The sequence below is a fragment of the Carassius auratus genome, chromosome 23 (genome assembly GCF_003368295.1).
Source record: "Carassius auratus strain Wakin chromosome 23, ASM336829v1, whole genome shotgun sequence".
Lineage (NCBI taxonomy): Eukaryota > Metazoa > Chordata > Actinopteri > Cypriniformes > Cyprinidae > Carassius > Carassius auratus.
Genome location: NC_039265.1, coordinates 9,040,487 through 9,112,575, shown reverse-complemented (window position 1 = coordinate 9,112,575; position 72,089 = coordinate 9,040,487). Strand labels below are relative to the sequence as shown.

General features: G+C 37.7%; 1 protein-coding gene and 3 long non-coding RNA genes across 8 annotated transcripts; 1 reads left to right on the top strand and 3 right to left on the bottom strand.

Moving 5' to 3' along the window:
• Window positions 1-2,797: 2,797 nt before the first annotated feature.
• LOC113041217 (uncharacterized) lies at window positions 2,798-12,924 on the bottom strand. 5 transcript variants are annotated; one of them, XM_026199630.1, is made up of 5 exons: window positions 12,160-12,581; window positions 4,707-5,030; window positions 3,996-4,147; window positions 3,263-3,313; window positions 2,798-3,155 (listed from the first exon to the last, which is right to left on the bottom strand). In XM_026199630.1, exons 1-4 carry the CDS (start codon window positions 12,380-12,382, stop codon window positions 3,293-3,295), a joined length of 720 nt encoding a protein of 239 aa, XP_026055415.1. In that variant the 5' UTR covers window positions 12,383-12,581; the 3' UTR covers window positions 2,798-3,155; window positions 3,263-3,292. The 5 variants fall into 5 exon arrangements, 2 of the variants coding, with proteins under 2 accessions (XP_026055415.1, XP_026055416.1); XM_026199631.1 differs by having other exon boundaries at window positions 3,992-4,147; window positions 12,160-12,580; XR_003275352.1 differs by lacking the exon at window positions 12,160-12,581 and adding an exon at window positions 12,615-12,924 and having other exon boundaries at window positions 3,263-4,147.
• Window positions 12,925-31,612: 18,688 nt separating this feature from the next.
• Window positions 31,613-35,849, bottom strand: LOC113041737 (uncharacterized). Its single transcript, XR_003275457.1, has 3 exons — window positions 35,802-35,849; window positions 35,026-35,112; window positions 31,613-31,775 (listed from the first exon to the last, which is right to left on the bottom strand). It is a non-coding gene; the product is annotated as an uncharacterized LOC113041737 (long non-coding RNA).
• Window positions 35,850-42,402: 6,553 nt separating this feature from the next.
• On the bottom strand, window positions 42,403-49,198 carry LOC113041216 (uncharacterized). The gene is made up of 3 exons (XR_003275351.1): window positions 49,168-49,198; window positions 42,619-42,763; window positions 42,403-42,453 (listed from the first exon to the last, which is right to left on the bottom strand). It is a non-coding gene; the product is annotated as an uncharacterized LOC113041216 (long non-coding RNA).
• LOC113041215 (uncharacterized) lies at window positions 43,544-48,714 on the top strand. Its single transcript, XR_003275350.1, has 4 exons — window positions 43,544-43,808; window positions 44,064-44,101; window positions 45,767-45,888; window positions 48,468-48,714. It is a non-coding gene; the product is annotated as an uncharacterized LOC113041215 (long non-coding RNA).
• Window positions 49,199-72,089: the final 22,891 nt, after the last annotated feature.

Here is a 72,089-nt window from a genome sequence, read left to right as displayed (position 1 = left end):
CTGAAATCTCTTCCCTGGACTTGGAGGAATAGTCTACTTCTCACAGAGCTCAGAATAAACAAAAGACTATACTTGAAGAATGGTTCATACTCAAATAGATGATCATTTATCTGATAACAGGCAAGGGGGGGGGGGGTGCCAATGTACAGGGGACATTGTTATTGGTCAAATAAGTTCATAAGTTGGCCAATTGGCGTCAAGCAGAACACCCAGCAAAGCATGAGGTGAATATTCAGGAAACAAGAAACAACAGCAAACAGGAAACTACTGAACTCAAATGCCGAAAGAACCGAAGAAGAACAGGAAACGAGCCTTTCATAAAGCTTTCACATCTGACCTCATCAGAGATAAAAACATGATCAACTTGCCCCTGTGGGATTCAAGTCAGTTTTAAGATGTGATTTAATTGTGTGAGATTCCTCTCTTTTGTCTGTTGTTCTCTCTGTAGGTCTAACAAATTTTACTCTGACTTTCATCCCAAGCGTTATGCCTCCAAACGGACGTGTCACTCACTAACAACATGTCAAAAAATTCTGTTTGCTGTATTACTTTTTGTTTTAGTTCTAAAATATTAGTTCTAAACAATAATTACTAATATCTGGAAAAGTTAAAATTAGTTTGTCAAATGTGTGAGAACTGTGTTTTAGCTTTAACAGAAGATAAGGCCAAAAACATAATTACTAGCTGGGATTAAAAGTATATATATATATATATATATATATATATATATATATATATATATATATATATATATATATATATATATATATAAAACACCCCTCTTTAACCTCCAATGTCTGTTCAGCCACAGATAATATAATTTATGTCTTCTTTTTTATTATTATTATTATTTTTTTTTTGCCTCTAAATAATTCTTCATATTATTATTTTTTTTTTAAATCTGCTTTCACAAAGATTGAAAGAATCAAGAAGATTATTTTTTTAATTGGATAAAATTCATGGCAAGTTTGTAATGATTAAGTGGAAAAGACTAATTTAAAATGCTAAACAAAAGTTAAATAAAAATGATTTTTTTTTTAACATTGGCTATTTTTAACATGATTATTTTTAACAAATAAGCTTTTGATTACGTAATGGTACAGATGATTTTCACAGAAGGAAACCCCCCCTCCTCTCTTTTGCGAAGAATGAAAGTGAAACTTCCGACAAACATCAAAAGCAACACATTTGGTCTATGAAGTGAACTTTTTTTTTAAGTTAACTTCTTCTTTATTGAATCGAATTCGCTCACGTCACAACTCTTCGGTGTTTTTCACATAAAGTGAATTTAGGTTTCAGACATTTAAGTAGATGTATGTATGTTATTTATTTATTTATTTATTGCTAGTACTAGTCAAGTCAAGTTAAATAATTAACTATAGATGTCGCTGTATGAAACTTTTGGAAACACATTATGTTATGTTTCTAAGCCAATTAAAAGCTATAAATTAAGAAAAAGTAAAGTTGCCTAATATCCACTACCAGTCAAGTCTCTTCTGATCCCAACGCCTGTATTTATTTGATCCAAAGTACAGCAAAACAGTAAAATTGTGAAAAAGCTGATTTTTTTTAGCATCATTACTCCAATCACACGATCCTTCAGAAATGTTGATATTCTGATTTGCAACTCAAAAGAATGTTTTATATATATTCACTTCTGAAAAGATGGCTATGCGCTGTGAGAATGTACTGCAGTCTTATATGCATCAGTATGAGCCTTTCCTCCAACAAAAAACGACCATATAGGTCGTTTGTGCAAGCATTTATAAATGCAATGTGTGGGCGTTTTACACCGATCTCACAGTATTTCCTACATATTTTACTACTGTAGGTGGCTTATTCGTTCGAATGACCACACCTAACCCCACCCCTAAACCTAACCCTCACAGAAATATTGCTAAATTATGATTTATTGAGCATATACATTTTCGCGCACATCTGTTCCCTGGGATCGAACCCATGATAGCATGATTACATATCAAGGTGTAACGCAATAATCTACTAACTGAGCTACACGAAACGCGAACCAGAGGACAAATAAAAGAGTACAAAACATTACTATGAAAACGACATTTTACCTATAGGGGCGCAATTGTAGTATACGCTCTGATGGGTCATATTTCAGGGATTTGGACAAACGACCTATAGAAGCGCATTGGTTGGAGGACAGGTTGTTCACTTCTGCCAAAACACACGACTACAACGCAAACCCAGCATCACAGTTCATCACTTTTGTAGCTACTTTAATTGCTTCTTTGCTCCGGATGTAGAGCACAAAGGAGTAACTGATTATTTCTCTTAACATGCCACAAATTTCTTTAATATTTCTGTTTTGAAGTAACATCTCTGAATTAATGTCAGATGTTACTCAGACACCTGAACACAGAGCAGTGTTTGGAGTCCAAGACAGAGGACATCATCTCTGTTATACTTCTCTGACTGGACAAACAGTGAGCATTAGAGACAATCAGAAAGTAAGTTCAAGTGAAATGTCTGCATTGTCTTTTCATCATGTTATTTTCTGCAGTAACTGCGGGGAACATTAACTGTTCAACAGCAAACTTTGGATATACTGAATGTGAATTTTCAAGAGTTTTATTGCAGGGCTCACTCTTATTTTTCTGCATAATGATGACTGGTGAAAAGTGTTTATTAATTTATTTAAATGTACAAACGTGTACATCTAAAAAAAAACAAATTGGAATACCATGGAAAAGTTCATTATTTTTTGTAATTTAATTTTAAAAAAGCAAACAACTTTCTTTTCATTCTTAGATTCATTGCACACAAACTGAAATATTTCAAGAGTTGTTTTAATTCTGATGGTTATAACTTACAGCTTAGGAAAGTTACAAATGCAGTATCTCAAAGGACTCATGACAGTTTTAGCACTGGACAGAGCTAAATAGTGCTGAATGAAATGAACTGAGATAGAAAAATATACTCGGGTCAGTTCTGGTTATTCTCCCATGTTGACTGCATCATCCACAGACCTGTTTGTACCATCAGATGTCATTACGAATAACTGGTTATTAGTGCATCTTTAATATTTGGTGTTTTAAAATCCATGAGCTGATCTTTACTGTCTTCTCTACAAGCCTTAAAGGGGGACTTCTGCTTAAGTACTGTTTTTCCCCCCAAATTATTTCATGGGTCTGTAAAGAAACAGAAAACTGACTTTAGTGAGGCCCGACACAGCAAAGTACAATGTACTTTAAGAAAAAGTCATGTGATACATGAAAAGACATGAAGAACTTCATACCTGGAGACAGCAGGGGTTTCTTTGGCTTCTTCAAGCTGCTGACTCACATTCCTGACAATCAGCACAAATAACACAATTACAAGAGACAAATCAAATAAAAAAGGTCTGTGGTCAAAACTACATAATGCACACTTTTTATTTAATACATGTAAACCACATTCTTTCACCTTAGTGTAAACATTTAAAAACAAGCAAATAATTTAGTAATAAACACATTTAACTGCACCACACTGTCCTCAAGCTGCAATCATTCTGCTCCTGGTTTGAGTTTTATAATAAACTTGAATTCATTTTTATCCACTTGCTCCAAAAATGAACTGTAGCTAATCTTTTTTTTATTTTCTGGTGCCAAAAAGCCCCAAACAAACAAAAACTGCAGACAATCAAAGTGAATCCATTTACCATTATCTAATTCTATTACTCATAACTCTATTACTCTCTAATGTATGATTATGTATGTAATGCGCAGTGCTTCTTTCTTCCTATTTGTTGGTTTTTCGACATATAACTTGAAATGTGAAATGATTTCAGTATGTGTATCAACACATTTCCAGCACATTTTAACAATGACGTGTATAACAGTTTGGATTGATGCATTAAGTTTTGTACAACACGTGAAGCTCTCAGATACTTAGCTCTCGAATGAAATAAATTGAGACCCCTGGTTTAACAGATAATTAAAACTGCAGCGCTCATGTTCATCAATACAAGCATAAATGTATGTGATACCTGCCCTCTTGCGTTTCCTGAAGCAACAAACAACCCCACAGCTGACAAACCCTAGAATTATTATTATTATTGCTGCATATAGCCATCGGTGTTCAGAGAAGTTGTGAGGTTTTGGGGTGAAGGCACGGGGTGGACGTCTACTCGAGTAAAGTGGTTCTGTACGGTGCCACAGGAAAAGAAACAATTAGTGGATTTTGAGAAGCAAATCAAATAACCATTCACTAGTTACCACCTTAAAACTTCACTAACCAGTCCCTAATTCAAGTAAATGTTATCATCGTATTTTCCAAATCACTAAATCAAATGATGTGTCACATCTGATTCTTTGCATCAGTAAGACCTCCTAAATGTTATCACTTATTTTACAGAAAGCATTTCAATGTTTGGATTCAGTCTCTGCAGCTTAAAGACGTTACTGTGTAAGCAATTTTTTAGGTAACACTATTTTAAGGTGTCCTTGTTACATGTTACATGTACTTACTCTGATCCTACCCATAACCATTAAGTACATCTAGTTAATTAATATTAATTAGTACTTAAATGTGTAACTTCACTGTAACAAGGACACCTTAAAATAAAGTGTAACTATTTTTATTTTATGATTAAAATTTCTTGAAAACTGCAAATATAATTATTGATAGTGTTGCAAGTCATTCCAGCACAACTTTACATTATATTTCTCATAATTCTGATTATATTGTGTTAACATACTCACTGTTGACAACAAGTGTAACTTTCTTCTCCGAGACATTACTTCCTGTGAGGATTATTACTCCATAGAGGCCTGTGTTATTGGAGCGGACACTCAGAAGAGAGAAGGTTCCTTCTTCAACTCTCAGTAAGACTCCTGCTGTTTCCACAACATCACAGTCTCCACGATGGACACAGCAACAGTACTGCGCTATCAGCTTCTTCTGACGTCCTCTTGTCAAAGTTATCTTCACTTGATCCGCTCTCTCCAGTCCAGCAGTTTTGAAGGATACGGTAACATTCTCTCCTTCAGCTGCCTCCAAGTTCAACTCAGCAACACACACAGCGACTGTTTGGGACACAGAGAATATTTATTATGGTTTTAAAGTTTTCATCTTAATTATTCCAACAGTCAGTAAGGCAGAAGTGCAACATTTGGGACCAAACCTGATTTTGTATTAGATTTTCTCAAAGAAACTGAATGTGTTGAAGGGGTTTAACAGAGTAAAAAAAACATGGCATTGATTTAAAATACATTTACTTTATACTAAGAATACTTCAAATCAATTAACATATTTATTGACATATCTTTACATAAGACTTACTGACATAAAATAAATAGTACAGTGTATTATTAACAAGCACATAAATATGTAAATGTATCTGTATACTTAGCACAAATTGTATTTCAAATACATTTTAGTATTTCTTTCTCTAGGGCCATGACACGAGGAATCACATTTCCCTTAATCTTTTGACACACAAATGGTCATCGTAATATAAAAATAAATATTACGTTCATTTGACATCATAAATAATTTCCTAAATGCAAAAAAAGGATTTGATTTGTTATTTTTATTTCCACTACATTTTAAGGAAGAGCTTGGTGATAAAACAACCACAAATCAGGTCAGGATCAGTTTTAAGAGCTGTTAATAAAATAATGTAAAAGAAAATAATCTATCATCTATCTATCATCTCCAGTCTAAGCACTTTTCAATCCTTGCAGTTTTCATGAAGTCCGAAGAAAGGTTTATTTAGAAAAAGTAAAAAGGATTAATACCAACAAAAAAGTAATGTAATTGTAACCCTAACCTAACCCTAGAGAACAAAACCTGAACAAACAAACAAGTCTATACCTGGTTTATAAAAACTAAGCTTGTCTAAGAACATTAAAAACAAAAGACAGAGGGCTACTACGCAACTAGCTCCGTCTCTAAAGCAAAAACAGGAGAAGAAAAATCAAAATGGTGTCTGTAAACCCACAGAAGGAAATGGCAGCCAAATAATAAAACACAGAGCAGTTTACCCTCTCATGCAAATACTTACATGTGGTGTTCACTGTATAAATAAAGATGCATGCGTATTAAGAGCACTGAGTGGTTTTCTTTGATAAGGTAAATTAGCAGGTAAATTAGGGTGCTGTCAGTTTAAGAATTAATGCACAGACATAATTTACTGATACACATCTGATTTTAACGGTTTACATTCACTTAACAGTAGAGATACTGTCACGATAGGTATTGGGGAAAAACACAAAGAGAGGGTAGATCCAAATGCAGGTAAGGGTTTTAATTAAAACAGAGGGGTAAATACAAAATAAACAGTCATGAGAGACAAATCAAACAAAAAGGGAACCGGATGAAACGGGGAACTCGGAAGAACGGAAAGGTAGAGGAAGTCTGGTGGAACGAGAGAATGAGACACATAGGGTAAGACAAAGCAAGACTGATGGACCTGAAACACAATGACATCAGACAAGGACTCCGTGACATAGACTAAGACAGACTGGGTATTTATACACAGAAGGATAATTGGGAAACAGGAGACAGGTGGGGTGAACAATCAATCAGGTAACAAGGAGGAAGGTGACCATATAAGGGAACAGGAAGTGATCTGGGACAGGCACCGTGAGAAGGAGGACATCTAGTGGAACCCCGGGGAACAACAACCCAGACACTGTGACAGTACCCCCCCTCTACGGAGCGGCTACCAGACGCTTAAAGACAAAACATGACACAGAGACCAGGAGGGAGGCGGACAGGTGGAGGCTCAGGGGGAGGGACGGAGGGCCAGAAAAGGAACACATGGGGGACAAACACCAGAAATGATACATAAAACCGGGAGATCAGGAGGGAGGAGGACCGGAGGAGGTACAGGGGGAGGAACGGAGGGCCAGACTAAACTAAAGAGAACAGACAGAAACAGAACTCAAAAAACACAAAACATAAGTCCATGAAGGACATGTTGAGGCGTCCACTAGGACGGAGCAGATGACCACCACATCCTCATGGTCATCACCAGAGTCCCCCAGGGTGGAGCGGACGACCACCACGTCCTCGTGGTCACCGCCAGAGTCCCCCAGGGCGGAGCGGATGACCACCACGTCCTCGTGGTCACCGCCAGAGTCTCCCAGGGCGGAGCCGAAGACCACCACGTCCTCGTGGTCACCGCCAGAGTCTCCCAGGGCGGAGCCGAAGACCACCACGGCCTTGTGGTCACCGCCTCGGGAACTGTAACGGACACCGCCTCGGGAACAACATCGGGCACCGCCTCGGGAACAGCCTCGGGCACCGCCTCGGGAACAGCATCGGGCACCGCCTCGGGAACTGCATCGGGCACCGCCTCGGGAACGACCTCGGCCTCGGGAACTGCATCGGGCTTCGCCTCGGGAACTGCATCGGGCACCGCCTCGGGAACTGCATCGGGCACCGCCTCGGGAACTGCATCGGGCACCGCCTCGGGAACCGCATCGGGAACTGCATCGGGCACCGCCTCGGGAACTGCATCGGGCACCGCCTCGGGAACTGCATCGGGCTCCGCCTCGGGAACTGCATCGGGCACCGCCTCGGGAACTGCATCGGGCTCCGCCTCGGGAACTGCATCGGGCTCCGCCTCGGGAACTGCATCGGGCACCGCCTCGGGAACTGCATCGGGCACCGCCTCGGGAACTGCATCGGGCACCGCCTCGGGAACTGCATCGGGCTCCGCCTCGGGAACTGCATCGGGCTCCGCCTCGGGAACTGCATCGGGCACCGCCTCGGAAACAGCATCGGGAACTGCATCGGGCTTCGCCTCGGGAACTGCATCGGGCTTCGCCTCGGGAACTGCATCGGGCTCCGCCTCGGAACTGCATCGGGCTCCGCCTCGGGAACTGCATCGGGCTCCGCCTCGGGCACCGCCTCGGGAACTGCATCGGGCACCGCCTCGGGAACTGCATCGGGCACCGCCTCGGGAACTGCATCGGGCACCGCCTCGGGAACTGCATCGGGCACCGCCTCGGAAACTGCATCGAGCACCGCCTCGGGAACTGCATCGGGCTCCGCCTCGGGAACTGCATAGGGCACCGCCTCGGAAACAGCATCGGGCACCGCCTCGGGAACTGCATCGGGAACTGCATCGGGCACCGCCTCGGGAACTGCATCGGGCACCGCCTCGGGAACTGCATCGGGCTCCGCCTCGGGAACTGCATCGGGCACCGCCTCGGGAACCGCATCGGGAACTGCATCGGGCACCGCCTCGGGAACTGCATCGGGCACCGCCTCGGGAACTGCATCGGGCTCCGCCTCGGGAACTGCATCGGGCACCGCCTCGGGAACTGCATCGGGCTCCGCCTCGGGAACTGCATCGGGCTCCGCCTCGGGAACTGCATCGGGCACCGCCTCGGGAACTGCATCGGGCACCGCCTCGGGAACTGCATCGGGCACCGCCTCGGGAACTGCATCGGGCTCCGCCTCGGGAACTGCATCGGGCTCCGCCTCGGGAACTGCATCGGGCACCGCCTCGGAAACAGCATCGGGAACTGCATCGGGCTTCGCCTCGGGAACTGCATCGGGCTTCGCCTCGGGAACTGCATCGGGCTCCGCCTCGGGAACTGCATCGGGCTCCGCCTCGGGAACTGCATCGGGCTCCGCCTCGGGAACTGCATCGGGCACCGCCTCGGGAACTGCATCGGGCACCGCCTCGGGAACTGCATCGGGCTCCGCCTCGGGAACTGCATCGGGCTCCGCCTCGGAAACAGCATCGGGAACTGCATCGGGCTTCGCCTCGGGAACTGCATCGGGCTTCGCCTCGGGAACTGCATCGGGCTCCGCCTCGGGAACTGCCTCGGCCTCGGCCTCGGGAACAGCATCGGGCTCCGCCTCGGGAACAGCATCGAGCACCGCCTCGGGAACTGCATCGGGCTCCGCCTCGGGAACAGCATCGGGCACCGCCTCGGGAACTGCATCGGGCACCGCCTCGGGAACTGCATCGGGCACCGCCTCGGGAACTGCATCGGGCACCGCCTCGGGACTGCATCGGGCACCGCCTCGGGAACTGCAATCGGGCACCGCCTCGGGAACTGCATCGGGCACCGCCTCGGGAACTGCATCGGGCACCGCCTCGGAACTGCATCGGGCACCGCCTCGGAAACTGCATCGGCACCGCCTCGGAAACTGCATCGGGCACCGCCTCGGGAACTGCATCGAGCACCGCCTCGGGAACTGCATCGGGCTCCGCCTCGGGAACTGCATCGGGCACCGCCTCGGAAACAGCATCGGGCACCGGCTCGGAAACAGCATCGGGCACCGCCTCGGGAACAGCATCGGGCTCCGCCTCGGGAACAGCATCGGGCTCCGCCTCGGGAACAGCATCGGGCACCGCCTCGGGAACTGCATCGGGCACCGCCTCGGGAACTGCATCGGGCACCGCCTCGGGAACAGCAGCTGCCTGTCTCCTCCTCCGCCCTCTACGATGGGGAGTCGGTGGCGTTGAGTCGGCCATCTTGTGCTGTGGTGCTGGGCTGGCGGCCATCTTGGGCTGTGACGCTAGGTTGGCGGCCATCTTGGGCTGTGGGGCTGGGCTGGTGGCCATCTTGGGTTGTGGGGCTGGGTTGGCGGCCATCCTGTGCTGTGGGGTTGGGCTGGCGCCCATCTTGTGCTGTGGGGCTGAGCTGGCAGCCTTGTCTGGACACTCTGGTGTGGTTGTTGCATCCCACTGGGCACGATGGTGCAGGTAATTGGTAAACCCCCAAAAGTCCAGTATCTCTAACCCCTTCATCTCCCATGAAGGTAAAGGATCATCCAGGCAATTATTAAATAAATCCTTTAGTGCTGCATCATTGTAACCTAGCCCGACTGCCATAGTCCAAAACAATTGCGCCAGGCCACCCACCTCACTTCCCTCTTGATGAAGGGTGATTAAGTTCTGGTATCTCCCCCTCCGTTCCTCCATGGTGGCTGGGGAACCGATTCGAAATCCCACACCGCTGGATCTAGGCATGACGGAGTCCTTCTGTCACGATAGGTATTGGGGAAAAACACAAAGAGAGGGTAGATCCAAATGCAGGTAAGGGTTTTAATTAAAACAGAGGGGTAAATACAAAATAAACAGTCATGAGAGACAAATCAAACAAAAAGGGAACCGGATGAAACGGGGAACTCGGAAGAACGGAAAGGTAGAGGAAGTCTGGTGGAACGAGAGAATGAGACACATAGGGTAAGACAAAGCAAGACTGATGGACCTGAAACACAATGACATCAGACAAGGACTCCGTGACATAGACTAAGACAGACTGGGTATTTATACACAGAAGGATAATTGGGAAACAGGAGACAGGTGGGGTGAACAATCAATCAGGTAACAAGGAGGAAGGTGACCATATAAGGGAACAGGAAGTGATCTGGGACAGGCACCGTGAGAAGGAGGACATCTAGTGGAACCCCGGGGAACAACAACCCAGACACTGTGACAGATACATTTAAGAGGGATTTTTCTCCAAATAACTGTAATGTTACTAAAATACTAACTCTTATGTATGGTTTTTGTTCCACGTTAGCTTCCTGTTCCACTTCCCTAATATTAGCCTCTTACAAAAGCCACAATGTCTTCTGAATACAGTAAAGACATGTGTCATGCTTGAGCTGGATTTAGGCCGAAACGTGAAAGTTAAGCTGCACAACATAAATGCAATGTTTAGGTATTATTATTATTATTATTATTTTTATTATTATTATTATTATTGATATCATTTTGATTTAAGAATTAGTTGTAGGTTGTACCATGCTTACCTTTTTTAAAGTAATCGGATGGGGATCGTGGTGATTGCTATCTCTGGGAAGCAGAGGAGAAGCTGCGCGTGCGCCTGGGTTTGACTTGTGGATACTTGCATGGAGGACTTGTAAAAGAAAGGGCCATTGGATTTTGGGATACTTTCAACCAGAAGCCCCGTCGTCTCAGACTAACATTGAAGGAGGACATGTAAACTTAAAAAAAAGAAACACATTTTGTGTTTCTCATAGTTGGGCTGTTGTGTTCTGAAACATGCTGCGTTGTTTTTTGTTAATTTAATTCATTTAGTTTCGCGTGCAGCATTCATAGTGCTTTTCGTTTTGCCCACCCTATTTTATGAAGGCCCACCCATCCCAGACCGGTGGTTCAAATTATTATCTTGTATTTAATTTATTTCTAATAATTTTATTATAGTAATACAATGAAATAGTTGTTTTCATTGTTTCTGATAAATGTAACTTTCAACCAGCACAGAGTTTTTTTTTTCGAAAGACAATCACCTATTGCACTTTTACAGCAACAGTTAAAAAAACGAAATTAAACATAACATATAATAAAATATAATTTGTTGTTACTACTGTAAATCTATATTGAATTATTATGGGACCTCCTTCAATGCTTTCAGAATCCTTACTTTCTAAAATGATTGTGTTTCTGTATTTTAAAATATATATTTTTATATTAACCTATTTTAATGACAGTGTATTGACTGAACAAAAATATTTTATTTTTACAAAATAAGCAGAAAATATTACACATTTTGAACCAGTATTAACAGACATTATTAAACAAAACATTTATTTAGCTAAATTAGTATCAGTACTGTGTCTTTTGCCCCGTGTGTGCGGACCCCCATGCCACCTCATACATTTATAATATTTTAACAAAATAAATAACTTAGTTTATTTTTACTCAAAATCTGTTGCTTCATTAATTTTCAATACAAACGTTTAATTTTTTTCTGAGTCGCAGTAGCACATTTTTCTTAAGGTGTGCCTTTAACCCCGATGTACCCTTCGTGTGATTTTTTTTTAAAATCTATATTTGAATATTTGCAATCAGAAAGCAGAAGCAAGTCTTCAACGAGGCTAAAAGGACACACAACGTTTCCGTTCACCATTCCTGGAATGATCTTCCCATCGTCATCTGAAATACTGAATCCCTGACAATCTTCAAGTGACAGATAAAACTCATCTCTTTCATCAACATTTGACTGCATCCTAAAGTTAAGATTTTTTAATGTTTTCTCTTTCATTCATGCCTTCCTGTGTATCTAGAAAATGTCTGTAACTTTGTATTACAAGCCCTTATGTGTTTATTTGTGTCTTTCAGATGGATCGCTTGCTGTAGCCTTTTCCTCATCACTGGAAGTCTCTTTGGATAAAAGCGTCTGCTAAATTAATAAATATAAATGCAAATGAACGTACCTGTAAATAAAGAGCCGATAAAGATCCAGACTAAGATGCTCATCTTACACACAAGAAAATAAGCTTCGAAATACATCAAACCCATAGTGTAACTGGCACATATTACATTCGCTCCTCCTCGCTGGAGTAGTTCTGGCATTTCGGGAAGTGAGTGACACTTCCACAAGCAGCAGCTACCCATTTTTGGCTGAGGGTTATTTTTAAGAATAGGTGGACGACCCATTTAAAACAAAGGCACTTTAACAAAGTGTCTACACCAACAATTAATGTTAAAATATAGATAAGAATTATAACACCCACAATTACAAAAACTCGCTAGCTGTAAAACATTTGGAATTAGGAAAGTATCAATACCAACAATTCATTATTTACTTCTGAAAAATGAATCTACTTCGTATCCTTAAGTCGCTCAATAGATACATAGGGCTACTCAGATGTAAAAATCTTGTACTTACTTGTGACAGCGAGGAACGTTAAAGAGCGAACGACTGTCGCACAACACGGATGTCCTAAACCAAACGTAGGCTACGTGCAGTCTTTGAAAACCGAAACCTTCCAGACACGAAGCTACGTCCCAACCAATGTTCACACTATCCATAATAAATAGTGTGCTGAGCTTAGAATAAGTGTATCCCAAAGCAGAGTAGGTAAAAAAATAGCCGAAAGTCCCCGAATGGTCTACTTTTAGGGATGGGTAGATCGACGCCTATAGTTTCGAGATCTTGACACACTAGTGTTCCGGAGCGTTGGTTGAAATGAGGCTGTCACGTGACCTGAGAAAACGGAGCTTCGTTTCCTAACTGACAATTTAACGTCACGCTCGACTCAAACACAAAGCGCGTGGATTGCGCTTCACAACACCCGCGATCCGTTTAGTGCAATGTTATAGTTATATCAGTCAGCATGTTTATAAATGTATATATTACAGTAACAATCCATTACAAATATTTACATTTTTTTTATTGCTAAAACCCATTTCTTGAAACCACCACTCATTTTCTCAAAACACCAAATACTTCACTTCCATCAAAATAAAGCAATCACTGCAAAACCATTTCACTTGGACTCAAAATCAAACGCTGCTCTCAGATCTCACACACGAGTCAATGTAATACACACAACAGAGAAAATGGAGAAAACGTATACTGTAGGCCTACTGTAATGCAAGAATAGTGTTGTGCTGAATATTGTATAGTATTATTTAATATTGCGTTTTTGTATAATTACCACTGCCTACTGCCATGATAATAATAATAATAATAGTAATAATAAATATAATATATAATCTTGGTCGGCCTCCCTTTTGGCTCTAGCGTTAATTAGTTGAAACAGTCACAAAAACACTGATTATTATAAAACAGAAACCTGCTACACAGCATAAACCGATCAGAATTGCTGTTATTAATTTTATACCCCTGTAACTTTCTTTATAACACTTCACGTGTTTAGATACAATGAACAACTTATATTTTGCACACACAAACGACGCACCGCCCGATAGATTTATAGCGTTGATATTCTTAGCTTTAGCGTCTCCTCTCTTGCTCTGATTCGAGAACTGAACTCTTCCCTGGACTTGGAGGAATAGCCACAGGGCACAGAATAAGCAAGAGACAGGCAGAAACATTCTCAAACAGGTTATAGCCTACTTCTTCTTGATGTTTAACAGGCTGTGCAGGGAACATGTTTCTTAGTAAAACGCAGCAGCGTTGGCCATAAAAGAAGAAGTTAAAGACTAATCGAGAAGTGAGAAGAAATCTGTTTTCTCTGTTTTGAACGCTATGATAGTGTTGTAGCTGTTTTATTCCGGTCCCCACTCAACCCTAAACCTACCTCTTACAATGCAGTCATTTTTGCTATTCTGCATGACAAACATTTCGCAATATTGATGTGCCTAAACTCGAGAAAGGGGAACACAGAGCACTTTTGAAGTTTTAATCATTGTTATGTCACATGCATGAGTCAAAGGAAACAAGACCAATCTGTGGCAAAAGACGTCTCTCTGATTCAAGTATTTTAAGATCTGATAATGGTGTAAGATACTTCTCTTTTTTTATGTAGTTCTGCACCCTCCATATGTCTAATAGATGTTTCTCTGACTCATCGCAGAGAGAGTTAGCCTCAAAATGGACGTGTCACAGACTCACAAGAGATGTCAGAAGTTTCTGTTTGAGGTTTTACTTTTTGTTCAGTTTGGAGCATCCAAAAGCCAGCACTCAGTTAATTTCATTCAGCACTATTTACCTCTTCTCAGTGCTGAAAATTGTCATGGGTCCTTTGCTTTTATTGTTTATCTCCCAGTAACATTATTATGCTTATGAATAAAAAATAAAATAAAACAAATCATGAATGTAGACTCATGGGACTGGTTTCACAGATAGGGCTTAGATTATGCCAGGATTAGGCCTTAGTTTAGTTAAAGTAATTTTTAAAAACATGTCAATTTTGAGGCAAAACAAGGTCACTGGGATATTTCGAGGTCAATCAGTGCACGTTTCTTTCAGTTAAAATACAATTCTGACTTACATTTTAGTCTGGGACTATTTATGACTCATTAATTGTTGGCTGACTATTTTATTTAATTATTTGTGCAATTTTAAATTGATTTTGTTTTGTGTGGATTCTAGCAATCAACATACAGTACAGGGGAGGAAGTTTGATAAAATTTATTTTTTATATTTTTTTTTCTATCAGTTTAAGAAAAAAAGTATAAATAAATTTAAAAAACATGGATTTATGTTAATTCTTTATGTTGTAAATGCTAATGATGACACATTTTGATGTGTTGTTATGTTTATGCTTTTTATGGTTTATTACTTCAGTTTTAGAGATCAAGTATATGAGCTGTTTAAGTCATAAAATGTAATGAAAATAAAACAGAAATTAGTCAGTCAATCTGAAGAGTTCACTGAGGGGGATGCACACTCGTGTATTCTGTCCTCTAACACTGACCCTCACAGAAAACTTTCTTCAAGCCAATGACTCACTAAACATCTCATTGTTTCTGGGTCCCACTTTATATTTGAACTATACTTACATTTTGTATTACAAAACACTTCTGTTTATATTTAGGTGGGATATAAGGTTAGGGAATGGGTTTAAGGGTGGGTTAAGGTAAGGGATGGCTCAACAATGTAGCCTTATTATAAATGTGATTACAGAAATTAATTACAGATGTAATGATATGCAGGTATTTTAAAAATATGACTACAATGTAAAAACATGTGTAAGTGCATTGTACCAAATGATCAATGTAAGTACATCATATTAAGGCCATTTAATATAAAGTGGGGCTGTTTCTGATTGAAGCCAAAAACTGAATTACTCAGATTCAAAGTCCATACCATATTATACCATGGTCTGTCTGAATACTCGATTCTGATTGGCTGACCGGTGTTGATTAAATTAATTTAACTGCATGTAGCTCCTTTCCAGCCTGCTAAACTATAATGAGAGGTGGCTATCCATGAGTTCTTTAAATATCTATCCAACCAAATAAGTGAGGTTTCACTAATAAACTTATCTGTGTTTAACTTGTGTGTGTGTGTGTGTAACTATTACCTTATTAAATGAAATAATTGTCCCCTTTGAATCACTATTTAAGCAGGGGCGGATCTAGAAAAATATTGATGGGGTGGCGAGAAGGGGGCAGGAATTTTTGAGAGGTAGCATATGGCAGACGTATATGTACTGAATTTAGTCACAGTTATCACAGTTTGATAGCCTGTGTCATTTTGTAGTGTGCACATATATTCATCATCATTTACAAACTTAATCTCATGCAATCACAGTTCATATGAGGAATAAGTGACCGTACCCCATAAGCACCACCAAACTCACTAATGCATACAGTATGCATCGACATGTAATTAAGAGCATTATAAAAGGTTCAGTGTTATCAATATGTCAATTTATTATAAGAAACAATATTTTAACAGCCAATGTTTTATTTTTGTAAGGGTTGTGATATGCACATTTTTTGTTGAAGAAATTATAAAGGCTGTGTCATCTATAGCAAAAAGGTGTCCAAAAATGAAAGATTAAGTGAATATATGAATTAAATGTTTGGTCAGTAGCCTAAAGAAGGATTTGATTGTCCTGTAAGTGTAACAGCAACAATCACATGGCATTTGTAATAACATGTACATAAATTGTTTATTTTGTATTTGCCTACATTATGTATTTTAAAAGTGTTATTATTAACCAATCATTATTGCCTCATTATTTTTTTATAATGCATTTTAAGTCATTTTAAAGGCTATTGATGGCTTAGGTCTTTTTTTATGGCAACAAAAAATAAAAAAATAAAAAAATAAACAGTATATTAATACTTTGTAAATTATTATTTGAAGTAACAAAACCATGGTTTATTTGCAGTTGCCATGGCTACAAGAACGATGATTTGTGGTGTTATTGTTAAAACCAGGGGTAATTTTCGTAAGGGAACCTGAAAAAAAAAACTTTCACATAATGTGCCTGAAAGTGATAAACGGGACTCGTTTTTACCTAAATGATTTATACTTTATTTTAATATATATTAAAAATGTATACAGTGTGCATTGTAGCTGACACCTAAATTAACACATTACTATTGTTTTATGACTGCAAGTCTTTCTCCTCAAATGCTATTGAACTTCAAATTTGCGTTTGAGCCCATGTGAAAGAGTAGCATAATTTACATATGATTTACAGATTATTTTAATAAATATCAAACATTTAATTAAATTGTGCATTATAGCTGACACCTACATGAACAATTACAGTTGTTTTTATGAATATAAGTCATTCTACTCATATGCTACTGACGTTAGAAAAGTGTATACCAATTTCACATGTAACTTTAGAGACAGTGCAGGCATTGAGTCAATTCGGGATTTCGGAGCGGGATCGCGAATCATTTGAGTCAGTTTGGGGATCGCATATCATTTGAATCAGTTCGGGAGTTAGGAGCGGCTTCGCGGATCATTTGAATCAATTGGAGAGTTCGGAGCGGGTTCGCGAATCATTTGAGTCAGTTCGGAGCGGGATCGCGAATCATTTGAGTCAGTTATGGGGATCGCGAATCATTTGAGTCAGTTTGGGAGTTCGGAGTGGGTTCGCGAATCATTTGAGTCAGTTTGGGGATCGCATATCATTTGAATCAGTTCGGGAGTTCGGAGCGGGTTTGCGAATCATTTGAGTCAGTTTGGGAGTTCGGAGTGGGTTCGCGAATCATTTGAGTCAGTTTGGGGATCGCATATCATTTGAATCAGTTCGGGAGTTCGGAGCGGGTTTGCGAATCATTTGAGTCAGTTTGGGAGTTCGGAGCGGGATCGCGAATCATTTGAGTCAGTTCGGGAGTTCAAAGCGAGTTCGCGAATCATTTGAGGCATGTTTGTGGATCGCAAATCATTTGAAACAGTTCGGGAGTTCGGAGCGGGATCATGAATCACGAAAGATTCGCGCTTGTAAATTTTCAAATTGGCCATAACCTTTAATTCTTTGCTGCCAACTGGGGTGGCAGCAGGGGTGGCAAGGCTTTCTTTTAGGCCACCCCGGTAGATCGCCCCTGTATTTAAGCAATAATATTTACACTTTAACAGGAAATTAAATGCCTTGGAATTACTTTTCTCATATAAACACTTTCACATTTAACCCAAATTTCTCTCTTTTTCTTAATTAACTTAAAATATTAAAAGAGTAACCACAAAGACTTTACAAAAAGTTTTCCAGATTTACTTGGAAAAGGAATGTCAGAAATGAAATATGTCTGGACAAACTCACTTTTCACATCACAAATGCATTAAAATTCACATTTAACACATAAGGGTCCAATAAAATCAAATAGCCAGCCAAAACCTAGCTTAATGTGAAATACCCTTCAAATGTTCACATGATGCAGGGCTGAATGTATCTCGGTTATGTTCGTTGTAGCATTAAACCCAATTGCCGTTTCACCACACAGGCCAAACAAACAAGTGGTACCTTTACTTACTGTTAATGTTGTAAATCAAGCGAATAAATCTTTGCTGTACTGACTCGGAGCAAGAGTGCAGTTGCATCGGTTGCCTGCTGGAGTCGCTGTTGCGTGCTGTATTTCTGCTCGTCTCCTCTTCCTCGTGCACGGCCTTTCAAAATCTCATTTACTGTAAAGTTTACACTGCTATTCTTCCAGTCTACTGACCACTTACTTTCAGGTATTTCTAAAGAAATGGATGAATTACGTGCTGCTAATCTACGACAGCGTCCGCAGCTCGCATTATCACGACAAAACAAACTCCTTTACACATATTTGACAATCTGAATTTTCCGCATATGCTAGTTTATGATACAGTTAACAAGTTTGTGGATATTTTAAATAGAAAAACAGAAAAACTAAATAAAATTGAAAGGCTACATCTGTTATGCAAATGAGAAGATGGTAGTAAATTATTTAATTATTTAATATTGCGTTTTTGTATAATTAGTGTAAGTTATTCATGTTATTTGTTTTTATATAGATGAGGAATAAATAAATAATTGTGTGTTTAAGAATTGTAAAATAATTATAAAAGTAAATAATTTAATATGTGTATTATATTTCATACTGACAATGATGTAATTTCCGGCCAGGACTGTTAGTGTTTTGTGATGCAGTATTGAAGCGAAAGAGTTTTTTGACCGCGTAAATTTTTCCAGATAATTTTGTTATTAAACTTTACCTAAAGAAAGTTTCTGGACTACGGAATGTTATTCGAGTTCAAATCACGCTTACACCTGAAGAAAAAGCAAAAAGGATAAAAATTTTACTGATTGCTATCCAAATTAGGCTACCATTGTCCACTGCCAAAATATGTCACACAAAATTCATACATTTTTATGATAATAAAATAAAAATTATATTTATGTTTATAATAATAAAATAAAATCAGGCATGTAGGTTTTACTCTTGGGGTAAATCTCTAAACTCAGTCACTCAACACTGATTACTATAAAACAGAAATCCGCTACACAACACAAGACAACGCGATCAGAATTGCTGATGTTTTTACCACAGTAACTTTCTTGTTAACACTTCACGTGTTCCAGTCAATAGTTTAGATACAATAATAAACAACATACATTTTGCACACAAATATTTTAACTTCACTCTACTTATTTTTAATAATTTAATAAAACATACAACAGTTCATTTACTCACTTGTTGTAGACCTATTGAGGTTTTGCATGTTCGATGAAATTCGAGAAATAAACTCCTTTCACTGCACTTGAGGGAATAGCCTTTAAGCTACTCATACTTCCTCTGATAGAAGCGGAGAGCCAGTGAATAGTTGAGGGACATGTTTTTTTGTTCCAATCGTCAGTCAAGGCATTCTCAAACTCAGCAAAGTAAAGCTCGAGGTGAATTACGGAGGAAAACCAAACAAGAAATAGTGAAAATGCAGCCTTCATGCAAAAATCCCTCATGCGTGGGCGAACAGGAAATGAGTTTAAGATGTTAGAGGTTCTAACAAATGATACACTGACTTTCATCCCACTCGTCACTGACCGACAGCTTGTCAAAAATATCTGTTTTACTTTCTATTCAGTTTGGAGCATCAGCACTCAGATAATTTCATTCAACTCTATTTAGTTCTTCCCAGTGCTAAAAACTGTGTCATTTGTGTCACATGTGTCCATTGTTTTTATTGTTTAAATGCAATGTAAAATGATTATTTAATGCTAATGAATTTAAAAACAATGCTACTAGTTTTACTAGTCTTTTAGCCCTCCTTTCAGAAACGTGGCATTGGGTTCATTCATGGGCTACTGAATTGGGAAGAGTTGTAAACATAAAAAAATAAAAAAATTAGAATAAAAAAAAAAACAGTACTTAGTTTATACGGAGAAAGTGGGCTACATCCTTGACATTTATTGAAGGTAATGGATAATGACCTGTTGTTGAGAGTTAAAATAAGACTCATTAATATAGCCTACTATTTGGTGACTACTTCTACCTACATTTTATATGTGCAATTTGTATATTTGTTTTTGTGTGTGTGTGCATCTAACAATCAACATTTAAAAACGGGGAGTTTGATAAAAAAAAAAAAAAAAATTCTAAAAATGGGATGTTCTGGGTTTTTTTTTAGTTTAAAAAAGTGAATAAATAAAGATGGATTTATGCTATTTCTTGTAACTGCTGCAATATGAATTGCTGTCAAGTCACCTTTATTCATATAGCGCTTAAAAAAAAAAGATAGTGCCAAAGCAATTTAACAAAATTAATTAATAAAACAGTGTGTCAATAATGCAAAATGACAGTTAAAGGCAGTTCATCATTGAATTCAGTTATGTCATCTCTGTTCAGTTTAAATAGTGTCTGTGCATTCATCTGCAATCAAGTCAATGATATCGCTGTAGATGAAGTGACCCCAAGAAAGCCATGGGTGACAGAAAGGAGAAAATGTGTTATATACTGGAGGTCTCATATATTGCTTGGTAAATAAAAATGTTAACAAAATATGCAAGTACATTTAAATCCAGGTATAGCCTAATCATTTGCATGTGCAGACTAATTCTTGTTATAATCTATAAATTCACTAAATAAATTATCTGTATTATTTTTTCAGATTTTTATACATGTACATACATGACAAATTCATATTTGTTGGATCATGAATGAAGAGACAAGGAGTCCAGTTCGGAGAGGAGGAGACTTTTATTAATGCGGTTTACAATTCAAGCATCAGATGAGAAATACCAGAGAACAGAAATCACAGATACATACGTGAAAATAATAAGAGATATATACAGATAGATATAAGAAATTAGCAAAAAGATACCCTGATGGTATTTATGAATACTTGATGAAGAATAAATAACTGCTTCAAAGGCTTTATTTCATTTTCTGGAATATTTGCATTGGTTTCTATGGCAACGATGTTGAGTTGGAATGTCTAGGGCAGACGGATTCTAACAGTTTTACTAAATATGATCAGATTCCAATCAGATATGGACAAAAAACAAATCTGGTCCAACAATATTAATACGGCTATATTATCTCTCGTGTATTGGCTGATAAGAGCTTTGTTTAGAAACCGCTGATGAACCGCTGAAACTGTTTCCTGTCAGTCATGTGAAATGCAGAACTAAATGCGATATCATTTCAAAATTGTCCCAAAATAAATAAAAAATGCCGTTTTAGGCAGTGCAAGTTATTACTTTTACCAGACTTTATTAGCTATTACAACGTTATAAAAGAGCTTTAAATGTATTTTTATCTGCAAATACATATTTGTACACAACTGTTTTAATTGACATTTTTTGGAGTGTAATTAGATCCTAAAATAAACAGCAGCTGAATATAACAGTTTGTGCTCTGTTGTTCATTTCAGTATTAGTGAACTAAATAAAGTGGGTTTCTGAATCAATATCAGTTTGGAGAGATTGTGTTTGTTAAAAACTGACATACAGGCCTGTAGCTAAAGCATTTTACAGCTTGAGGACATGCAAACCATACAGCACAAAGTGTGAGATGTCTTCATCAAACTATCCGAACCATCAGATGTCATTCTGAACACCGGGATATCACTGAAGCCCTAAGATTTGGAGTTTTACATCTTCACCAGCTGATCTTCACTGGTTTTTGTTTTTTTAAGACAACAAATCTGTAAAGAAAACTTATTTTAGTGAGGCTCAACATGGCAAAGCACAATATTCTTTATGAAAACCTGAGGAAATTGACTTACATTTCTGACAAAACAAATTAACAATTAGCTTTTCACTCAGAGCTCAATTTATTTAAATGTTGACAAATTGTAGTTAAACGTTTCAATTCCAATCAAATGATAGAACTCAACAAAACTAGAAACATTACATGTCTATAGAAATCAAGACCTTTTACATTACTCTTAGTCGAGTATGATTAAGAACAAAATGGCTCTAATTTTCACATTTCTGCATTAGGAGCAACTTTAAGCCTTAAGATTTTTGGTGAATAGAACATCAGACAACTCAATTCAATCAACACAAGAACAAATGTAATAATACTTGCCCTCATGATTATAGAGAAGAAACAAACCCCCAAGACCACCGAGATGAATACAACTGGAGCAATGAACACAGAAAGTCTTTTGCGTTCAGAGGAGTCTGGAGGTTTTGGGATGGAGGTTTGTGGTGGCTCTGTACTGAAGGACAACAGAGGTTCTGTAAAATACATCAGAAAGAGACATATTTAGAGGATTATAATCCAGAAATCAAATGACCCTTCACTGAGTACCACCTTAAAACAAGCTTTTACTCTTTTCTAATCCAAATCTAAAGATGCAGTCACATTAGCATTATTTCCTCAGATAAGGTCTGTTGTGTTATCAATAGTGTCGTGATGTTTGAAGCACAGTTCACACAGAAGCCACTTTCAGATCAAGCAGTTTTCTGCTGGTCAGTTAACCACTAAACTGAACCGAACACAAGCTAAAGATGCATGGGCAACTCTTTTTAAATTCCAGATTCCTAATGAACTTTAAATGACTTTATAAACACAATTGTTACGTGGTTTTTTTTTCTTCTCATAATTCTGATACAGATATATTGTGTTAACATACTCACTGTTGACAACAAGTGTAACTTTCTTCTCCGAGACATTACTTCCAGTGAGGATTATTACTCCATAGAGGCCTGTGTTATTGGAGCGGACACTCAGAAGAGAGAAGGTTCCTTCTTCAACTCTCAGTAAGACTCCTGCTGTTTCCACAACATCACAGTCTCCACGATGGACACAGCAACAGTACTGCGCTATCAGCTTCTTCTGACGTCCTCTTGTCAAAGTTATCTTCACTTGATCCGCTCTCTCCAGTCCAGCAGTTTTGAAGGATACGGTAACATTCTCTCCTTCAGCTGCCTCCAAATTCACCTCAGCATCACACACAGCGACTGTTTGGGACACAAAGAAAATATTTATTATGCTTTAGAACAGAGTTTCCCAAGATTTTGTCTTACAAAAAAAACTCAATCAAAAAGGTAGAAGTAATATATTCGGCAGTACAGATTATAATAGCAACTCGCTTCTGCTTCTACAGACTGTTGCTGCCCTACAAAGGTAGTATGTTTTACATTTAAATTGAGTTAAATCCTTATGTTAAATGCTATTAAACAGCAAACACAACCTTCAGAGCACAGTCTGCATAGGGCATCCCTTGTAAAGGATTTTGTTCCAGTTTTCTGTTTTGTTTCTAGTTGAATTAAAAAGTCCTTTACTCCCCAGACATGCGGACCAACCGACCATCTCATCATGCAATAAATGCACTGAATTAAAATAGTGAGTTAACTGTCCTCAAAGCTCATAAGACATGTAACGTCCTGCCACTTTTTTATTTCCCTGCCTATCTAAATAAGATATTATTTAGAAATAATTTGCATGTATTGATGGATGAATTTCATAATTAAAGAAATTCCTTCTGCATCAAAAGTAGTCTATGGCATAAGACTGGCATAATACTGTATAAATCAAATAAAATCAAATAACTTCTGATTAAAAAAAGAAAAAGTTGCTGTCAGTTTGTGAGTTTAATAACTGAGTTTTTTAAACGCATGCAGCTGTGGCACAAATAATAATCATTATCAAAGGTTTTCTCTGTGTGTAGCCCTGATTAGTAGTATTACACCCCTCTGTGTATGTCTGCGACTGTCTTTTTCTGTGATTCCTGTCAAGATTGGACAGTGTTTGTTAGTACTCTTTATTAATACATGGTATTTTTGCCCTGCTTGTTTTGTCATTTTTGGTTCTTATTTTACTGTTACTTTTCATTAAACTCCTACTTTCGGCTTCAGTAATCTCCAGGTCACTGTGTCCCCTTCCCACACTTATATATAAATGTAGCCTATATATCTACACCGTATAAGCATGTGTGGAAGTGTGTGAATTAATAAAAAATAACATTTATGAATTTAATAAAAAAAAAATAAAAAAAAAGAATAATAATTCCTTTATCAGTAAACAACATCTATACAGTAAAAATGCCACAAAAAAAAAAAAAAGTTTATTAAATCTCCTGGCCGGGGGAGAAACGTTTACTTTGATGGAGATAAGCACATGCATCAGATCTCTTCTCTCAAATGCATGTCTGTCTCTTAAGGACAACTTCAAATGGTATCGATTATTGAGTGTTAAAGTAGAAAAACCACCGTGAACATGTTATGAATACCTTTCTCTCTCTCTCTCTCTCTCTCTCTCTCTCTCTCTCTCTCTCTCTTTTTGTTTTTTTTTACGAATTAACATCATACATTATAAACATATACATAGCAGTCACACAGACAACATGTAGGCTACCAAATTAAACGGGAAGTGACAGATTCTTGGAAGCGCTGAGTCTGACAGCCCTCTGTTCTGGCACCGCAGAGAACAAACGTTACACTGCCACAACCCGCAACCCGGGCCTGTGCACGCGAAAGGGAGCGCGGTTTGTCCGGGGAAGTCAGATTTCGGTTCAACACCTGTGAGGGCCCGTCGGCGAACGGACCGAGGGAGGGGGTCCCGCTCCGTACCTCACCGAGTCACCGTCACTGCCGCGACTGCTTCAAGTTTAACCAACTTCTTGATAAAACAAGCCAACATTCTCGTAGGCCTATATAGTAAGCGGAAAGTCCAGTTTTACAGTTAAATAAAAAACACACTTTCAATTAACCCCAATTCTTACCTGCTGAAATTAACATGAAGACGGCATAAAATAATTTCATCGTATACGGTTCCGGAAAAACTCCCAGATTAGCTTCAAAATACGAAACGCTGCGTTTGAGTGTAAAAAGCCCGACCCGTGTTCCGCTTCTTAGACTGCCGAATAACCTCCAACATCACCATCAACTGCACAACAGCACACAAACACACCGGTGCGCCGCGCAGGCTGTTTATCTCCCAGCAAAAACCCCGCCCAGTAAATTTCATTAGTTGAGGTTAGTATGAGAGCCACACATCACAAACCCGCCGCCGAAGATAAGATCACAGCAGTTTAGTGAATCACCCGCTCGAACACAGACATTCTCACAAACCGCAGGCATTTGTGCAGGCACCCCTTTGATGAAACCTTTAGAATCATCGTTTTCGCTGCAAAATGAAAGAGTATTCTTTTGAGTCGTTACTAGGAGCCGCCACTTACCATATTTTGTAAACTATAACTCTTACAAACATGATAGATGTCCCAAGTTATAAAGCTATGTTTTATTTAGATCCTCCATCGTTTACTTTACCAGATACTTAAACAGTCCTAATCTAAACATTGCATTATAATCTGTGTAATGAAAAACGTTTAGAACTTTATACAGCTGTGGATCCGCTTTACCTAGGCTTCACATACTACGCTTATCATCAGAGGCGTCATGCCCATTCAAAGTGAGAGGGCACGTGCCCCCTCAGATTTCTGAGCCAAGTGGATTTTAAATGCAGCTTCCAAACGCCCCCCAAAAAAAAATATAATAATAAGCGATTAATATTTTTTATATATTTGATATACAAACAAAACACAATCCAGCGCTGTATTCGCATCTTATCTTCGAGAGTAAGAGGACGGAGCCTGTAGCAATGCAGACCTGTTCTTGTTCTGAAGATGAGTGGAAATGCAGCCTTTGGTGCGGACTTAAAAGGATAGTTCACCCAAAAATGAAAAAAATATGTTTATTTGCGTACCCCCAGGGCATTCAAGATGTAGTCGACTTTGTTTCTTCAGTAGAACACAAATGATGACAAATTATGATTTTTAACTTCAGCCATTGCAGTCTCTCAGCCGTATAGTGCATGGCAATGGTAACAAAATCTATGAGAGTAAAAAAAACATGCACAGACAAATCCAAATTAAACCCTTCGGCTCAAGATGATACAATGATGTGTAAAGACACAAAAAGAAACTGAACAGTATTAGCATTTTTACCTTTGTTTTATGTAGTGTCTGAACTGTTAGAACTAATGCGCTTCACAGCAGCAGGTCCTGAGGTTTCTTCTTAAGGGCATTACTATGGCGTTATTTCCCTGTCAAATGTTGAGAGCGCATTATTGTAGCGTGAAAGTACATTAATATAATGCGCGAGTGCGAATCTCTCTGCTCGCGTGGAATATAATGTGCTGAGCGCCAATCTCTCTGCTCGCGCGTGGGAACTGGGCGCGTGTTCTCAGATACACGTTACTTTTGTAAGAATTTTCTCTGGTCGTCGATTGGGCGGCTCCATCTCGGTTCGTCTTGATTGAACTTCAGTGAACTTAGTCCATGGCTGCATCCGAAAACTTAAGCAGGTGACTTGCTGCCTCGCTGTCGTATCAGGCAATGACTTTGCAGGCAGCATTTTTACAGGAAGGCACCTCACAAAACTGATTTCGGACAGGCTTCTGAGGCAGAGTAATGATTTAATGATCTACAGCAAAATATAGAGAGCTTTGGTGATAACTAAGTGGATATTTCATTACTGCAATATTAATTTCTCGCAAGAAATTACATAAAAAGTGGAAAAAGTTGATCAAAAACATACATTTACACACAAAATGACCACCGACCGCAACTTTCAGATGCCATATTTATTTTTTGGTTTAACTGTCACAGAATGAAACGCACAGGATTGTGGGATATTAAAGGCTACGAAGGATACATCTATGCTGCCTTCAAAAACCGGCCAGATGAAGGCATCTCAGGAGACAGGAAGTAAAGCTAACTTTGAATTTGGACATGCCTTGATGCCTTCCTACCTTGAAATGCATCCTCCGAAGGCAGCATTTTTTCAGATTTTGGATGCAGCCCACGTGTTCCATGTGCTGTTCAATATCAACTAATAAGATTCCATGTACGATGTCGCGTTTTCATTGGTCAGTCATTGAAGCCTATTTCTGATTGGTTGTTGCCGTTTTGACAGCGTTTATGCCAAGAGCAAAGTGAAGAGGAGAGATTCGCGATTGCACTGAACACGTTTTAAGTGCAGGCATACTCTCTGAGCGAGCCCAGAGAAAATTCTTACAAGAGCAACGTGTATCTGAGAGCGCGCACCCAGTTCCCGCGCGTGAGCAGAGAGATTCGTGCTCCGGACATTATATTCCGCACTCGAGCAGAGAGATTCGCACTCGCGCATTATAATAAAGGGTTAGTTTGCCCAATTTGCAAAATTATGTCATTAATAACTCACCCAAATGTTGTTTCAAACCGTGAGACCTCCGTTTATTTTTGGAACACAGTTTAAGATATTTTAGACTTCCTCTGAGTTCAAACAAACCAATATCCCGGAGTAATGCATGCACTCAAACAGTAAACTGACTGAACTGCTGTGAAGAGAGAACTGAAGATGAACACCGAGCCGAGCCAGATAACGAACAAAACATTGACTCGTTCACGAGTCAAGAACCGTTTCTGTCAGACGCGTCAGATTCGAGAACCAAGGAGCTGATGATACTGTGCATGTGTGATTCACCGTGAAGCAAACCGACACACAGAGCGTCTGAACCGAACTGATTCTTTTGGTGATTGATTCTGAACTGATTCTGTGCTAATGTTATGAGCCCAGGTAAACCGAAGGCTTGCAGTCATCGCCAATGACGCCATTATGTCGAGCGCAAAAGAACCAGTGAACCGTTTTCTTCAACCCGTTTATTGAATCAAACTGTCAGAAAGAACTACTGGTGATCCGAAAACCGATGCAACCGGTTCTTGAATCGTGAACGAGTCATTATCTGGCTCGGCTCGGTGTTCATCTTCAGTTCTCTCTTCACAGCAGTTCAGTCAGTGTACTGTTTGAGTAAATGAATTACTCCGGGATATTGGTTTGTTTGAACTCAGAGGAAGTGTCAGCCACGTTAAAAAAAGTTAACAGCTTAAGTCATTTGCGGATTAATACGCATTGGAGCCATGAACCGTTTAAAACGATTCAGTTCGTTTTGGTGAACTGTTTCAAAAAGATCTGGTTACATTGAATGATTTGTTCGCGAACCGGATATCACAAACTGCTTTGTTTTGAACTCTCTCACAACAGACACGGAAGAGAAGACAATGCTGAATAAAGTCATAGTTATTATAGCTATTATAGCTACCATAGCTATTTTTGGACCAAAATGTATTTTCGATGCTTCAAAAAATGACCCTCTGATGTCACATGGACTACTTTGATGATGTTTTTCTTACCTTTCTGGACATGGACAGTATACCATACACACAGTTTCAATGGAGGGACTGATAGCTCTCGGACTAAATCTAAAATATCTTAAACTGTGTTCCAAAAATAAACAGAGGTCTTACGGGTTTGAAACAACATTTGGGTGAGTTATTAATGACATAATTTTAATTTTTGTGTGAACTATCCCTTTAATGTACTTTCGCGCTACAATAATGCGCTCTCGACATTTGACAGGGAAATAACGCCATACATTACCTATCGCTCAAATGGACCATTGACGCTCCTAATTGAGACTGTACATTTGTCAATTGTCCATTTGAGAGATAGGTGGTGGTCATGCACTTATAAGTTTGCAATCCACCATAAAAAAAGCAAGCAGAAGATGCCTCATCGCAGGCTGTCGAGGACGCGCTCAGTACAGTGGCCCAGCAGCAGCCACAACAACACTTATGTTTTATTTTTTATTTTTCCTTTTTACTCGAAATATTCCCAAACACATTAACTAAATATGAAATATTTTTAATCCTACCTTTATAGATTATGTTGATCTATAATGGGCGACGGTCAAAGTGTAGCCTAATAATGTAGCTAGTCTATTAACTGTGCATAGAAATCTGTCTGTTTACTTAAGTAACAGATATAAGTGTCAAGCCATAACATGCTTTTAATATGACTTACATTATATTTACGGTGAATTTAGCATTGAAAGTTAATGTGAATAAAAACATTGTAAATTAGGCTATTGTCATTACACTTTCATTGTACAGAAAGAGAGCAAAGAACATTTTCACTGACAGTCTAGTTCAAGCACTCTCAAATACTCCCATTAAAACCACTGAAGCTGTTTACACTCGGAAATGAATATCTTACAGAGTCACAGACACTGCACTTTGTTATTTCTAACCAGAGAATTCCTTAGAAAGAGAAATTCAGTCGGCGAGCAAGTGAGGAAAACAAAGCATTTCAGAGATGACTCATCTGAAGCTCAACCAGCTCAACCGCTCGCGTGTGATTGTCTCTGACTCAGCAACAGCCAAAGCAGATTTGAACTTAAAGGGTAGTTCACCCAAAAATCTAAATTATGTCATTAATGACTCACCCTCGTGTCGTTCCAAACCCGTGAGACCTCTGGTTATCTTCTGAACACAGTTTAAGATATTTCAGATTTAATCCGAGAGCTCTCAGTCCCTCCATTGAAGCTGTGTGTACGGTCTACTGTCCATGTCCAGAAAGGTAAGAAAAACATCTTCAAAGTAGTCCATGTGACATCAGAGGGTCAGTTAGAATTTTTTGAAGTATCGAAAATACATTTTGGTCCAAAAATAGCAAAAACGACGACTTTATTCAGCATTGTCTTCTCTTCTGTGTCTGTTGTGAGAGAGTTCAAAACAAAGCAGTTTGTGATATCTGGTTCGCGAACGAATCATTCAATGTAACCGGATCTTCTTGAACCAGTTCACCAAATCGAACTCAATCGTTTTAAACGGTTCGCGTCTCCAATACGCATTAATCACAAATGGCTTAAGCTGTTAACTTTTCAAATGTGGCTGATCTGAAAACTGATGCAACCGGTTCTTGACTCGAGAACGAGTCAATGTTCTGTTCGTTATCTGGCTCGCCTCGGTGTTCATCTTCAGTTCTCTCTTCACAGCAGTTCAGTTTTTAATATTATAATTCATCCAAAATGGAATGTAGCTTAATAAGTTTTTATCATCCACTCAATGTTTTTTTTTCCCGAAAGGCAGCATCTGCCAAAGCAGTTCGATTTTTTTTTTTTTACTTTTTGTAAAATAAAAAAAAGCCTTTGTTTTAACGGAATCCGTTAAACCCCTTCAATTCAATGATGAAAACGAGATGTTAGATAATGAGTATATGATTAAACACAAATGAATCTATAAATTGAAATGAACAGAAATAAGAGTGCAGTCTGTTGCAACACAGACTAAATGTAAAGTTTAGCAGCAAACTCAGTTATCTTGCCAAGAAGTTGAATCACATCCTCTCTTACAATACTTCTGTCCCGTTTCTTCAGTTGCAAGAGATAAACACTTAAGCTTTTATTTTTTGATGAGAAACTTTGGTTTTTGTTAAAGTTTAGAAACCTGTCTCATTACAAATCAAATCAAATATTGTAATCATCTGCCTACAATTACAAATTGGATATTCCCACCTCTGATTTAGTCTCTAACACAGCATTAGGGTAATATTTCACTCAGACCCCATTACAAAATACTCAATATTAATTATCTGTTGTGAGTTGTACCTGAACATATGTGACCCAGACTGTGAAAACCCAGATAAAGTCATATTTTTGTGATTTACTAAAATCATTCTTCATAAAGATGCAAAACATTCTGAAAATATAACCATTATTTATTTAATATTGACTGAGTAAGGCCATGTCAAAGATTGAAATCATAGTCAAATTAATGGTTGAAATCAAACTTTGATGCTTGTTATTTCATAATTATTTTGAGACTTTAGCTTGAGGTTCACAGAAATTATGTCCCTTGAGATCCCCCCTTGGTCATATTCAGACCTCTCTCTCTCAGTTTATCAGTCTCTGACACTACATTCAGATTTCAGACACATTCGCATACACATGCACACACTTAAACAGGTTTGTGTTTTATTGTGTATTTATCAGCACTGAAGTTAGAACGAAGGCTGTCAGATCAGGTGAGCAGATTACTGACCAGTTATCATGAGAGAACATCATTTTTATTATCTTGTTACTATTCATGCCAAACTGAACACTCTTAAATTACAGAGTGACATTTTCACATTTCAAGGGATGTAATCTAGTGTCTAGTGGACAAACTGGCTTATTAGGCCCTAGGTTTAAGTTTCTTAAATGTTATTTATTTTACATTTTAGTTAGAGGGCAGACTGAATTACTCCAGGTAAGAATTTGCCAAAATTGTAATTTATATGAATGCAGCACTACATTAACAGCCAATGAGGTGTAAACTAAAAAAGGTGTAAATTGTTGTTATTTAATTTAAGGATGTCATATTTGTTATTTATCACTGTAAAGACAAAATGAAAGTATTTTATATGTAATTGTCATAATATATGCATCTAAAAGGAGATAAATGTGTGGCCACTAGACATCTACTGCAACTTTTGACATGTGAAAAATAATATTTAGGTGCTTCTTTTTATTTTTTATTTAACATTTTAAATGATTTAATAATTAAATTGAATGCTTTAATGATTCAGTTAATTAAAAGTGAATGATTTCATGAAGCAAAGAGCAAAACTTTAAAAGCATGGAAATGCTGACAAAGAATCAAACCTTTTTTGCAATCATTCTTTTAATAAGTGAAACAGAAATCATTTCATACAAAGACAAGAAAAAAAGTTAATTTGCAGCTGATCATATTATCTCTCGGCTCTTCGAGCTGCTCTTCTTCATCATCCTCTTCATCCTCAGAGAATGAATGGACGCACTGAACTCTGGACTGGATCTGGTCTGGTCTCCTCAACAGAGAGAGGAACATCCACAGAGTCACCGTCCATTTCTGTGTAACCACTGGCTGTAAATTTAAGAGAAAATAAAATATTTACATTTTAAAGGTACAATTTGTAAGATATTTGCAGTAAAATATCCAAAAACCACTAGAGTGTAATATATTTTTTCCAGCTGATTACTAACAATACCTCTAATGTTTTCAACTACTTGTAAATCATGAGAAAATTCCCATTGTAAACAGTGACACGGGGCAGTGCAGTCGCCTGTCAATGACGTTAGTTACCCTTTGTTACCGCCTTTAGTGACCTAGAAACCACATGACAACAGTGTCGTGGACAAATGCGGAAGTAGCTTCGCGACAAACTTCAACCAGGCGGCAAGGAAGTCGACCGGAAGTTGAAGTCGGCCGGGTGCTGCCATCTTGTAGCAGAACTTCACTTGCGTTAGCATCCCATTGACCTCCCATTCATTTTGGCGTCACTTTGAGAGTGAATAACTTTACATCTGAGGCGTTTAAAGACTCCAGTTGTCAATTATTTATTTCTAAAGATACACGACAATGTATAAAGGGCTCCATTACATTCTATGTTACATTATGGCCCCGTAGAAACAGTTTTTGTAAAACTAGGCTAACGATTGCGTCATAACCACTCGACTCTCTGTCGCATTACCGTACAGACAGGAGGAGAAGCTCGCAGGTAATTAACTTAATATGGCGTACTGGCGTTACATTTTAAAATACTATACAAAGTAATTAATCAGAATACTTACTCCTGCTCACTCACGACAAAGAACTCCCCGCTCAAGCTCGCCGTCTCTGCAAGATTAACAATGGCAGTTTTCACGCACAGCTACTGGAAGATCTACATCTGTCAGACAGGTTGCTGACGTCATCAAGCTTCGTTTGAGTCTGCGCGTCAGAAAGGGAAGTGCTAAAAATAGCTAAAAACGGGCTTCACTTGTCTCGATTGAGTTCCAATGGGGTCGCTGTGTCCATTTATTTTACTGTCTATGACTTCAACTAGAAAGAGATGCCGATCTCACTCGTGTTCAGTGTTGGTTCTACACGGAGGCCTAGGGAGGCCCGTGCCTCTGTAGACATGTCCCTGGCCACCCCTGTGGCCACCTCCGCGGTAAAAAAAAAAAAAAAAGTAATATGATTTTACACGTGAGCGCCAAAAGCGGAACTAATGTGACGCAACGTTCTACACGGGATAATTAGTGCAGCGCACCCAAACACTTAGGAACTTAATCATATTCAGGGATGCAAACATCGTGCTTTTCATCACCTCCCGTTTTTTTCACATCAGTTTGGGTGACTTGGGTCTGATTATAATTTCTCAAAGTCATCTGAAGCAATTCCATAGTTTAATGTTATGGACAGAAGACTATTTACATCATTAAATTAAAGTCCACATGAAATCAAAATTGACTATATTTACTTTGTTTCGCCTAAATTGATCGTTTTGTGCTGAACAATTCATCCATGCGAGTCAATCCACACAAAAAAATTTTTTGGCTTCATCATCTTTGATCAAAATCTGAAAATGCCCCTCCCCTCTGCATTGGAGGACCTTCACTGATGACGCAGGCTTGAGGAATTGGGTGTCTGCTTAATCCGTAACCACGCCCCTCCAGCTGACAGTAGACAGGCTGCCTGTGTGTTTGCTAGCATTGACAGCGCGTGAAAGGAGAGATGGCGAGAAGGTGCATTTTTGGTTGCGGAACTCACGGAACACTTTTCCCTTTCCCTAAAATTCCCTCGTAACGGTCTAGATCACTCGATTATTTACATTTCGAGGAAGGAGGAATAACAGAGTGGTCACGGATGTGATTGTGTTCGAAGCACTTCACGCGCGAATGCTTCAATACTTTGACAGAATACGAAATAGGGTTTGAGAGATATCTGTCATTGACAGATAACGCTGTCCCGTCAGTGTACACCGTTGGTACCTCACAAAGTTTGACGACGGTGAGTTGAAATGAACCATGTCTCATGCAATTGAACACACCTACTTATCTAGATCCAATCAGGTGCTAGTTGGAAAATAAGCCACGCCCACTATTTTCATCATTTATTATTCCGTTTCTCTCGGAAATACGTCACAACACTGGAGAAAAGTCGTTTGCAACTTCCGTTTCACGGGGACTTTAAAGTTTACGCAAGCCTTGTTTTCCCTCCTCTGCGGCTGTCAATCATTCTCCATTCAGTATTCAAATAGCGCGCACCTCGTCCATTTACCATAGACAGTACATTTACAGCAGGATGCATGGTAAAACTCTCTCCAATATTATATACTCACATTATAATGCTTGACCTGTAGATAAAAAGGCTGTGGATTTGCATAAAATGACTTTATTTTGTGTATTTGTATTTTATGTTTGTTGCTGTTTTTAAAAGACTCGCTTGTGCCTGTTAGATCACACACGTTTTAAAAGCCGTAAACTTTTAAAATCACTTTGTGAGCTCAGTTTTGAAGCGTTTCATATTATCATGGTTTTGCGCACTGAAAGATTATTAAAAGCTTATTATATTTTTAGCCTGCACAATACATTTAAAATAGGCATAATTTAATTGTATATTATTTCTGTGTACTGTAGTGTAAGCATTATAAATATATACACTTCTGAATTCTTGACATTCATATATAAATATTAAATTGTGAAATGTATGATAGCCTGATTGAATTTTATAAGAATTTTATTAACATGTTTAAATTGTGTAAAATTACTGTGTAGATTTTTTCAATAATTACTTTTTGTATTTATTTGCATTACATTTAAATAAAATATGTTGCCATTTTAATGTGCCCCTCTGGTTAAACACTGGCCCCTCCTTGGTCCCCCTAGTAAAATTTGTCTAGAGCCGCCACTGCTTGTGTTTTACTCGACAGGTGAGTTGTTTTGAAAACGAATGCTATTATAATGATCAACAAGATTAGTTTTATGTGGCATACGTGCCAAACACGGGGCATCGCGTCTGATCCATAGTCTGATCGCGTCTTTGCATTGGGTTATGTAGCCTAATCTACACGCGCAAATCGTTGAACTCGCGTTAAATCCATGATTTATCTTTCCGTCTGTTTTTCTGTCTTAGTTTATCAAACCACGCGATTGTTATTGTTTTGATAGAGCGCCCTCTAGTGACAGGTCCTACAACCTGTACCTTTAAACAGGTGTATTACCTTATCTTATCATTCAGAAACAAATTCTGCAAAACTTTAAAATAGTGAATGTTTTGTCCATTACATGACAAGTGTGGCTATAAATAGGCCTACACCACATTCTTTAATTCGTTCAAAAACAAGACGTACCCTCACAGGAAAAGACGTCAGTCATCATCTTCCAGGCAGCAGACAGACGGAAGAAGACTGAAGAACACAGGCGTGTGACTGCAGACACTGTACAGTAACATCAACAGTTGGCTAAAGATTATATCACAACCTGTAACTAGCTCTAATATTTAGATTCAAGTGATTTTGGAAAAATAATGAAATCCTCTTTGTGTTCATCCTTTTAATAAATTATCAAAATATTTAATATAAGAACATGAATATTTCCAGTTTGTCGTTTTGTCGCTTCACGCTACTTCTCTTTATTATTATTTATTTAATAAAATAAAAAATTTTTTTTGAAATATTTTTTACAATTCCTGTAAATGTTATTTAATAAAAATAAAAATAAAAACCTTTTTATACATTTCTGTAACAGTAGGCTATAATTGTTGAAATTAACATCAGGACTATCTTAGATGAATAAATGCTGTATTTCGGAGGCTGCGTCCTAAGGAGATCGCATTTGAAGCCTGCATAAGGATGTCTTATTTAAGAAAAGTTACTATAATACTTTGTCAGGTTTACAATACTATAATATATTTTTTACTTAAAATGCGACCTCCGGAGTAGCTACACAGTTTCTAAATGAGACACAGTCTATGATATCAAATGGAAGTCTATTGTAAAATAGTTTCCCAAAACTGTAGATCAATATATTTTGCACAAATTACTTTAAACTTCGCTCCACTTACTATTTTTTATCAAGTTACAATTAACAAAGATTTAATAATGAAAATATATGAAATAGGACTCACTTGTTGCATTTGTGTGCATGCTCGATGTTCGCCGAAGTTCATTCTGAGGGAGCGACTTACGGAAGTGCCTGTAGTGACTCATTCCGTCAGAGGAAAGCATACACGATTGTGAGGTTTACAAAAAAAAGTGACAAATGGAGAAGAGGTGTTCACCTTCACAAAAATCTTGCCTTGGGACTTTTCATTCCTTTTGACGTCTCCAAATACATTACAAATTATTCTTTAAACACCACTAATCGTGGGGGAGTGCACAAAAACAACACATTATTTATTACATATAGGCTATCTTTTTATCCTTAAATGACAAACAAACTTAACACTTTCCCAGGAGAGGATCAGTCTTGCATGTAATCTTTGGTGTATCCTACAGAATGCATCATTCCAGAATGTTTGTACTAAATTACTATGAAAAACAGCTGTTCTGCTGTTTCTATCTCCAAATCCAGACACTCTTTTGCTATCATAATGACAAAATATAAGATCTTTTTACTGGTCCTTGAAGATAGACAACTCTTCCAAAATCTTTTATCAGCAAAGTTAACATTTTCTATCATAAGATCAGGTATTTTGGGAATTATGGTTGAATATTTTACTTGTTCCCTAACTAATTTAATCATCTACAATGGTATACTCTGGATTATTTTATCATACATTTTAGAGGAGCAACATATTTACCACAAAAATCATCATAACTAAATATATTCCTTAAGTTGTCTTCCACCACTCATTGATGAACATAGATTTTATATTCACCAAAATACACCTGTTATTCCAGATGTTATGTGGTCTTAAATCGTTTAAAAATCCGTTTCCAGGGGCATAGAATTGCGAGGATGCCAGGGACATGTCCCTACCAATATCCAGCCACTGTCAAACTGTACCTATAGCAATAATTTAGTTCAACAAATTAAACCTACCTATGTATATGTTTTTGTTATATCGGACGCATCTGAAATGTCATACCATTGATATTACCATTGATATTAAGAAGTTAAAGTAAAAAAATTTATTAAGAGGAATGTAGTTGTACACCGGAAGAGAAGTGCAGTGATGCGTTTAGACCAACTCACATATTGTAACCAATTCAAGACAGCAGTCCAAAACAGTTCATATAGAAGTTCACTTCAGGAATTAACAAAGTTGCATCGATGAGTTTGAAGCACAGTATTTGACAAAGCAGAGCAAACGGAAACAGAAAGAGCAATCTGGGCATTATTTGCTCCCTATGTAAAACAGTCTAGGATAATGTCATTAGGAACATTGACAATTATTTGGGATAAATATAATGTGATGTTATAAAAAAAAAACTAAGTGTCACTCTGTTGTGCAGCAGGATTTTGAACAGCAGTCTTTAACTTTAACTTTAAATTTTAAAGAATGTTTGAAATAAATTGAACCGATATGGATTATAATCACAATACAATGCCGAAATATTTATAAGCAATGCGATGCAAAAGACGCCCCGGTGGGCGTGGGCGTCAGATTATGACGTGTGGGACTCTGTGTCTACAGTACATCGATGACGCGTCCGTGTCTATTAAATTATTCATGAGACTGATGTTCTCATCCTATGAGCAGCACGTGTTGATTATTTGCTATGACAGAGGCTTCAGACTGCGAGACCGCTACATCAGGCTACCTGAGAGAAACCTTCATGGATCGGAGGAGAGTGTTTGTTTTTGCTTTGTAATAAAAGCTCGACACAGACGCGATTAATTCACTTTAGTGTAAGGTTTTTACAGCTCCCTGACACAGCTGAACCCGAAGCTGTGTGTGCTGTCTGTGTCTCTTCTCCCTCCTCTGCCCCTCAGCACCTGTCCACCTTTTTAGCTTTCTTTAAAACTGTGGTGAGAACTACTAGTGCTGAAACAGGGGTTTTCATGACCCTTTAATGTGAAGCAATAATGCTGAACAGTTTATTGGTGTCTCTACTGTGATGCTGAGGACCGAGATTTTCCTGTCAGGCCATATACTCCAGAAAAATAGTGTATTTTTACAGAATTAATGTCTGTTAATGTTATTTAATAAAAACACTTAAAACACGCTGTAAATGTCTGCGTCTCATTTCGGAGGCTGCGTACGTCTTTAAGGATTTCTTATTTAAGATAGGTTACAATAAAACAATTGACTCTGTGAGGTTTAAAATACTATAATTATTTTTTTTCTTTGCAATAAAAACGGTTACTTTTCTTAAATGAGACCCGATGACGTATATATGCCAGAATCGGGTGTAGTCCTATATGCGACCTCCGGAGAACACAGTTTCTAAATGAGACATGATATCAAATGGAAGTCTATTGTAAAATAGTTTCCCAAAACTGTAGATCAATATATTTTGCATAAATTACTTTAAACTTCGCCTTTTTTCAAATTAAAGTGCAGTATTTAACAAAGCAGGACAAACGGAAACAGAAAGCGCAATCTTTGGGCATTATTTGCTCCCTATAAAACAGACTAGGATAATGTCATTATGAACATTAACAATAATTTGGGATAAAAATGATGTGATTTTATGGAAAAAAAAATGTAAGTGGCACTCTGTTGTGCAGCAGGATTTGGAAAAGCATCCTGAGCCGCCGCTCTTTAACTTTGATTTTAAATTAATGCTGTTCAACTAAATGTTCAAATCAAACTGTTAGCAGAAATATCCACAAAATGAAAAAACAACAACACTGAAATAAGAGCTTGCGGTTCAATCAGATGGCATAAAAGTTGACATTTGATTCATATTGCACATAAAAATGGAAAGCACTTGTTAATGTAAAGCTACAGCCTGCTTAACTATATCACAAGAGCTGTGTAGAGCAAAGCAGTCAGCAGTGACCCCGACCTGACCTCAAAACTGACAAAAAGAGCTCGGCTGTATGGAAAAAAATATATATCAGTCGATATCGATAATCATGATACATTTCAAATCTTTATTTCTTTCAAGTTTGAAGGCAGATATGCTCCTAAGAGATAGTTGCAGAATTTTAAACTCTTGATCAACACGACAAAAACTTTCACATTTGAATTCTTTACACTTTACCAGTTATTTTTCCATAACAAATATAAAAATAATAATAATAATAATAATAATAATGTCTTTCCACAAAACAAATTTAAAAAACTGTAACATCATTAAAAATTGTAACAACATTTTTTTTTAAATGGTCAAATGTGATTGTTGTGAAATGTGAAATGTGATTATCTGTATTATTTTTTCAGATTTTTATACATGTACATACATGACAAATTTAAATTTGTTGTATCATTAATGCAGAGACAAGGAGTCCAGTTCGGAGAGGAGGAGACTTTTATTAATGCGGTTTACAATTCAAGCATCAGATGAGAAATACCAGAGAACAGAAATCACAGATACATATGTCTCTACGGCTCAGTTCCCAGGTGCACCATGGACTTGTTCATCATTCAGACACAGGGAATTAGTTCAGCCTGCAGATAAAGACTATGACTATATGCAACAGTACGAGAAGAGTAAAAACTTAAAATAATAAGAGATATATACAGATAGATATAAGAAATCAGCAAGAGATTAAATACGTTACACTGTGCATTTAAATAAAAAAATAAACATATATAAAAAATGTGCACAAAGAGATTTTACATCTCCACCAGCTGATCTTCACTGGTATTGTTTTTTTGAAGTCACCGAATCTGAAAATAAAACAGATTTTAGTGAGGTTCAACATGGCAAAGTACAATATTCTTTATGAAAACCTGAGGAAATTCATGAACCAGAGATGACCTTCATACCTGAAGACGGCAGCGCTTCATGCTTCAACATCAGCAGATGACTTACATTTCTGACAAAACAAAGAAACAGTTACAAGATGCAAATCAAATGAAGCTGAAGACAAAGATAAAAACAACATTCATTCAACAAACATTCAAAAACAAGAAAATAACGTAGTTATTAACAAATTCAAACATAAGAACAAATGTAATAATACTTGCCCTCATGAATGTACAGAAGAAACAAACCCCCAAGACCACCGAGATGAATACAACTGGAGCGATGAACACAGAAAGTCTTTGGCGTTCAGAGGAGTCTGGAGGTTTTGGGATGGAGGTTTGTGGTGGCTCTGTACTGGAGGACAACAGAGGTTCTGTAAAATACATCAGAAAGAGACATATTTAGAGGATTATAATCCAGAAATCAAATGAGCCTTCAACAAGTACCACCTTAAAACATTACTGACCATGTGATCAGAAAAGCTTTTACTCTTTTCTAATCCAAATCTAAAGATGCAGTCACATTAGCATTATTTCCTCAGATAAGGTCTGTTGTGTTATCAATAGTGTCGTGATGTTTGAAGCACAGTTCACACAGAAGCCACTTTCAGATCAAGCAGTTTTCTGCTGGTCAGCACACGACCCACTAAACTGAACCGAACACAAGCTAAAGATGCATGGGCAACTCTTTTTAAATTCCAGATTCCTAATGAACTTTAAATGACTTTATAAACACAATTGTTACGTGTTTTTTTTTTTTCTCATAATTCTGATACAGATATATTGTGTTAACATACTCACTGTTGACAACAAGTGTAACTTTCTTCTCCGAGACATTACTTCCTGTGAGGATTATTACTCCATAGAGGCCTGTGTTATTGGAGCGGACACTCAGAAGAGAGAAGGTTCCTTCTTCAACTCTCAGTAAGACTCCTGCTGTTTCCACAACATCACAGTCTCCACGATGGACACAGCAACAGTACTGCGCTATCAGCTTCTTCTGACGTCCTCTTGTCAAAGTTATCTTCACTTGATCCGCTCTCTCCAGTCCAGCAGTTTTGAAGGATACGGTAACATTCTCTCCTTCAGCTGCCTCCAAATTCACCTCAGCATCACACACAGCGACTGTTTGGGACACAGAGAATATTTATTATGCTTTAGAACAGAGTTTCCTAAGATTTTGTCTTCCAAAAACAACACCGGTGAAATCAGCGCTGAGTCTGACATGCCGCAGAAAACACGTTAAACACTGCCACAACCCACGACTCGGGCCCGTGCACGCGAAAGGTCAGATTTACACCTGTGTGGGCCAGTGGCGAACGGACCGAGGGAGGGGGTCCCGCTCCGTACCTCACCGAGTCACCGTCACTGCCGCGACTCACTGCTTCAGGTTTAACCAACTTCTGGATAAATCAAGCCCACTTACTCGTATATAGTAAGCGGAAAGTCTTGAATAAAAGAGTTGAATAAAAAACACACTTTCCATTAACCCCAAACTCTTACCTGAAATTAACATGAAGACGGCATAAAATAATTTCATTTTATATCGTTCCGGAAAAACGCCCAGATTAGCCTCAAAATACGAAACACTGCGTTTAAATGTAAAATGCCCGATCCGTGATCCGCTTCGATTGCCGAATAACCTCCAACATCACCATCAACTACACAACTGCATACACACACACACACCAGCGCGCAGGCTGTTTATAAAGCTTCCCAGCCAAAAACCCCGTCCAGCAAACATGTTGGTTTATTTGTACATTTCATTGGTTGAGGTATGAGGGCGACACAGCACACACACACACACACACACACACACACACCGCCTCTGAGATGATGAGACGAGATCACAGTGACGCTATCACCCGCTCGAACACAGCCTCCGGAACTCGACATTCTCAGAACGCTGCAAAACGAAAGTATTCTTCTTTTTAATCGTCACTAAGAGCCGCCATCTACCATATTTTGTAAACTATATTCTGCCTAACTCTTACAAACTGATGGCTGTCCCAAGTTATAAAGCTATAAGTGCCAAGCCATAACACGCTTTTAATACGACTTACTTTATATTTACTGTGAATTCAGCATTGAAAGTTAATGTGAATAAAAACATTGTAAATTAGGCTATTATCACACTTTCATTGTACAGAAAGAGAGCAAAGAACGTTTTCACTGACAGTCTAGTTCAAGCACTCTCAAAAACACCCATTAAAACCACTGAAGCTGTTTACACGGGGAAATGAAAATCTTACAGAGTCATAGACACTTTACTTAAATCCTTAGAAAGAGAAATACAGTCGGCGAGCAGGTGAGGAAACCCCAGCATTTCAGCATTTCAGCGATTGATGACTCATCTGAACTCCCAACCCGATCTCACGGCAATTCGTACGAATGCGTACGAACACACTCGTACAATTTCATACGAACTCCTCAAACAGCTCAACCGCTCGCGAGCAGTGGCGGTTCTACATTGAAATACACCCTGGGCGAGACCCCTTCGACCCCCCCCCCCCCCACACACACAAAAAAAAAATAGCAAACAAAGTTCTGCACAAACAGCAATATTTTATTATAACAACTGTTTTCATATGATGTGAGATCATTGCATGCATGTTTCCAATTTGACATTCCTGCACTTGTTAAATTGATGTTCCTCTTGGAAAACAATTTGCAGCAGAAGCAAAAGAGGCTGTTGTTCTTAATTGAATAAATCAGCCAACTTCTTGCCATCTTTTCACCACTTACTAATGTCTTCTTAAAATATTAGTGGTGGCAACTTCTCCCATTACTCTCATTCCTACGGAAAACAAAGCCAGGTGGCACTTTACTTGGTCCTCTGTGAACCAGCTCAGTCCGAATCCTGTCAGTCAGATGTGAGGGCCAGTGGGGCTCAGTGGGGGTTCAGCTCCAGGCATTTCTATCAGACAGCATATTGGCATGTTACTCAAAACACATAGCAGTGAAAAAACACAGCCTACTCTTAAATTATCAGAAATATTAAAATTACATTAAATTGCAGTTGTCTTGTAGCCCACACACACACACATACACACACACACACACACACACACAATATGCACACCTGAAAGCTCATGCTGGGTAGAAGTAGAGGCAAAGAGGTCTTCATCCTCAATATATGATATTTGTGGAGACGTGTGTAGCAGAGGAGGTGGTTGGCTCATCCTGACAAGTGGCAGAGGATGCTCCAAAATATTTTAGAAGTGCCCCTGAAATTGCAATTTAACTGCATTTGAAATCAAGAGACCATAGGATAATGTTTTATAAAGCTAAAACAGCCTGGGGTCAAATTGACTCAAAACATAATAGAAGGGTTACATAAACATGCTCTTACACACTAACTGGCTGTCATTACACGCTATATCCTCCTAGACCCGGAAGAAAACATTTATTTATTTTATTTTCCCCCCATGTCATCACATTGTTTAGAGCATAGAAACAAATAGTAAAAAAAAAATACATTGAAAAATTATATTTTATTCACGTTATGCTATGGTCACTGGGACTCAGTTGTTTAAAAAAATAAAATGACTTTAAATTATATGTATAGGCAAAAACAAAAACTTTTTGGGTTTCAGGATATTTTTCAAACCAAAATTTGTATATCAATCTAACTTTTCATGGAGGTGGCATTAGGTTACTGCCTCAAATTATACGCATGACACACTTTTAGTTATGACTTGTAAAACTATACTTAGGAAACTATACTTAGCATACTGTGTAGCAAATAAAATGGCGTTGGTTATTTACAGGGCCTAATGTTAAACCAACTGATGGAAATGATAACTGAACTTTTAACAGTTTTATTGCAAAGCACAATATTATAAATTAGATCTCGTGATTGAGTTGAAACCAAATTATTGTTGTATAAGCATAGCAAGCATCATAGCAAAAAGGCTAACACAGAGTTATACCCACCACCAATTAACATTAGCCCTTCATTCATGAAATGGATACTGTAATCATACAGAGACAATAGTTGCATACACTGTAAAATTTTTCCAGGATTTCACAAGATATAACTGTAATATTTCACAGTTAATTACATTATTACCACTTCACAGGCTTTAACTGTGATAATTCACAATATAATACCGTATTTAGACTTTTACTGTGAAAATAATGCAGGCGCGGGGCTTTTACAAGAAACTACTGTGAATGCCGTCTTTTTTGAGTGGCAACTGCGGCAGCGTCATCAGAGCATCATCAGAGCTCTCTGATCTACGTGGTCTCATTCGGTGGATTCAGACAGCGGTAAGTGTTTAAATGTCAAACTTTATCAATTTGATGTTTTTTATATGATAGTGCATGCAATTTAAAAGTATGAACCAAATTAGCGTTAGTTGTAGGTTCTGTTGTCATGTTTTTGTAACTTAGCTGGAGCAGACTCGCATCGACGTATTAAGTTAACTGTGAGATGTCTGATTAGATACACCGTCGAACATTTAACTTAAGCTTTACTTAAAGCTTATCTTAGTTACTCTAACAGCGTTCTCTCTTTTACCACAGCATTTTCTACATTGACCGACGATAAATAAAGTTATAAGGTAAGATGTGGCCTTAATGTGGGTATTATGACAGTTATTATCAACTAGATAAATTATGGTGTTTGTGGATTTGGGCAAAGGTGGATTAAATTCATCTCAAATTAGTAACTTTATAATTTTCTTCCCTGCTGTGTGTGTGAAACGGAGCAACCGTTGTCTTTCTCGTCAACAGAAAAATGAATGGGGGGCTTCATCCAGCTGAGTTCACGCAGCATTTTCAACCGCCATTTTTATTCGGATAATTTTCAAAAATATTACTGTTATTGTGTCATGAAATGTAGTTTTAAAAGTATTTCAGGCGAGAATGTAGTTGTTTTAAACTCAAATATGCGGTTTATTTATAATGACAGCGTCTATTTAAAAAATGTGTTTCGCCGATCTCGGAGATGAGCTCCATGCGATCAGCGGGAGCTCCGTCATCATGTATCCGCCGAGAGTAGCCTTACCTCGGCTAGATCTTCTGACATTTGCCGCTGGCTCTGATGTGTCTTTAGTGGTTCAAGATAAAATATAATTCGTTTGGGGTAAAATTAAACGTTTCTTATCTTTGGCCTATATTCAATTTATCTATTAATGTTTTATATATATATATATATATATATATATATATATATATATATATATATATATATATATATATATATATATATAGGTCATTTTTATTCCTGTCTCTATAGAAATATGAACTTTTGTCATATAGCTCCGGTTGACTGCTCACTGACAACATCTGTCGTTCCTCCTTGTTGAATGAGTGGAGAAGGGTATTCCTGCACAACCGGAGGCTGCAGGAACATACTGTTGAGTTCAAATTTTTCAACTCGGGCGGCAGACGCGAATTCGCGTCAAACGCTAAATGCACAAAAAGCACCATTCGCGCTTAACGCGCTCTATTCGCGCGTCAATTCGCGTCTTCCGCGCCGCGCTTAACGCCCCATTCGCGCCGCGAGACCTCCAGACGCGCGTAAACGCGCCTTTGCATTGACTTAACATTGAAATCATTCGCGCCAGACGCTCTATTCGCGTTTGGTGTGAACACAGCATTATACGCAGCTAAAAAGCTGGTGTGGACGGAGATATTCGTTTTAATTCTCCGTTTCTAAACGAAAACGCAGTAGTGTGGACGGGGCCTTAATTTGTGTGTCTGTGCTGGAGACCAGACCAGATTAGACCAGAGACAAAGCTTAAAAAAGTCAGAAACAACTAGAAAACTGGGTGCTTTATTGTGAAAAAGATATAAGAAATGAAATGTTTATCACATCATCTGTGAACGGGTAATAATTCTAGGAGGAAGAGTACAAGTAGAAACAGCCATAGGGAGATGGACAGGCAACAGGCTCTTACTCCATCCTCTGCAAACGGAACATGTAAATTATGTAAATTGTTGTGTGCCAATGCTTTGCCTAGGTAAATCACACACCTCTACTTTGGTGAAGGTCTATTCTTGACTGTGTTTGTGATGGAAATGTTTTTCAGTTCAGTTCCATGCATTTTTTTTTCTGAATTGCAGTACTTACACCTGAATTACACCTTTGTTTAAACTGAGCTAACTTTAATTTGACTCTGTACTGCAAAAGCAGTGACCCACTGAAGGTGGTGACTGGGAACTGACACCTTTTTCATCACACGAATTAAACTAACAGGTTTCTTCTGTCTTTTTGTTTGTAGGTGCTTCTTGGGCATCAACCCAGAGACGGGCACAAAATCTAAGAGGCAGAGAGGTCACATGAACCAGCAAGTCTGCACTCTTATCAGGAAGCTCATTGACTTCGAATGGATGTCAATCTAATGTAAGCTGTGTTCCAATTTAAGAACGGACTAATGAAACACAGTATCTGTGTTAAAGGAACATGCTGACTTTTTGTGACAAGTCTATACATACCCTTCTCATCTCCGTGCTTGCCGTAAGTCTGTCTGAGGCACCCACCGCTAGCCTAGCTTAGCACAAAGACTGGAGGTAAACGGCTCCAGCTAGCATACTGCTCCCAATAAGTGACAAAATAACGCCAACATTTTCCTATTTACATGTTGTGATTTGTATAGTCACAGTGACTCTAACCATCTTCTAACCGTATACATACTGGGAACTATATTCTCAGAAGGCGAAGCACTGCTACTTGGGGAGTGATTTTCTCACAGCACCTGAGAAGCCCTGTGGTGAGGAGCAGAAACTCTCTGCTCAGAATTGGAGTAAATCACTCCAAAGAAGTAGCAGTGCTTCGCCTTCTGAGAATATAGTTCCCAGTATGTATACAGTTAGAAGATGGTTGTGTCTCATATGACCTTGTTATTTGTACACACTGTGACTATACAAATCACAACATGTAAATAGGAAAATGTTGGCGTTATTTTGTCACTTATTGAGAGCAGTATGCTAGCTGGAGCTGTTTACCTCCAGTCTTTGTGCTAAGCTAGGCTAGCGGTGGGTGCGTCAAACAGAGGCACTCAAGGAGATGAGAAGGGTATGTATGGACTTATCTAACTCTGGGGGATACGGTGAATAAGCTAAAGTCCCAAAAAGTCGGCGTGGTCCTTTAAGCTAGATGTAGTTATGCAGTAAGAAGTTTACTGAAGCTATTAAAGGGTTAGTTCACCCAAAATTGAAAAATCTGTCATTAATTACATCCCCTCACGATGTTCCAAACACAAGAATTTTGTTCTACACAAATTAAGAAAATTTTAAGCAATATGAGAGCTTTCTGATCCCACCTATAGACTACTATGTTATAACCATTTTCAAGTCCGAGAAAGGTAGTAAAACCATCGTTAAAATAGTCCATGTGACTACAGTGGTTCAACCTCAATGTTATGATGCGACGAGAATACTTTTTGTGCCCAATGCAATCACATGCATGATCGAGAACACATCACGTGAACAGCATCGGATACTGGCACAGAAAGGAAAAATGTTGAATAAAGTCGGTATTCTATTTTGTTTTGTTTTGTTTCTGCGCAGTAAAAGTATTCTCGTCGCTTCATAACATTAAGGTTTAACCACTGTATACATATGGACTATTTTAACAATCTTTCCGGGCCTTGAAAGTAAAATAATTGCTGTCCATGGAGGATACAGAAAGCTCTCGGATTTCTTAAAATATCTTAATTTGTGTTCCAAAGATTTTTGGGGTGAACTATCCCTTTAATGTGTTCTATAGTGTCTCCTGATTCAATGTAGAGTTTAGACAGACTGCAAAATAAATGTGTAAAATTAATTGTTTTTACGTTTATTTGATTTTAACATGCCTTGATGTCTAAAAAACGTCAAATTTACAGTACTTTACAATAGTTTTAAGTGTAAATTTACATTACTTGCTACTGTGTTGAATTACTATGCAATTTAGCATGCAATTTTTGCTTAAAGGGTTAGTTCACCCAAAAATGAAAATTCTGTCAGTAATTACTCACCCTCATGTTGTTCCAACCCCGTAAGACCTTCTCTCATCTTCGGAACACAAATAAAAATATTTTTGATTAAATCTGAGAGCTGTCTCACTCCTCCATAGGCTTCTAAGGGATTGAAACTTGCTGGCCCAGAAAATGTATTAAAAACATCATTAATATAGTCCAAGTGACTACAGTGGCTCAATCTTACGTTTACCAAGCAACGAGAATACTTTTTGTGCGCAAAACCCCCCCAAAAATAATGACTTTATTCCACTATTCATTTCCTTCTCTCTGGGCCTCGGGTGAATTCATGTAGTATAACAGCGTAGCGCTTCTGTGTTATACGTCACATGCATCACACACATGACCAGCGTCGGCCAATAGTGAGCCTACGTGTGACGTATAACACAGAAGCGCTACGCTGTTTTACTACATGAAAAAACTCAAGGCCCACAGAGAAGGAAATGAATTGTGGAATAAAGTTTTTTTTTTTTTTTTTTTTTTTCGCACAAAGTATTCTCGTCGCTTTATAAACTTAAGATTGAGCTACTGGAGTCACTTGGACTATATTAAAGATGTCTTTAATACATTTTTCTGGGCCAGCAAGTTTCAAACCCTTAGAAGCCGATGGAGGAGTGATCCAGCTCTCAGATTTCATCAAAAATATCTTAATTTGTGCTCTGTAATTACTGACAGAATTTTCATTTTTGGGTGAACTAACCTTTTAACCTCAATCATGTTACTTTCAGTCCTGTTACTCACGTGAAAAATAATAGGACTGGGTAAAAGTAACAGGAGTGATTAGAGTCCTGGTTTGTTGATTTAATATTAATTGAGAGTACTATTCACATTTTTTTAATAGTTGAAATTACTTAAATTGTAGACATTTTAGGATTAGTGTAACAATGCGAGCACCATGCTTACAGGGAGTCAGTCCACCACAGAGTAACTTAAACTTTTTGTCTTTCTTATCTTTTGTATATAGTGGATAGAACCCACACTATGCAGGTGCCAGCTGCGAGGGAAGGAGCGAGATACCTGCGACCCTCTCTATTCCCACCTTTTTGTCTTTTCTTACATCTCTCTCCCTCACTCTCTCTTCTCTGTCTCCTTCTTTCTCTTTTGACACACATTCCTGTTACCCAGTGTCAATCCCTGTTGCCCAGTGTTTTATTCATGTAATTAAATTGTATTTTACTTCTAAAAAATAAAGTTATGTCACTGTTTTTATCAGTTTTGTTTGGTCCATCATTTATGCTAAATCACAGTAATAGATAGACATTCACAGTTATGTACAGTAATTCTACAGCTGCTTACTGCTAAATTACAGTAATAGATAGACTAATTTCACAGTTAAATACATTAATTCTACATCTGCTTGCTGCTAAATTACAATAATAGACACTAATTTCACAGTTAAATACATGAATTCTACAGCTGCTTACTGTTAAATTACAGTAATACATAGACACCAACTGTAATTTCACAGTTAAATACATTAATTCTACAGCAGTTTACCGCTAAATCACAGTAATGCGATGTCAGAATTACTGTGAAGTCACAGTATACAGCTGTCATTTCACAATAATTTACTGTAAAAATGTTACAGTAACTTACTGTGAAAGTCATGCAATTATTAACCTGCAATTTATTGTAAATTTACAGTCAAATAATTAACAGTGTACCTTTATCTTTTGCTCGTTTCTCCTCTTCTTCTTTTCTTTTTTTCGAAATTGGGCACCTGGCTTTGACCTTTTCTTCTCCATCTCTGTTTATTTGGCACTCGACAATCAACAGATTTCCCATGCCCCCAACTGTCACTCAGGACCAGAAGTCAAGACTAAACCAATTCACCTTGATGACCACATAATCGTCTTGTATTACCTAGTTTCATTTGCAGGAACTATAGGCCTGTATTATAACATTATGAATGAAATGTGCGTTATTTGGAAGAAAGTCGAGGTGTGTGACTGACTTTAGCCTATTATTAATTATTTTACTAGTGTGGATCCCCCGTCCCCGTCCACCCCCGCCCTGTCCGTTCCATTTGAGAGAGACCCAGAGGTGAAATGTCGCAAGCGCAAGTGCCTAAAACCGCTACTGCTCGCGAGTGATTTTCTCTTACGCAACACTAACTACTTTGTACTTCGCTCCACTTACTATTTTTTTCAAGTAACAATTAACAAAGATTTAATAATGAAAATATATGAAATAGGACTCACTTGTTGGATTTGTGTGCATGCTCGATGTTCGCCGAAGTTCATTCTGAGCGAGCGACTGAAGTGCAGACGGAAGTGCTGTAGTGACTCATTCCGTAACAGAACTATAAGGGAAATTTATTTAACATGGGAAGTCATCAAGAATGCATACATGACTTGGAGGTTCACAAAAAAATAAAAAGACTGAAATGGAGAAGAGGTGTTTAACCTACATTAAGAAACCAATATCCTCTAATGAAGTACACAAAAATCTTGCTTTGGGACTTTTCATTCCTTTTGACGTCTCCAAATACATTACAAATTATTCTTTAAACACCACTAATCGTGGGGGAGTTAAAATAAATTTCAGCAAAAGCAACAAATTAGGCCCATTTATTACATATAGGCTATCTTTTTATGCTTAAATGACAAACCAAACTTAACACTTTCCCAGGAGAGGATCAGTCTTGCATGTAATCTTTGGTGCATCCAACAGAATGCATCATTCCAGAATGTTTGTACTAAATTACTATGAAAAAACAGCTGTTCTGCTGTTTCTACACTCTAAAAATGGCTGGGTTAAAAATAACCCAATTGGCAACCCAGCACTGGGTAAATATTGGACAGAACACATGCTGGGTTAAAGTAACCCAGCATGCTGGTTTACACATTTTAACCCAGCATGCTGGGTTATTTAGAAAACCCAAGATAGAGTCATTTTTACCATTTGTGGGTTTGCATTTTTATGATTCTGGGTTATTCTTGCTGGGTTATTCTCATTTCACTTTTGCTTAACAAAGCAATCATGGATTAATAAATAATGAAGAATACAGGTTATTTAGACTGTTAAAAAATATTTTTAATGCCATCTGACATTCAAAAATTTGTACCAATGACAAACAACATGGAATTTTCCCTTTTTTTGTTTCCAGCAAATGCAAAATAAATAAATACAAATCACAGAAATACAGTTGCAATAAATAAGAAAATTATTTCTGAATGACCTGTGTCTAGCTGTTTAACTATTAAATTTTGAGATTTTTAGCTATTTAAATACACAGTGAAATGACATTGACAATTAACATTCTTTAAATTTAAATGTAAAATCATTTAAAGATGTCCTTAAATTTATATCAAGTATATAAAGACTACTACGTAGGTAGATGTGCACTACTTAGGGTAGTTCAACATATAGTTCACTCAAAAATGAAAATTCTGTCATTTATTACTCAACTTCATGTCGTTACAAACCCGTAAGCCCTTCGTTCATCTTCAGAACACAAGTTAAGATATTTTCGTTGATATTCGAGAGCTTTCAAACCAGGGTGAATAATTAGTGACAATTTTCATTTTTGGGTGAACTATTGTCAAACACTAAAGCTCTGAAGCAAAGATCTACACCTGAGAGCAGTGTAGTCTGCTATAGAGCCTGTCTATGGAAGGGACAATTTTCAAAAGGAATTGCTAATTATATTTTCTATTGCGTTTTCCACATGTGACAAATTGTGACAATCCAAACACAATTGCAAATCTTGAACAAAAACACTGTTTCAAAAACATTGAACAAAAATTACGGTTTCAGTTTTCATGAATGCACAGTGACTGCCAAATTTCAAATGGAAAAACAAAGTCAGTTTGTAGCTGTATTTTCCATGTATTATGAGTAATAAGCCTGTCATATTGATCAAATACTGCATCATAGCAGCTTTACAGTATTAAATAGGAAAATAGTGTGTAATAATGCAAAGGGACAAAAGTAAACACTCAGTTTTCAGTTAAAGTCAATTCGTCATTGATTCAGTGATGTATCGTCCCTCTGTGCAATCAAGTGGATGATATCGCTTGATATTAATTGTCCCCAACTAAAGAAAAACAAGGAACCAAAACTCCATCGGTGACAGAATGGAGAAAAAACCTTGGGAGAAACCAGGCTCAGTTGGGGGGCCAGTTCTCCTCTGACCGGACGAAACCAGTAGTTCAATTCCAGGCTGCAGCAAAGTCAGATTGTGCAGAAGAATCATCTGTTTCCTGTGGTCTTGTCCTGGTGCTCCTCTGAGACAAGGTCTTTACAGGGGATCTGTATCTGGGCTCTAGTTGTCCTGGTCTGCGCTGTCTTTCAGGGATGTAGAGGTCCTTTCTAGATGATGATCTCCATCTGGTCTGGATACGTACTGGATACGGGTGGCTACGGTGACCTTGGAATAAGAGAGAAACAGACTAATGTTAGCATAGATGCAACATAAGAACAAGTACATGAGGTTTTATGAATTACCATGTCTGTTTTTTCACTGTGTCGCACATGTTACCTGCCAAAACTCAAATGGAATCTTTAGCATCTGAATTTCCAATGCCTCACATTGAAAACTGTCAATTTTTGTCAGAGGTGGGACCATACTATGGAGAGTGTTTGTATTGGGAGGTGACGTCACTCAAAGACTACTGTGCAAAATGCTTTGAACAATGGAGGTTAAGGCACTACTAAAGGCAGCTGCCACTCCGAGAGATGTGTGATAAAGAACAGACAGTGAAACCCGGATCTTCCTATATTCTTGGCACCTCACACAATAAATAATTCTGTCATTTTTACCCCAAATGCAGCTACTATCCCCTGCTAACCGTTAGAGCCACATGGTACTATTGGTCAATATTCACCATTAACCAAATGCTTTTCACCTGAGGTATAAAATATAGGGTAAGATGCAGCTAGGTAAATAAGAGTAGAACTGCAATGTTGTTTGCTGACGTGCATCAGAGTGCAAACAGTGAGAGATTTGGGGTAAAAACTACAAAATATCTCCCAATACAAACACGCCCCATAGTATAGTCCCACCCTTGACACAAATTGACAGCTTTCTGTGTAAGGCATCTGAAATACAAATGCTTTTCAATTGAGTTTGGACTATTTCACAATGTATATGTCCACATGTGGAAAAATACAATTAAATATACAATTTGCAATTCCTTTTGAAAATAGTGCAGCATATCCTTACCTGTCCATTGATTATGATCAATGCCTGAGAGATCTGCTGACATTTTTAAATCGCCATGACAATTGGATGGGGTTTTGTGGACTCTGCTCAGTTAAGGAATTCCATGTTTGTTCCAACCTTTAAAATAAAGTTTAAAAAGAGAAAAAATACAAATTGTTTTAATAACAGTGATTCAGTTCAATTAACTGTGTGAAGTTAACCATGAAATTGACCCATCATGATTATGAGTTAAATTCACCTATGAGTTGGTCTACAGAAGCAGAATTTGCTCTAGTGATTGGCTGAAAGGTGTGCTTTCAAACTGTCTAATCAATGGGATGTTCCAGTCATTATAAATCACAGTTTTATGTTAATATGCTGGCTATATCAAACACACACAGTCACTGGCACAGATAAGGGAGATCACACTGCATGCGCACACAGACATTTCTATGACAAGTCACGTAGGTAAAACAGTCCATATATAAAAACTTATAGATGTACCAAAGTGATGAGGACAAGTCAAAAACACAATCTGGAAAATTAATATATGATGTTTACGCTCATAAATTAGGTACATTCTGGTGCAGCTTTAACTATAGCACGAAATAAAAATATATGTGCGTTTAAGTTACGTGAGGGTTAACGTTAGTTGATTATCACAGACAAACAATTATGTAAAATGTATAATAAACACGAACTTACCGTTAGACGCCTCAATAAGACTGCACTCGACGAGTTTTTCTCTCACAAATGTATCCATGCGCTTTTCTGACAGGAAAAAAACACATTTTGAATTATAATTTGTATTTAAAAAGACTTTATAAACCACAAAAGCATCAAATCACTTCACTAACGCGGCCAGCGTCACTCGCTGTGCGTACGCGCACTTATAAATGCCCTGAGACGTCGATTCTTTTCCGGGAATCACTTTGTTCGAGAATTACTGAACCGGTTTACTTGAACTGGGTCGTCGGTTCTTTTAGACCTGCGGTCCGACTATATTGTACGTAATTTGTATGATTTAAGTGTCGATATGGACAACTGCAGGCGTTTACATTAGAGCAGAAAGTCGTATTCACTTTTTGAACTCATTTGACTCACTTAAATATCAAATTCGCTTTTCAGTATCAGAAACTACTTTTTCCTCTATTTTCACAGGTATTCGCATATTTCAGCCATCAGTCACTGTCTGAAACTTAATAAAACTTTATTAATCTGTCGTCTCAGATACCTTAACACGATTATGCGAGTCGCGTAACGTAGGTTGGCCGTTTGAGGTAAACAGTTCATCATTTAACGTAAATAATGTTGGCCTTTAGACGTTTAACAGTATTGTTGCTGCAAAAAAAAGTTATAATTCTGCCAATTTAAAATAATTATTATTGAAAACATTAAATAAACTTACCTTAAAACAGTAGAAAGCCGTGGCTTTGCCCCGTTGTTCTTCCAAAGTGACAGTTGGGGAGCGATTTAAACATCTTCAAGGCGCGTTAAATAACCCAGCGCTGGCCTGAAACAACCCAGCGACGCAACCCAGCAGGTTTAACCCAACACCTGGTAAATTGAAACTACCCAAAAGTGTTTAAAAAGAAATTAAATAACCCAACAAAATGACCCAACAGACTCAACCCAGCATTTTGGGTTAAAAAATAACCCAGCCGTTTTTAGAGTGTATCTCCAAATTGCATAATTGGCATATATTAGAGTCCACAGAGTTAAATCTTACTGATAAAAATTATTTTGCAGGATAAATATGATTCATAATTTTAAAATGCACCTCTTTACATTTAAGGTTTGACAGTATGTAAGAAAATTAGTTCTAATTCCAGACACTCTTTTCCTATCATAATGACAAAATATAAGATCTTTTTACTGGTCCTTGAAGATAGACAACTCTTCCAAAATCTTTTATCAGCAAAGTTAACATTTTCTATCATAAGATCAGGTATTTTGGGAATTATGGTTGAATATTTTACTTGTTCCCTAACTAATTTAATAATCTACAATGGTATACTCAGAATTATTTCATCATACATTTTAGAGGAGCAACATATTTACCACAAAAATCATCATAACTAAATATATGTGTATATGCCTGTCTTCCACCACTCATCGATGAACATAGATTTTATATTCACCAAAATACACCTGTTATTCCAGATGTTATGTGGTCTTAAATCGTTTAAAAATCCGTTTCCAACAGGGGCATAGAATTGCGAGGATGCCAGGGACATGTCCCTACCAATATCCAGCCACTGTCAAACTGTACCTATAGCAATAATTTAGTTCAACAAATTAAACCTACCTATGTATATGTTTTTGTTATATCGGACGTATCTGAAATGTCATACCATTGATATTACCATTGATATTAAGAAGTTAAAGTAAAAAAAAAAAAAAACAGACTAGTCAACATGTAAGAAAACTGCGTGCTTTCAAGCAAGCGCATTTATTAAGAGGAATGTAGTTGTACACCAGAAGAAAAATGCAGTGATGCGTTTAGACCAACTCACATGTTGTAACCAATTCAAGACAGCAGTCCAAAACAGTTCATATAGAAGTTCACTTCAGGAATTAACAAAGTTGCATTGATGAGTTTGAAGCACAGTATTTGACAAAGCAGAGCAAACGGAAACAGAAAGCGCAATCTGGGCATTAGCTCCCTATGTAAAACAGTCTAGGATAATGTCATTAGGAACATTAACAATAATTTGGGATAAATATAATGTGATGTTATAAAAAAATAATAATAAGTGGCACTCTGTTGTGCAGCAGGATTTTGAACAGCAGTCTTTAACTTTAACTTTAAATTTTAAAGAGTGTTTGAAATAAATTGATCTGATATGGATTATAATCACAATACAAGGCCGACATATTTATAAACAATGCGATGCAAAAGACGCCCCGGTGGGCGTGGTCGTCAGATTATGACGTGTGGGACTCTGTGTCTACAGTACATCGATGACGCGTCCGTGTCTATTAAATCATTCATGAGACTGATGTTCTCATCCTATGAGAAGACGCTTAATTATTCATTATTTGCTATGACAGAGGCTTCAGACTGCGAGACCGCTACATCAGGCTACCTGAGAGAAAGCTTCATGGATCGGAGGAGAGTGTTTGTTTTTGCTTTGTAATAAAAGTTCGACACAGACGCGATTAATTCACTTTAGTGTAAGGTTTTTACAGCTCCGTGACACAACTGAAGCCGAAGCTGTGTGTGCTGTCTGTGTCTCTTCTCCCTCCTCTGCCCCTCAGCACCTGTCCACCTTTTTAGCTTTCTTTAAAACTGTGGTGAGAACTACTAGTGCTGGAACAGGGGTTTTCATGACCCTTTAATATGAAGCAATAATGCTGAACAGTTTATTGGTGTCTCTACTGTGATACTGAGGACCGAGACAGCTTTTCCTGTCAGACCATACTCCAGAAAAATAGTGTATTTTTACAGAATTAATGTCTGTTAATGTTATTTAATAAAAACACTTAAAACACGCTGTAAATGTCTGCGTCTCATTTCGGAGGCTGCGTACGTCTTTAAGGATTTCTTATTTAAGAAAGGTTACAATAAAACAATTGACTCTGCGAGATTTAAAATACTATGATTAATTTTTTTCTTTGCAATAAAAACGGTTACTTTTCTTAATTGAGACCCGATGACGTATATGCGACCTCCGGAGTACACAGTTTCTAAATAAGACACAGTCTATGATATCAAATGGAAGTCTATTGTAAAATAGTTTCACAAAACTGTAGATCAATATATTTTGCACAAATAATTTAAACTTCGCCTTTTTTCAAATTAAAGTGCAGTATTTAACAAAGCACGGCAAACGGAAACAGAAAGCGCAATCGTTGGGCATTATTTGCTCCCTATAAAACAGACTAGGATAATGTCATTATGAACATTAACAATAATTTGGGATAAAAATGATGTGATTTTATGAAAAATAATAATACGTAAGTGGCACTCTGTTGTGCAGCAGGATTTGGAAAAGCATCCTGAGCCGCCGCTCTTTAACTTTGACTTTAAATTAATGCTGTTCAACTAAATGTTCAAATCAAACTGTTAGCTGAAATATCCACAAAATGAAAAAACAACAACACTGAAACAAGAGCTTGCGGTTCAATCAGATGGCATAAAAGTTGACATTTGATTCATATTGCACATAAAAATGGAAAGCACTTGTTAATGTAAAGCTGCAGCCTGCTTAACTCATTAAACATCATTAACATCATTAAAAATTGTAACAACATTTTTTTTAAAATGGTGAAATGTGATTGTTCTGAGTTTTATTAAAATTAACCATTAGTCTTTCATATAGTACACATTTATATCATAATAACCACAGTTAAAACCACACATAACACCAAAATACCATGGTAAAACATCACTTATTAGTTTCTAGGTATGAAAAACACATATAGTGTATGTTAAATAACATTTCTTTGTCTTTATCTTTCGATGCTGTCCGACCATTCTCAGTCTTTGCATGAGCTCATGGACAGAAGTTGAAGATGAAGTCATTTTGCTTGTTCACAGACTTCTTCAAAGTTTATTATTACATTCACACATTATAGTTGCATTGCTAGGGGTGGTGTATTAATGAGAGATGGATTACATACAGTATGTGTGGTGCACACAAGCAAAGAAATATACGATGCATAAAATGGAAGTATATGGTCATGAAAATCTGGACATATTAAGAGCACACTTGGACAAGGATACCTCAGCTCTGAAAAGAAGGACAGACTGAACTCAATAACCTTCGGCCTATAGTCCCCGTCCTGGTCTGAACATCTGAACTCATGATGAAATATACATGTGTGTGCATGTGTGTATACATTGAGATAGAGAGAGAGAACACAGAAGGGAGGAGAGATTGCAGAGAGATGAACTCACAGAGCATGATATAATCTAACAGTATAAAGCACAAATGTTATAGATTACGTGAATAATATATCACAATTATATCTGAATATCTTCATCTCTGACACAATGGTTTGTGCTACTACAGTAAAACCATTGTAAATTATGATGATTTATGATTGAAAAGGCTTCTGCACTGTAAAAAATTTCTGTAAATTTACAGCATATTAACAGCGTAAATATACAGTACTGAACTGTTTTCTAAAATTACGGTGTCTTACCGTAAATGCACACGTGATCGGTGGGAGAGGGGGAACCAAAGGCTAGCTGAAGCATGGAGGAGCATGGTTTCAGTCAAAGTTTTATGGATTTCATCTCAAGTTGAGGCTCATTTACAGGTAAGCAGATCAAAGTCTGAATACATTTTTATCTTAAACTGCAGCGTTTTTTTAATGTGGGCACAATATTTTAATTTACCTTTGACAAATCTTGCCAAGACGGTGAACTAGCATGTATGCAATTTTTACAAATTTCTCCTGAAAGTTAAGTGTGTATGTGTGTGTTTGTGAAGGATTTGCATCGTTTTTTTTTCTTTCCTGCTGTAAAATCCTGTAAATGTTAAACTTGTAAATAGTTAAATATAAAATACTTGCGTTCGCTGATTATTTCATTGGATATCAATTGAACGTATTGGGCAACGGTAGAAGATGAGCACGTGATCGGTGGGGGAGGGGAGCAACGGTTAGCGTCTGATACCAGAGAAAAGCATCATCAGTCTCAGTGAATAAAACGGATATTATCTCAAATATAATCTCGATTACAGATTGCAGATAACGAGGATATGAAGTAAGTGTGTTTTCCTGATTTTCTGAAACACTTATTTGCACAATTATATTTACATTTTGCATTGGCGCCAACCCAGTGTAGTTTAAAATCGATGATTTGTTTTATTTGCATTAATGTTGCTAAGTTAGGTGCGTATAAAGTTGGTAACTTATATATTATCCTTATATATTGGGAAATCGAAAATAGGCCTGTAAACTTAATTTTACTTAGGAAGCATAAACTCATCGCCTTTTGCATGAGCACTTGACTGGATAGATGGAAAGAGTAGCGTTAACGTTATGGTGAGAAACGTTTGTTTTTTTCGGAGTGACACATTAGTCTTTCAATATAAGACGTATCTAAAACTAGTTAGAGTGTAATCTAAATATATTCTAACTTATTGTTAATAAAGTGGGCTTTGTATCTGAGCACATTTTAATTTTAAGTTTGCACTGGATTTATTGGCACAAATCTCTAACGTTATATCACAGAGGAAACGTTACTTCATTCACTTACATTCTAACTTGTTCCTCAGACTCAAATACAGTTTTGTGTGTGTGTGTGAGAGAGAGAGAGTGTGTGTGTGTGTGTGAGAGAGAGAGAGAGAGCGTGTGTGTGTGTGTGAGAGAGAGAGTTAGAGAGAGAGGAAGAGGAGAGAGCAGTAGACAGAATATTTTTAAGTGTTTTTAATGAAAAGTTGGAGGATGTCCCAGGATGAGAACAAAGATATGGTACACCTGCTTGTCAAGATTCTAACGTTAATGTCCCACTTCCAGGAACATGAAGATGGACTGGATTCGCATGCAGGTGTAAGTATTTAATTTTCTTCTTTCCACTTCACCACATTATATTATGTAATATTATTATTTGTGTATTGTGTGTTCTCTACAGGTTGCAGCATCTGCATCTGAGGTTGAGAAGACACTCAGTCTACCTGCCAATCCTCATCTGATTTTGCTGGGTTAGTGTGTCATTGCACAAGACGAAGAAGAAACATTTACTGATGGCTGAGATATAAAATTGTTAACATTGCTGTTGTGCACAATTGTTAAAATTGCTTCTTTTTTTTTTCTTTGTGAGTGTCCAGTCAACATTTTTGACTGCAGTTACAAGTGTTTGCTGTGCACTACATCTTCAACCTGCAGTATCAAGAGGAGGCTTGTTGCACGTTAGCATTTTTTCAAAGGTAAGTGTTTTCCTTTTTGCATATGTTTTTATCACTCTCTTAGAATCTGTGGTAACACTTTATAATAAGTATACAGTAGTAAAGTAATAAATTATTTGCAAACTAGTTACCGCAACCTTTCTTCTGTGTTCTACTTGTGTTCTTCCATTTCAGTTTTTTTCAGTTCATCATCTGAAACACTGTCAAATGTGGTTTTATTCGCATGCCAGACACGGAGAAAATACGAGAAAGGCATGTAGATCCACATTAAATCCAAACGAGTCAGAATATATATATAGATCGTTTGCAAATGATTTATAAGTGCTTTATTACTTTATACTTATTATAAAGTTTTACAAAATTAATCTAAATTCTAAACCAAATTAATTAATCAGAATTTTGAAAAATGGTTATTATACACTTCGGTAATGTGTAATTTTTCATCTTTTCATCTTTCCTTAGATGATTCTATGGAATAAACCCAGAAAGAGGCTCAAAAACCTGCCGAGGCAAGGTAGTCTCCAAGAAGACGGGGAAGGTGGTGAATAAGAAGTCCACTACAGTCAGTCCAAAGGTTGCCACTCTACAAAAAAATCGAATGGACTTCAAATGGGACTTCATCTAGGCAAGTGAAGTTACACATACATTTTCATTAAATACAGTTCTTAATACAACTTATTTCACAGTTTACACACACAGAATATTTCTCACATTTAAACTTGTTTAACAAAAAAAAAATCAACATTTAAAAGTAGTCAGTTGAAAAAGACTGGTGTGACTCATTTTGGTTACTAAATGCGTCCCTGTAGTTTGCATTGCATAAAATAAAATAATTTACAGCAAAGAAACGGTTTTATAAATAAAATCCACAAACCTATATTTGACCCAAAAAAAAGTCGTCAGTGGCACTGAGAACTACCCTGAAGAGGATACAGTCCGCACTCATTACAACCCCTATGTTGTTGCGACTGTTCAGTCCCAGGTTACACAAAAACTATCCAAACACACAACAAAAATTTTGAGGTTGAAATAATATAATGATTTTATTAAAACCATGAATTGTTTATTTTTTTTTTTTTTTTTGAGTACATGCACACTATTAATCGGTTTAGTTGGTCCACTAATGTTGCTCAAATGCACCGTTACCTCTCTGTCCTCTAACCGGTCACCCCACTTTATTCCGGGACCTAGCAATTTACAAATTAAGTACTGGTCATACTAATAGTGTGGAAACAATTGAGAAAAAAAAGAGAAAAGAAGCATTTTCCATTTCTATGAATTATAAAAAATTGTATGCAAGCGCTCAACTCTGAAAAAAATTAAATAAGATTTACTTTGCGAAAAGTAAAGAATTTGCACAAATATATTTTAAGTAAATTTGACTGCTCTAATATAAAGTGCAACTCACCTGTCATTCTCAGGTAAAATCTACTTAATATTTAACTTAACACTCATGAAGAAATTAAGTAAATATGTTTTATAATTTTTTTTGTTTTGTTTTATCTTTTTCAAATTACATCTTAATGGTTAAAATACATTTTAGAAATCAAATAGCATGTCCAATTAACTGAAATCCTGAAAGTGATTCAGTTAAACAATTTATCAGTAATTTTTTTTATTTTTTTATTATTCCTTAAACATCATTTTTAATGATTATTATTATTTTTATTACTATAATTCTTATTTGTATTATTATATTACTTTGAAAATGACATATTCTACTGTACAAAAGTGATATATTTCCGTCACAATCACATCACATTAGACCGAACCTTTATTTTGAAGGATTGATGTGAAGACGCTTGATTTTTTTTTTTTTTTTTTTGTGTATGTGGGATAGACCTGCAACTATTGATTATCTTTTCTGTAAACTGTGATGTGTGGGCGGAGCTAAAGAATCACGAGCGCCAGTAGACTTTTGCATTGAGAGCGTTTGGAAGTTGTGACATTAGCGTGAGGGAAAAAAACCATCATCCAAAACAAACCATGGTTAACAGTCAGATTCAGCGTTTATTTATGATCCAGAATCAGATCCTGAGGCTGAAACTGAACGAGAGCAGCAGCAGCAGCAACGACTCGCTCCGAGTGGGGCTCGAACCCGGGTCTCCGGCATGGGAGTCGGATGCACTAACAAGGAGGCAGAGATATTTGAAGCAGTTTTACTCACCGCCTGCGGTTCCAACACACGATCGTGACCCTTTTTCGTTGGGATTGCATCATCCTTAAGAAATAAACGATATGCAAACCCGGCGTCAAACTGGGCCTTGTTTGTAAAACAAGCTTCTTCGAAATGCAGGGAACAAACACAAACACTTGCACAGCTCCGTTGATGCTCTGTAAAAATAAACTCCATCCACTGGTCCCTTAATGCTGATCAATCTTTGCAGGGTGTCTTGCCCTGGCAACCAAATAGACACTTCTTTTGTGACATTTGGCGCCGCTCTCGCTCTGATCAGTGAATGTCTTGTCTCTGCTCTGCTATACGGGAGCGCGCGCTCTTTCGGCAGAAGTGCTCTCAGGACCCATATAAGGAAATTCCGCTCCATCTAACGTCACACAGAGCCATACTCGAAAAAAACTTGACGAAACTTGTGACAAACCGGAAGGAGTATTTTTGGAACAAAAATACTCCTTCAAACGTACAACTTAATTTTTGAAACTTTGTCGATGTTTAGCATGGGAATCCAACTCTTTAACAGTGTAAAAAACTCAGTATGCATGAAATAGCATTTCACCCCCCCCCCCCCCCCCTTTAATCTAGTGTTCCTTTTTTTGATTAGCTAACTTCTAACATAATATTGCAACTTTTATTAATTAATACACTAATCCACATCGCGATTTCAGTTAGTGTACAACACTATTTTATTGTATTCATCACAAATGTGACAAATTCTGTGACAATCCACATTATTTGCCTAATTCTGTTTTCATGATTTGATTCCGTGATTGCCTCCATGTTTTTCACATCGTGGAAATCGTAGGGTCCTAAGTTTCTGAAATGTTTTATATTATTATACAGTATACATGTTTTTTGTTACGTTCTATTAAAATTCTGCTGATGTTATTTTAACTTAAAAAGGATTTTTCTCAATGTTTATGTTTCAGACTACACCCCTCCCTGGCTACACTTGCATCAGAGTTGGTGACAGTTTTATGCTTCTGAAACGTTCTTGGACTGTTCTACAAATCCTTGCCAGGTTTTGACTTATTACTCCAAAATTAGATTCTTGTTCAGAAGTTGTTTGCCATTTCTTAAAGGCTGTTTTTAGGGGAACGTACACTCCAAGCCCATGCCCATGCATTGTCATACTCATAGCACAAAGCTAGACCTAAAATGGCTGCTTGTTTTGTGTTTTATATGGTCAACTTAAATTAGTTTAAATATGTCCACAGACTTCTGCAGGGTTCATTTTGCACATTGTCTGTTTTGTAAATTGGTTAATTTTCTTCTCTAACACATACAAAGACTGATTCTTCCATTTTGATTATTATTTTTTTTTTTTTTGAGAAAGCATTTGAATTATTGGTTGGGGCACTTAAATAAATAGTGTTCTATAAGAAATACCCCCTTGGTCTTCTCTTTTCTGTCTATTTGCTGCCACTTTTTAGTATAAATGAAATGCCAGTTTGTGAATTTGTTAAAATACAGATATTTTTAATAAAGTTAATGATTGGCAAAATTGCCAGTTCTACGGTTTAGAAAAAAAAAAAAAAAACTAGAATACAGTAATGATCCTGAAAAATTACAGTACACCGCTGGAAACCCTGCTGCCAGTATATTACTGTTAATTTACAAAAAAAGCTGTAATTCAGAAAACTGTAAAATAACGGTACACAGCTGGAAAACCCTGCTGCCAGTATATTACTGTTAATTTACAGAAAAGCTGTAATTCTGGAAACTGTAAAATAACGGTACACAGCTGGAAACCCTGCTGCCAGTATATTACTGTTAATTTACAGAAAAGCTGTAATTCTGGAAACTGTAAAATAACGGTACACAGCTGGAAACCCTGCTGCCAGTATATTACCGTTAATTTACAAAAAAGCCGTAATTCAGAAAACGGTAATAAAACTGTAAAATTACGGTACACTGCTGGAAACCCTGCTGCCAGTATACTACCGTTAATTTACAGGACAATTTTTTACAGTGTGCTATCTGTCAGTGCTGTTTCATCTGGCTTTAGTTTCCATCATTTGTGTCATTCAGAAGTCATTTGTGTTCTTCACTGAATGCAATGCTTCACGCTGGATCTCTGACTGCTTCAGCATCACATCCCTGAGAGTCAACACAGAAACACAGATAACAATCAAATCAGATAAAAAAAAGGGTCAAATCTAAGTTTACACAGTTTCAGGTTTACACGTGTAAACCACATTCTTTAACATTATTTTAAACATTGAAAAACAAGCAGATGATTTTACTAACAATCAAACAGGCCACACTATTTTAAATCAGGTAATCGATCTGCTCCTGGTTTTAGTTTTAAAATTAATGCAGATTAACTTTCATCCAAACATAAATATCATCCTCAATTTTTCAATCCTTTTCACTCAGAGCTAAATAAATGTATATGTTGACTCAAAAGTGTTGAATTAACAGAAACCAAGTAAAAAGTTTTAATTACTTCTCTTTGGAAAAAAACAGAGAAGAGAGACAATCAATCAGAATTAATACTTTCATCAACGACTAAATGTTGTGCAGAACATTTCTTATATAGAATCATCAAAACTTAAGTTTCTGCATTAGCAACTAATTTCTGTCAATATAAAATAAATAAAATGAATACTTGCCCTCTTCCATATATAGAGCAAATAAACCCCTAAGACCCCCAGGATGAATGCACCTAGAGCAGGTAACACGTATAGCCTGTGTCTTTCAGAGAAGTTGGGAGGTTTTGAGGAGGTTTGTGTTGGTTTTGATGAAGTTTGTGTTGGCTCTCTGGAGGACAATGCTGGTTCTGGAACAACAGGAACAGAAATAATTAGAGAATACTAAACTGAAAACTAAATGACCCTTCACTGAGTACCAAAGTTACTGAGCAGTCGAGCAGCTTTCTGCTGGCCAGCACATGACCCACTAAACTGAAATGAACAACTTCTTTGACATTCCTGCAGATTCCTTTTGAAATAACTTGATTTCATGAATTTTCATCAAGCTGTAAATGTGCACCAGAATGATCATGTGTGTTTGAACATGTTCCAGCTCAAGTATAGCATTGACTTAATTTTTTGCAACTTTACGAACACAATCGCTACCATTTACATCCTTTTTCTCATAATTCTGATACAGATGAACAGATATATTGTGTTAACATACTCACTGTTGACAACAAGTGTAACTTTCTTCTCCGAGACATTACTTCCAGTGAGGATTATTACTCCATAGAGGCCTGTGTTATTGGAGCGGACACTCAGAAGAGAGAAGGTTCCTTCTTCAACTCTCAGTAAGACTCCTGCTGTTTCCACAACATCACAGTCTCCACGATGGACACAGCAACAGTACTGCGCTATCAGCTTCTTCTGACGTCCTCTTGTCAAAGTTATCTTCACTTGATCCGCTCTCTCCAGTCCAGCAGTTTTGAAGGATACGGTAACATTCTCTCCTTCAGCTGCCTCCAAGTTCACCTCAGCATCACACACAGCGACTGTTTGGGACACAGAGAGAATATTTATTATGCTTTAGAACAGTGTTTCCCAAAACAACCCCATCAATAAGGCAAAAGTAATATAAGTACATTGTTTTATTTAAGAAATTCTTTAATGCTGCATGAGAAGCAGCCTGTTAATGGCATACACATGCATGAAAGAAATAACTTCTTATTAAATAAAAGTCATTTTGTGAGTTCAATAAAATGCATGACTGCTCCAGGTGTGCTCCACTGGATGTGATGATCTTTCAGTTTACGGTTCAGTTTTGTTATCCTGATTGTTCATTGTGAGGGATGTGAGAAATATCCCTATTTTAGCTTCACTTCACTGGCTGTCCCTACATTTAGGATTCAATTTAAAAATCTTCTCTTTGTTTTAATGGTCTTGCCCCCTCCTTCATTTCTGAGGGTTTGTCAAGCGGTTCTCTCAGGTCAGATGATCATCTGTTCCTGAACCAGTCTCTGTTGTGCAGTCATTTGTCTTTATTTAAATAGTTTCTAAAAAACACATTTTATCTCCTTGGCCTTTGACATGATGCTGATAAAGTGATGGTTCTCTCCCCGATCTTGTATGTATGAACAATAAAAGTTCTGAAATAAGAAATAAACTTATACTGTTCATCAATGATTGTTTTCACACAATGAATATCTCGACTGTATCAAATGTCCATTAAAGCATTAATTATCAATGTATTAATTCTAAGAGAGTTAGGAAAACAGATTAAAGATATAAATATAAACTGGCAAAAATATAAACTAGTTATAAAATGCCCAGGGAAGAAAAGATTACTTTAATGGAGATATGAGAACATGCATCAGATCTTTTCTGTCTCTTATCAGTTTCAGGAAATGACGCAACACACACACTTAAGAGATCTGCTGTGCCCACAGACCTCCACAAAGCATGGGCGTAGGTTTAGGGCGGGACACTAGGTAGTCCCTATCAATATTTTGAGATGACAAATTTGTCCCCACCAATATTTACCAAGCTCCTTTGAACTGCTATTTGGATTCTAACGGCCACGATGACAGTACAAGAAACGCCAATAATTTGATTGGCGGCGGGATATCTTACAGGCTACACGCGCGGGCCGGGACTACTTTTGGGTACTTGCACTAGGAGCGAGCAGGTGGTGCGCGCGCGCGTGTCTGTGTGTGTGTGCGCGCGCATGTTGACGGCGCCGACGGTAAGTTACCAGGGACTGTCTCTCTGCCACATACAAAGGCAAGAGTAAAAAACATTTTAATATTTCGTTTTTTTGTTGCCCCCCCCCCTTTTTTTAACATTGTAGATGCCACACAAGAAGAAGAAAGGGGACATAATAAGCTTTTCCATAAAGCAGAGTCAGAGTGTAAGTAGGCAAAATAACTAGCTAGCCACAAAAAAACTAGCAGTAGTGACTGACCAGGCTTTCAAATGCAGATTCTGTGGAAAATAGTATTAACTGGTGATAGCATTACCCTGATATAATGCTACGTTAGCAAGTAACTGAATGTCAATTAGCCTGTACCTTAACTTAGAATCGTGCAGTCAACATAAACGTGAGTGTACCGAAGGGTAAATAGTGTTTATAATAGAAAAAGGTTATATTTATTTAGATTTGTTTCCTTGTGTCAGAGTATTTTTTGTTGGTGTAAATACTAATGTACATAATGTTAATAAAACGTTTGGTTGTTCAGCATTACACAGTCTCAGGTTTGTTTTTGTTTTTTTGTTTATTTTTTGAGAGTGCATTTTTTGAGATTATACAGTTATACTAGCTCTAGACAGTATACAGGATGGTATATCGGGGTCAGGAAACAATATAATGAGATGAAGCAGATTCACTTCTGTATTGTGATATTCTGTATTGCCAACAGTCTGAAATAAAAAAGGAAATCACCATTAAATCGCTGGTGAAATCGCCCACCAAAGCTGAGACCAAACCTATACGCCCATGCCACAAACACACACACACACACACTTTACAGAGATCTGCAGTCACCACAGACCTCCACAAAACACACACACACTTTACAAGAGATCTGCTCCCACACAGCAAAGGAGTCCGTGGCGGACCCGCCCTCAAGCCGCCAGATCCGCCTGACTGTCAGATTCGTTTTCGCTGCGCTAACAGGATCGGCCCCGCCTCCAAGATCGGCCCCGCCTGCGCTTTTAATCACCGGACCCAGAACGAATCACATACGGATCCGCACTTCGGACGCGCCTTCGATAACGTACGCCGTGTGGGAATTAGTCGGGATCTCTTTCTAGTGAAGTTCGGCTGCCAAGTAAGTGTAACGTTAAGATATATTTTATTAATGTTATATCTGTCATTGAAATATAATCTATCGGTGTAACCTGCTTTGTCGAAGGGTTTGGTAAAATGTTCGTGGATTTTGGTTGCCATTTTATAAGCCGTTGCAGTAGGCTTCAGAATAGCTTGTGTAGCATAAAGTAGCCCATGCCTGATTTTAATTCCCATTACCCATATTCGAGCTCTATCGCGGCGTCCTATGTTAATTTGTTTTAATTTGGGAAAGTATGTAGTCTAATTCATTGCAGTAACTTGGTGCTAGCTTGGTGCTAACGTTAGTTCTTTTGGACGGACAATCTGAACGTAGCCTATATCGGGATAATAAATAGAAGGAAGAATTGCAGTAAGAGCTAGAGCTCATTCGGATCTTTACCACATAACGTTAGGCTATTAATGTTAGTTTGTCAAAATTTTGCACTCTTTCCTGCTTACCAACTACTTCTCTATATGGTTTTGCAGCTTCCATGTGTTTTTTCGTGGTTTATTAGTGTACAAACACATATCGTCACCTTCCTAAAATAATTGCCTACGTCATTTTTTTGACAAAAATGTTTTTTTTTTTGCATAAGACATCTTCTCATGATGTAAAATTGCCCACATCCTCAGTTGAACAGATCGTGCAATTCTACCCCTGTAGTATAATCGCCTATGTCAAAAGTGTGACTTTTGTGTGCCGTTTTATTTTGCCTAAGTCAAAAGACAGAGACTTAAGCAATTTTACAAGCTTTTCAAGATGGGTCCGTGTATCTTTTGGTCATTCGATTTTCTATTTAAAAATAAATAAAGATAAATGAGAAACGGTTTGATTTTCGTTTTTTTCGTTTTGTTTAAGAAACGGAAAACGAAAATTTAGCTGGATTTTTCGTATTTTTGTTTGTGGGTAAAAAATGAGATTATGCTTTAATATGTGTTTGAATGTGTGGGCGGCGCTGAAACGCCCCTTTCATCCCTTCTGTACTGCACCGACAAGCAGCAACCGCAAGCTGAGTTTATTTTCACCAGGAGAGAAGCGGCAGACAGCAGAGTTTATTAATCCTGCAAATTATTTGCTAGGGGTGCTTGCAAGATAAAATAATAATAATAATAATAAATAAATAAATAAATAATTAAATTAATAATAAAATATTATTATATTTTTCCGGCTGCTGCATGTTATTGACAAAGCAGACTTGACAACTTTATTCATAAAACACCATTTGAATTTTACTTTAGCCTGTGATCTACAATGACATGGAATAAAATATATGCCTACTACACATTTTTTGCCCTACTTATTTTATTCTAGGCCATTCATAAAAAAAAATTAAATGGGAAAAATCCAACCCCACATTTATAATAAAATGTATATTAAAATAAGTTAAGTTTCCCCCGTAATTAGTCTACTTTAAATGTTTTAATTATAGGCTATAGGCTACTTAGAATTATGAACTGAATTCACGAATTCTGTAGATGACCGAATATGGTGTGACATCATTACAGATAATGAGTTCAGACGGGAAACACTGCACCTCTGGTTGGTTTCATTTGAATTACATAGGCCTAAATATTAAATTATTGTTATTATTATTCTATTTAAATGGCTTATTTTAAAAGTAGACATGTCCAGCTAGACATGGTTCGTCTGATGCATGAGCCTGGTTCATTTCTGACGTTTCAGAAAGAAGTTAATGTAGACCGAGATGGCAGAAAGCAAATCCTGTTGAGTTTTCATGTTATTTAGGGTGTCTTATGACCCAAACTGATGGAGCTGAAGCTCTTTCCCCTGTTATCGGGATGGAAGCTGTGGATCAGGATCCGCCGATCGGAGAAGTGCAGACTACACTCTACAAGATAAAGCTTCAGTTGCTGTTGTTTGTATAGCAAATGAAAACAGGCATAGAATAAAATTAGAAGGCTAAATAAAATCTGCACATTTCATGTCATTGTAGATCTTACAGTAAAATTCAAATGTCATTGAATAAATTAATTTCTGTTTGGTCAAAAAAAAAAAAAAAACATTTACCATTCATATATATATATATATATATATATATATATATATATATATATATATAAGCTTGCAAGCACCACTAGCAAAGAATTCGCAGGATTAATCAACTCTGCTGCTTTCTCTCAGCTTGCGGTTGCTGCTTGTCGGTGCAGTACAGAAGGGATGAAAGGGGCGTTTCGGCGCCGCCCACACATTCAGACAAATATTAAAGCATAATCTCATTTTTTACCCACAAACAAAAATACGAAAAATCCAGCTAAATTTTCGTTTTCCGTTAGTTTTCCGTAAACAAAACAAAAAACGAAAATCAAACCGTTTCTCATTTATCTTTATTTATTTTTAAATAGAAAATCGAATGACCAAAAGATACACGGACCAAAGATGGCAGTTGCATCAAGAAGAACGAAAATCTACTCGGCCTCTGAAGTTAGGTTCAGTTTTTTTGTGTTTTCTGAGAAACCTGAAAAAATGACTTGGGCAATTATTTTAGGAAGGTGATGATATTCTCGACTCGATGTAAATGGGATTTAGCATTTCTTCTAATGTCGGGTTTAGCAGTCATCGTGCGCTGAAAGGGTCTGGGAATATTCCCAAGGTTTTTTTTTCCCGACCACGAACGCCATTGCCGGTGTTTCTGTATTTAAAACAGTACAAACTCACATCATGTAAAGTAAGAAAAATAAAAAATAAAAATAAAAATAAAATAAAAATAATTACAGGGGCTGACAAAACAACATAAATGCTCCAAGCGTGTTTAAGAACATAGGACTGTAAACTCAAAGAGCAAGAGACTCTGACATAGTTTCATATAACTCGTTTATGGACTGGTTTTCTTCCAATAACACCTTTAGAGATGCTATATAATTTTTTAATTTCGTTCTTAAAACAGTTTATGTTGGGCTTGCTGTTATTCCACTTATTTTTGTGTATATGATACTTTCCCATCATGAAATAATGTTCACCATTTTAGATACCTTTTTTGACAAACCATCCGAAATTGGTTAAATAAAGAGTTATTGATCCCAATATTTAACCATCGATAAAACATCCTTCCTTCCAAAACCCCATTGTGACTGAACAAGAGAAAAAAAGGTGTTCAATTGTTTCGTGTTCTGTCATACAAAAAACACACAGATTAACTTCAAAATTAAACCTTTTCCTTAGGGTTTCAGCAGCAGGATAAATATTATTTATTAATTTGAACTGAATTTCTTTTACCTTGGGTAAAATTGGCCATTTAAGATAGCTACAACTAGTCTTTGTTAATGTAACTTGATTATCTGTTATCTTTATTTTTGTTGGCTTTTTGATATCATAGAATAATTTTTCTTTAAACACACTTCCAAGTATTTTGTTATTACATTTTCTTTCTCCAAATACCAATGCATTCTCATACTTGCACTCCAAGACACTTGTGCTTCCGCTAGTGATGTCACTTGCAGTCTTTATTATTATTTTCTATTTATTGACATAACATAATTCTGTTTTCTTTGCAGCTTGTTATTGGATCTTGGGCTGAGGACTGTTCCACCTGTGTGAAGTAAGTTACATTTAGGATATATCACCAATTGCATTGTTTCATTGTAGAAGCATAAATAGTGACATCACGGTTAAATGCTAAGGTGTTGATATAGACCCTTTCAACAAGATAAACAAAAACAATGCTTGAATGTTCTATTTTGTTCCCAATCTACTTCCTCTGCATTAAGATAACATATGGAATGTTAAGACAGAAGCCTTGTGGGAACAACTATGCTGATAATGCAACTCTCTTGAAATGGTCTATTGGACTGGGTTTTTTTTTTTTACAGAATCCTCATGTCTTGTCTAGTTAATGACAACACCAGTTTGATGATGCTCTGACTAGTAATGTAGAGCAAGAAAGTAAAGTTTTCTTATGCCCCCATCTGTTAGCGTTAGCTGGCAGTTTGCAAAATTCGGTTTACGTTGTACCAAATGCTGTTGTTCTTCTATCTACCGGCAGCACTCGGTAGCTTCAAAGAACAGGGATATGGGCTGATGGACTCCAAATTACTTGAAGCAGCATTTAAAAATCTGGTTGTTTAACCCCTCACTGGTTGTTGTCTGAAATGTTTCTTTAGAGGAAATGAACAGAAAGACTGTGCCAGTTTCCAGCTCCACCATAAGACGGAGGACACGTGTAAATGTGGGAAAACGACTTGAACAAATTAGGGATGAGAATGACTATCTCAGTCTGACTGACATGGACACAGATACAGGGCTAAATGACAGGCATGAAAATGACAATGACAGTGTAGAATTGTTAGAAGATTGTCTCAGTTGTGCAAATGATACCTCAGGTATTGAAGGCAGGAACAGTCTTTCATGAAGAGGAAAGGTGGCATGGAGTTTGAGTCAGACTATACTGAGGGTCTCTTAGCTAGTGGCAGTGATAGTTCCGAACCTGAAGATGAGATCTATGAGATGTCCTTATCTGACAAGATTGCGGACTGGGCCAGACACTTTGGGAATTTCATTGGTTGCTCTGACTGCCCTACTAGGCATCCTTTGCCTCTCCCATCCTGATCTTCCAAAGGATGGCAGGACCCTCCTTAGGACAACAACTAAAATATTCCATTCAAGAGAAGGCAGGGGGAAAATACTACTATTTTGGCATCATCCAT

Excerpts from the sequence above, each read along its gene's own strand:
- LOC113041217 (XM_026199630.1), bottom strand. The coding sequence starts at position 12,382 with ATGGGTCGTCCACCTATTCTTAAAAATAACCCTCAGCCAAAAATGGGT. Across the intron at positions 4,148-4,706 it reads AGTTACACTTGTTGTCAACA|AACCACTTTACTCGAGTAGA; the intron begins GTGAGTATGTTA and ends GGCACCGTACAG. Across the intron at positions 3,314-3,995 it reads GCTTCAGGAAACGCAAGAGG|GAATGTGAGTCAGCAGCTTG; the intron begins GCAGGTATCACA and ends GCTGATTGTCAG.